General features: G+C 52.3%; 1 protein-coding gene across 2 annotated transcripts; it reads right to left on the reverse strand.

Moving 5' to 3' along the window:
* Positions 1 to 1,457: 1,457 nt before the first annotated feature.
* On the reverse strand, positions 1,458 to 34,183 carry LAPTM5 (lysosomal protein transmembrane 5). 2 transcript variants are annotated; one of them, XM_064172518.1, is made up of 8 exons: positions 34,062 to 34,183; positions 25,871 to 25,964; positions 18,449 to 18,525; positions 16,650 to 16,778; positions 16,014 to 16,136; positions 13,480 to 13,575; positions 4,945 to 5,037; positions 1,458 to 2,192 (listed from the first exon to the last, which is right to left on the reverse strand). In XM_064172518.1, exons 1-8 carry the CDS (start codon positions 34,146 to 34,148, stop codon positions 2,118 to 2,120), a joined length of 774 nt encoding a protein of 257 aa, XP_064028588.1. In that variant the 5' UTR covers positions 34,149 to 34,183; the 3' UTR covers positions 1,458 to 2,117. The 2 variants fall into 2 exon arrangements, with proteins under 2 accessions (XP_064028588.1, XP_064028587.1); XM_064172517.1 differs by having other exon boundaries at positions 16,014 to 16,139.
* Between the last annotated feature and the right edge of the window lie 35,462 nt (positions 34,184 to 69,645).

Consider the following 69,645-nt stretch of genomic DNA (forward strand, 5'->3'; position numbering starts at 1 on the left):
AACCTCATCCAAGCTGGCTTTGAACATCACCAGGGAGGGAGCATCCACAATCTCCCAGGGTAACCTGTCCCAGTGTCTCACCACCCTCACTCTAAGATCATCCATTTCCAACCCCCTGCCATAGGCAGGGACACCTCCCACTAGACCAAGTTGCTCAGTCCCTATCCACCCTGGCTTTAAACACTTTCAGTTCCAGTCCAGTCAGGTTAAGCTAAGAAACACCTCCAAGGTCCTGGAGCATCTCCACCTCCTTGAGATTCTGAAAGTGCTGAAGTCCCTCTAACATATCTGTTCTGACAGCACTGAGATCATCAGCTCAGGCTTCTCTCTGCATCAAAGAGTTGCTCCTCATTTCTCCTCTGCACTGGCAAAAAACAACCCTGAAACAAAAAGCAGCCAGTGGAGAGCATGGAGGCTGTGTGAAACTGCTTGGTCCTGAGACTCACAGCACTAAATCAGGTTAGAGAAGGAAAAACAGTCTAACAGGAGCACCTTCAAAAGAGCCTTTTATCAGTCTCAAACCCAGCATTGATAGCACCATCCTCTGACTTAATAACAGGCTTTGGGACAGCCTGGGCTGAGTTTGTGTTGGCCAAGCCATCTGACATTGCAGCAAACCAAAAGCACTTCCTGCCTAGAGCTCAGCCTGGAAACTGACAATAAATCCACACATTTTGTTGCACTGCAGGGTGGGTTTGGGGTTTTTTTTGGAGCCAGGCTTTCACTGGGAGCTGTTCTGAGCCCTGCATGAAGCAGCAGGATGGTCTGGCTTGCTAAGAGCTGTGGAACATCAGGTTCAGTTAGAAGGTCAGGTGTGTAGCCAAAGGCTCCAGGTGTAAGCTGGATGTACTTGAGCTGCTTTAGTTGTGTTATCAGAGGCAATTAAACCAAGGAGGTGTCCAGTTCTGGGCCCCTCCAGTTCAAGAGGGACATTGAACTGCTGGAGAGAGTCCAGCACAGAGCCATAAAGATGCTGAAGGGAATGGAACAGCTCTGTTAGGAGGAGAGCCTGAGGGAGCTGGGGCTGGGAGCTGGGAGCAGAGGAGCTGAGAGGTGACCTCAGCAATGGTTCTCAATGTGTGCAGGTGAGTGGCAGGAGGCTGAGCCAGGCTCTGCTGGGGGATGCCAGTGCCAGCACCAGGGGCAGTGGTGGAAGCTGAGGCAGAGGAAGCTCCATGGAAACATGAGGTGGAATTTTTCCCCTGTGAGGATGCCAGAGCCTGGCACAGGCTGCCCAGGGGAGCTGTGGAGTCTCCCTCTCTGCAGATATTCAAAGCCCACCTGGATGTGTATCCTGTGGGATAGGTGGTCCTACTCTGAAGGTGGGGAGGGGTTGGACTGGATGATTCCCAGAGGTCCTTTCCAACTGCCACCATTCTATGACTGATTCTATTGCTTCCTTGCAGCACACCTGGGACAGCATCAGCCAGAAATCAGCCAGCAAAACACTGAAGCCATTAACATGTTTGTGTGTTTTAATTGAAACTCCTCTTTCAGGTCACACTAAAAGCACAAACCCCAAAGTACAGATACTCAGGTATGCCATGGCAGAGCAATGCTGTGACAGTTCCAGCACGCTGTACACACTACCAATCACCATCAGAAGCAGACAGGATGAGGTCTGCACCGCAGCCATCTGAAATCCTCACCCTTCTGCTGATGCCTTTCCTGCAGGCTCACGGTTAAAGGTGCTGCTTGGCACAGCTTCAGCCTTGGGTTGTCTCAGCAGAAAGGTTCTTGCCCCTTCTCCCCACAGTCCACTTCCTGAATCTCTCAGCTGGTGAGTTAGATGTGAGGCAGGTGAGAAGCAGCATCTTGCTGGCAGAAAGCTAAGCCTGAGAAGGGAGTCAGGGCAGTGCCTGCACTTCGCATCAGCCAGCGATGGGAACCTCAGCGGTGCCTGGTGCCAGGCTGGTTAAAATCAGCACTGCAGCTTGGTAGCACCAAGTCAAAAGTGCCAGTGTAGAGCAAAGCAACAACTCCTGTGGTTCACCACCACTCTTTGTAGGCTCATAAGCTGAGCTGGATTGAAATACTGCTGTAAGGTAAGGACTGGCTATCTGGCAGAAGAGGCACCAGCAGCAATGCAGATGGCTTCTTCTCTCCAAGAGGGGAGCTTAGACTGTTACATAGGGTGGTGGGGACTCTTTGGAAGGCAACTCCAAGGCTTCCTCATATGATGGCAGCACAGCCTGAAAGAGAAGAACATTAGTTATGGTCTGGGGATCACACAAAGGCTTTGAGCTTCTGTGTTTTATTACCTAGTTCAAACTAAAGAAGCCCTACGAGGAGAGGCTGGGCAAGCTGGGGGGGTGCAGCCTGCAGAGGAGAAGGCTCAGGGCAGAGCTCATTGATGTCTGCAGCTGCCTGCAGGGAGGCTGTAGCCAGGTGGGGTTGGGCTCTGCTGCCAGGCAGCCAGCAACAGAAGAAGGGGACACAGCCTGAAGCTGTGGCAGGGCAGGTTGAGGCTGGATGTTGTTAGGAAGTTGTTGTCAGAGAGAGTGATTGGCAGTGGAATGGGCTGCCCAGCGAGGTGGTGGAGTCTGTGTGGCTGGTGGTGTTGAAGCCAAGCCTGGCTGGGGCACTTAGTGCCATGGTCTGGTTGGTTGGGCAGGGCTGGGTGCTAGGTTGGGCTGGCTGAGCTTGGAGCTCTCTTCCAACCTGCTTGGTTCTGTGATTCTATGAAAAGACATAAAGGACAGAAATTAGGGGAGTCAGAGGCCAGCAGCACTCCATAACCACTTTGCTGCCAGTCTCACCTCCTTCTCCCAAAGCATGGCTGCAACAAATGGCCCAAGGCTCTGTGATGTCCAGAAAAGAAGCCTCATTGCCCAAGCTCAGCTCATTGCCATGACGCATGCACAGCAGGGCACAGGCTGCTGGCAGGACAAGGCTCATCATATCTGCCAAGTTTCAAGGAGACAAATACCTACACTAAGCATTCTGTACTACACTTGAGGGGACAGAGTCTCAAGTTGTGCCAGGGGAAGTACAGGCTGGCTGTTAGGAGGAAGTTCTTCACAGAGAGAGTGATTGGCATTGGAATGGGCTGCCCAGGGAGGTGGTGGAGTGGCCATGGCTGGAGGTGTTCAAGAAAAGCCTGGCTGAGGCACTTAGTGCCATGGTCTGGTTGATTGGATAGGGCTGGGGGATAGATTGGACTGGATGAGCTTGGAGCTCTCTTCCAACCTGCTTGATTCTATGATAGTTCTAAAATAAGTAATCCTCCTCTTTACTTCTCATCCATCTCTAGAGCCTCTTTTGGTTTTGGAAGGTCTTTAGCATCTTTCCATTGTGCCACAGCACCTGGATGCTGCTCTCTAAAGACATCACTTAGAGAGAGACACTGATAGGCAGTATTTAGCAAGCTCCAACTCTCTCAGACACTGACCCACTGGAAGGTGAAGGCCACCTTCATTTTAAACAAGGGTAGCACTATCATTCAGCAGAAACCAGAGTTCAGCTGCAATTAAAAACACACCTCTGGATCAGAGACCACAAGTGATGTGCTCCCTTTTCTCTGCTTTGCCTGGAGCCTGAGTTTCAGCTTCCCTGGAGACACTCTTGGCTTTGAAATATGTTATACAAAAGTGGAATTGGAGAAGAGTTTGAGTTGGGAGGGACCTTAAAGTTCATCTAGTTCCAACCCCCTTGCCATGGGCAAGGACACCTCATACCCAACCAGGTTGCTCCAGGCCCCAGCCAACCTGGCTCCTTCTCTGGAGACCTTCAAAGCCAACCTGGACGTGTTCCTGTGGAGCCTGCCTTAGGTGATCCTGCTTCAGCAGGCGAGTTGGACCTGGTGATGATCTCTGTAGGTCCCTTCCAACCCCTACCATTCTGTGATTCTGAAGCTCAGAGCCTTCACAACTTCTCTGGGCAACCTGTTCCAGTGCCTCACCACCCTTATGGGGAAGAATCTCTTCCTAATGCCTCATCTGAATCCAGCTTCTTCCAGCTTGAAGATGTTGCTCCTTGTCCTGTCACTCCATGCCATTGTACAAAGACCTTACCCAGCTCTCCTGCAGCCCTCAGGTGCTGGAAGGCTGCTCTAAGGTCTTCCTGGAGCCTTATTTTCTCTCCTCCAGGCTTTACATGAAGTTAAAGGACTATAACATAATTGGGTATTGATTATCTATAGCTGTCAGTGCAAACCTGAAGGGTTCAACTACCTCTCAGACCACCAAAACCAACAAAGTAAGGACCTGGGAGTGCTGGTGGATAACATCCACAGCACAGCAATGTGCCCTGGTGGCCAAGAGGGCCAATGGGAGCCTGAGGGGCTTTAAGCAGAGTGTGTCTAGCAGATCAAGGGAGGTTCTCCTCTGCCTCTACTCTTCCTTGGTGAGACCTCATCTTGAGCACTGCCTTCAGTTTGGGGCTCCCCAGTTGAAGAGGGACAGGGATCTGCTGGAGACAGTCCAAGGGAGGGCTAGGAGGATGATGAGGGGGCTGGAGCACTGCCTGAAGAGGAGAGGCTGAGGGCCCTGGGGCTGCTTAGGCTGCAGAAGAGAAGACTGAGAGGGGATGGAATCAATGTCTAGAACTATCTGAGGGCTGGGGGTCAGGAGGGGGGACAGGCTCTGCTCACTGCTCCCTGGGATAGGACAAGCAGCAATGGGTGGAAGCTGCAGCACAGGAGGTTCCAGCTCAGCACAAGGGGGAACTTCTTGCCTGGAAGGGTCCCAGAGCCCTGGCACAGGCTGCCCAGAGAGGTTGTGGAGTCTCCTGTTCTGGAGCCTTTGCAGGCCTGTCTGAGTGTGTTGCTGTGTGCCCTGAGCTAGACTGTGTGGTCCTGCTCTGGCAGGGGGTTGGTGTGGATGATGTCTTTGAGTCCTTTCCAACTCCTGACATCCTGTGAGCTGTGAGCCTGTGACCATCCTGCACCTCAGCAGTCTAAGCCATGCCTTCTCATGGTGTAGATCTGAGGCAGCTTTTACTCACCTTTTCAGCTGCTTGTGGGTCAGCTTTCACCTCCTCTCTCTTGCTGGTTTTGATGTACTTAAAACAGCTGAGAACACATTTGAACATATAGGCCTGGAAAGGAGAGGGAGAGGGAAGTTTGCCACTGCCTTGCCAGTCAACAAGAGCATTGCCATTTTGTCATTGTCCTGCTCTCTTCTCTGGAGGTAAAGGGCATGAAAATATGTCAGTCTCTCTTGATCCTCCCCCAGAAAAGTGAGAATTCCCTCTGTTCAGATGCCCTCTGTTCAGTGGGACCACCAATAGCACTTACTGCAGACTCCCTCTGTTCAGTGGGACCACCAATAGCTCTAACTGCAGACTCCCTCTGTTCAATGGGACCACCAATAGCTCTAACTGCAGACTCCCTCTGTTCAGTGGGACCACCAATAGCACTAACTGCAGACTCCCTCTGTTCAATGGGACCACCAATAGCACTAACTGCAGACTCCCTCTGTTCAGTGGGACCACCAATAGCACTTACTGCAGACTCCCTCTGTTCAATGGGACCACCAATAGCTTTAATTGCAGACTCCCTCTGTTCAATGGGACCACCAATAGCACTAACTGCAGACTCCCTCTGTTCAGTGGGACCAATAGCACTAACTGCAGACTCCCTCTGTTCAATGGGACCACCAATAGCACTAACTGCAGACTCCCTCTGTTCAATGGGACCACCAATAGCTCTAACTGCAGACTCCCTCTGTTCAATGGGACCACCAATAGCTCTAACTGCAGACTCCCTCTGTTCAGTGGGACCAATAGCACTAACTGCAGACTCCCTCTGTTCAGTGGGACCACCAATAGCTCTAACTGCAGACTCCCTCTGTTCAATGGGACCACCAATAGCACTAACTGCAGACTCCCTCTGTTCAGTGGGACCACCAATAGCTCTAACTGCAGACTCCCTCTGTTCAGTGGGACCACCAATAGCACTAACTGCAGACTCCCTCTGTTCAGTGGGACCACCAATAGCACTTACTGCAGACTCCCTCTGTTCAGTGGGACCATCAATAGCACTTACTGCAGACTCTCTCTGTTCAGTGGGACCACCAATAGCTCTAACTGCAGACTCCCTCTGTTCAGTGGGACCATCAATAGCACTTACTGCAGACTCCATCTGTTCAGTGGGACCATCAATAGCACTAACTGCAGACTCCCTCTGTTCAGTGGGACCACCAATAGCTCTAACTGCAGACTCCATCTGTTCAGTGGGACCACCAATAGCTCTAACTGCAGACTCCCTCTGTTCAATGGGACCACCAATAGCTCTAACTGCAGACTCCCTCTGTTCAGTGGGACCACCAATAGCTCTAACTGCAGACTCCCTCTGTTCAATGGGACCACCAATAGCTCTAACTGCAGACTCCCTCTGTTCAGTGGGACCACCAATAGCTCTAACTGCAGACTCCCTCTGTTCAATGGGACCACCAATAGCTCTAACTGCAGACTCCCTCTGTTCAGTGGGACCAACACCACTAACTGCAGACTCTCTCTGTTCAGTGGGACCACCAATAGCTCTAACTGCAGACTCTCTCTGTTCAGTGGGACCAACACCACTAACTGCAGACTCCCTCTGTTCAATGGGACCACCAATAGCTCTAACTGCAGACTCCCTCTGTTCAATGGGACCACCAATAGCTCTAACTGCAGACTCCCTCTGTTCAATGGGACCACCAACACCACTAACTGCAGATTCCCTCTGTTCAATGGAACCACCACTTCCACTAAACAGAGGACAATGCCATCAGGCAGCAAAGAAGATTGTGTCTTCCACGGCATGATGCTGAGCAAGCTACCAAGCCTGCACATCTCAGGGAAGCTCCTGGGACACAACATGCACCACTCAGAGATCCAAGGCTGTCTGCTCAGCTAGAACTGACCTGAAAGTTCAGCTCAGCCACTAAAATCCCCCACTTACAGGAGGTCCACTTTCCTGAGAAGACCACCTTGCACCTCCCTGAGTTAGAAGGGGGCATGGAGTCAGTCATCAGCAACTGTGCAGATGACACCAAGCTGGGGGCAGATGTAGCTGGGTTGGAGGGCAGAAGGGCTCTGCAGCAGGACCTTGACTGCCTGCACAGATGGGCAGAGTCCAAGGGGATGGAGTTCAATAGCTCCAAGTGCAGGGTGCTGCACTTTGGCTACAACAACCCCATGCAGAGATACAGGCTGGGGTGGGAGTGGCTGAGAGCAGCCAGACAGAGAGGGATCTGGGGGTGCTGATTGATACCCACCTGAACATGAGCCAGCAGTGTGCCCAGGTGGCCAAGAGAGCCAGTGGCATCCTGGCCTGCATCAGCAATGGTGTGGCCAGCAGGAGCAGGGAGGTCATTCTGCCCCTGTACTCTGCACTGCTTAGACCACACCTTGAGTGCTGTGTTCAGTTCTGGGCACCCCCCAGTTTAGGAGGGACATTGAGATGCTTGAGCATGTCCAGAGAAGGGCAACGAGGCTGGGGAGAGGCCTTGAGCACAGCCCTACAAGGAGAGGCTGAGGGAGCTGGGATTGGTTAGCCTGGAGAAGAGGAGGCTCAGGGCAGACCTCATTGGTGTCTGCAACTACCTGAGGGGAGGTTGTGGCCAGGAGGAGGTTGCTCTCTTCTCTCAGGTGGCCAGCACCAGAACAAGAGGACACAGCCTCAGGCTGTGCCAGGGGAGATTTAGGCTGGAGGTGAGGAGAAAGTTCTTCCCTGAGAGAGTCATTGGACACTGGAATGGGCTGCCCGGGGAGGTGGTGGAGTCGCCGTCCCTGGAGCTGTTCAAGGCAGGACTGGACGTGGCACTTGGTGCCATGGTCTGGCCTTGAGCTCTGTGCTAAAGGGTTGGACTTGATGATCTGTGAGGTCTCTTCCAACCTTGGTGATACTGTGAGACTGTGATACTGTGATGCTGTGATGCTGTGAAACGGAGCTCTGCTGAGAAGAATGGATCGATTGATGGATTGTGGCACAAGCAAATAAGCAAAGGCTGTGAAATGTACCATATGTGAATAAATATTTTCCCTGCTCTGCACAGGGAGGCCCAGTCGTGTGCCTCTTATTTTGGTTGGCATAAAGAGCCTCCTTCAAAACCAGTTGGCACTTGCAAAGGAACTTTGGGAGTTGTATGCCCTGAGAACAAGCCACCAGGCTTAAGGTTTCCTAGAACAATGAGGGCTGTTTGTCTTGACACAAAGCCAAGCCAAAGAAGGAGAAGGAGGAATGAAGTACCTGAGCTGAAGGAATTCCTCTCTCAAAGAAGCTGCCAGAGATGAGGAGATGAAGCCAAAGTTTGCCCACCCTTAGGGAACACTGAAAAAAAAAAACCCTTCCCCCCTTCTGAAAGCTTCTTCAGACAGGGAGAGAGCATTCAAGACCCTGAAGCCAGCACAGAAACTATACCAAACCCTCACTCATCTGTGAAAGGCATCTCAAAAGCATTCAACTGGAATGAGCTGCCCAGGGAGGTAGTTGAGTCCCCAACCCTGGCTGTGTTTCAGGGTGGTTTGGATGTGGTGCTCAGGGCTATGGTTTAAGGTGAGCAGGGTTCTAGGTTGGGCTTGGTGCTTCTGAGAGGCTTTGCCAACCTGCACTGTTCTGTGATAAAAATCATACAACAAAAGATTCTTTCTTTGATTTTGGTTCTGGAAGAGCTTTGGTGGAGGTGGTTTTTCTTCCCCCCAACCCAGTTCCAATCCAGTTTCTACACCAAATTCAATGAATTTGGCTTCAGTTAGGACTGGTGCAAGCAGCATGAGATTAGAGTTGCATCTGAGTCAGCAGTATGTCCTGGCAGTGATGATGGCTGTCATGGAGGTCAGCAGGGATGCACAAAGAAAGGGCTAGAGGCAACAGTCACATGTTGCAACAGGGGAAATTTCAGCTGGGTCTGAGGCAAAAAGCAAACACCACTACCACCAACAATTCTTTTTCATGGATAGCAAGGCATTGTAACTAATGGATCACTGAAATGATGGGATCACTCTTTGGATTCAGAGTTCATTGAGGTAAAATCCTGAGCAGTGGGCAAGGTTGGACGTGGCACTTGGTGCCATGGTCTAGCCTTGAGTTCTGTGATAAAGGTTGGACTTGATGATCTGTGAGGTCTCTTCCAACCTTGGTGATACTCTGATACTGTGATACTGTGACTTTCAAGTTGGCCTTGCTTTGAGCAGGAGGTTGGACTAGAAGGTTTGTGCTCATCCCTTCCAACTTGAATTGTTGTGGTCAAGGAGAAAAATATACTCCAAGGGATAATCCACCCTTTTAAAGCAGGCATCTAAAAGAGACCAGATAAGTCACCTTCTTGATACATTCTTTTCATAGTAGTATCATAGTATCATAGTATCATCAGGGTTGGAAGAGACCTCACAGATCATCAAGTCCAACCCTTTAGCACAGAGCTCAAGGCCAGACCATGGCACCAAGTGCCACGTCCAACCTTGCCTTAAAGTGCCCCAGGGACGGCGACTCCACCACCTCCCCGGGCAGCCCATTCCAGTGTCCAATGACTCTCTTGACTGTAAAATGTGCCTGGGATGAGTAGTGTTACAACTGGGAGTATTAAGTGGTAAGCAGGGTTTGAGAAGAAAACAAGCCAAACAAATGGTTTGTGGGTGTAAGTTGCAGCACAGGAGGTTCCAGCTCAACACAAGGGGGAAATTCTTGACTGGAAGGGTCCCAAAGCACTGAAACAGGCTCCCCAGAGAGGTTGTGGAGTCTCCTTCCCTGGAGACTTTCCATGCCTGTCTGGATGTGTTCCTCTGTGACCTGTGTTAGATTGTCTGGTCCTGCTCTGACAGGAGGGGTTGGACTGGATGATCTCTTTGGGTCCCTTCCAACCCCTGCCATCCTGTGATCCTGTGACCCACAGCTTATGTAAAGGCAGAGAGTGACCTCGGGATCATCCCATTGGTGGCTAGCTCAGAAGTCACTGTAGGACACCTTTGTCCTCACTGAACTGAGGAGCAGAAACTACTCTGGCAGCTGTTGACTTAATAAGTGGGTGGGAGGTCAGGAAGTGAGCTGCTTCAGAAGTGATTATGTTAAACCTCTCCTCTCATTTCCCATCAGAAATGGTTTATTGCCCTTGCTTCCTGCATTCTTATCACCATGCTGCTGCAGGGGGATGGCCTGGTGACACTGAGGTGACCCAAAGATTGCTTGTGGTTTCACAGAGCAGCAAGAGAGCCTGCTCTGGATGGGGCTGGGTGAGCATCTTCACTCACTCAGCCCTTGAGTAGCTGATGGGATCAGCACTGGGGCTCTACAAGTAAGGGCAGCAGTCCCCAACCTGCTGAGGAGCTGTGGAGCTGCATGGAGAGACTTGTACATGGCTGCAGGACATGCAACATATTCTGCCAGGCAGCCAGCAACAGAACAAGGGGACACAGCCTCAAGCTGTGGCAGGGCAGGTCTAGGCTGGATGTTGTTAGGAAGTTGTTGTCAGAGAGAGTGATTGGCATTGGAATGGGCTGCCCAGGGAGGTGGTGGAGTCACTGTGGCTGGAGGTGTTGAAGCCAAGCCTGGCTGGGGCACTTAGTGCCATGGTCTGGTTGGTTGGGCAGGGCTGGGTGCTAGGTTGGGCTGGCTGAGCTTGGAGCTCTCTTCCAACCTGCTTGATCCTATGATTAATCTATGGTATGAGTATGATTTAATTTTAGGGGCTTCTGTTTTGTTTTGGGGCTTTATTTAGTTTTAGAAGGTTCTGATTAGTTTTAAGGGGTTTTTGTTGTTGTTTTAGGGAGTTCTGTTTTGCTTTACATTTCCTCTTTGGGTTTTTTGTTGTTGTTTTAGAGGCTTTGACAGAACTCCCAGAATGGGAGGCAGAATTCAAGTGCTCATTTTCACCAAGATGCTGAGAGGGCTGCAGCAGCTCTGCTCTGAGCACAGGCTGAGAGAGTTGGGGCTCTGCAGCCTGCAGAGGAGAAGGCTTCCAGGAGACCTTGGAGTGGCCTTGCAGGATCTGAGGGGGGCAACAGGGGGGCTGGAGAGGGACTGTTGAGAAAGTCTGGTAATGACAGTAGGAGAAGGAATGGGTTAGAAGTGTGAGAGGGGAGATTGAAAGTAGCTGTTAGGAAGAAGTTGTTTGCAGTGAGGGTGGTGAGAGACTGGCACAGGTTGAGGGTGGTGAGACCCTGGCACAAGTTGAGGGTGGTGAGACCCTGGCACAGGTTTCCCAGGGAGGTTGTGGAGCACAGAAGCACAGAATGTGATCAAAGATCCCATTCTGTGCTTCTGTGCTCCACAACTTCCCTGGAGGTGTTCAAGACCAGGTTGGATGAGGGCTTGAGCAACTTGTGCTGGTGGGACATGTCCCTACCTAAGGCAGGGAGTTGGAACTGGCTGAGCTTTGAGGTCCCTTCCAACCTAAACCATTCTATGATTCTATGCTCCCTGCAAAGGATGATGTGAGATAAGAGAAAGGAGAAACATGAACACTGCCTCCCCTTGGCAATGCCAGAGAATTCTCCCCTGCTATATGGATGAGCAATGTCTTGCAGGTCTCCTAGGAGGTCACTGGCAGAGGTGTTTAGTGGAGCAGGTGCCCCCACTCCATCTGACAAACCACTTTTTGGCTGAGTGATGCTGTGGGATTGCAGATAACTATTTGGGGCCAGCAATTGTGAACTGGCAGGCAAACAGCACCAGATAGACAGAAACATTTAAGTCTGGGAGCAATAAAATGCTTGTGATAGGTCATTGAGCAAGTCAAATTGTGCAGAAAGCTCCTGAGTTAGTCAAACATGTTTAGACAGTACCTTGGAGCAGGCATTCAGTGAACTGAAACTGATGTGCCCTAAATTGGCCAAATGGTCTTTGTAAGGCTGAAATGTTTGGTGGTGTTGCCAGGTCCCTCATCAGATCTCTATCACTTGGGATGAAGCCTCTCATGCAATTGGTTTTGCTGCACGTGGAAGAGAGGAGGAATTGTCACTGAGTTTAAAGCATGGGAGAGAGTGGCTGAGAGCAGCCAGGCAGAGAGGGAGCTGGGGGTGCTGGGAGAGAGGAGCTGCAGAGGAGGCAGCAGTGCCCAGGTGAGCAGCAGAGCCAATGGCATCCTGGGCTGGCTCAGGAGCAGTGTGGGCAGCAGGACAAGGGAGGTTCTTCTGCCCCTGTGCTCAGCACTGCTCAGGGCCACAGCTTGAGTGCTGTGTCCAGTTCTGGGCTCCTCCATTGCAGAGAGATGTTGAGGTGCTGGAAGGTGTTTGGAGAAGGGCAGCAAGGCTGGGGAGGGGCCTGGAGCAGAGCCCTGTGAGGAGAGGCTGAGGGAGCTGGGGGGGTGCAGGCTGCAGCAGAGGAGGCTCAGGGCAGAGCTCATTGCTGCCTGCAGGGAGGCTGTAGCCAGGTGGGGTTGGGCTCTGCTGCCAGGCAGCCAGCAACAGAAGAAGGGGACACAGCCTGAAGCTGTGCCAGAGCAGATCTAGGCTGGATGTTGTTAGGAAGTTGTTGTCAGAGAGAGTGATTGGCATTGGAATGGGCTGCCCAGGGAGGTGGTGGAGTCTGTGTGGCTGGAGGTGTTGCAGCCAAGCCTGGCTGGGGCACTTAGTGCCATGGTCTGGTTGGTTGGGCAGGGCTGGGTGCTAGGTTGGGCTGGCTGAGCTTGGAGCTCTCTTCCAACCTGCCTGATTCTATGATTCCTAATGACTTGTTTGGAGGAGTTCAGCAGACCAAGGACCACTTCTGCCTGCTCATTGTTTTATTGAATTATCCTCCCTTCACTCCCTGCTCCAACAAACTGCAGCACCAGAAGCCACTGCAAGCCAAGCAGTGGTGCAGCTAACCCTGTGCAAAACTCAGAGCAAGCAATGTGCCAGGCCAAGAAGCCTTCAGCTGCCTTTCAGGCTTATCTGCACTGCTATTGCTCAGCTTATGCAAACATGAAGAGCTATGCTGAAGTCGTGTCTGCAGTGCAATCACCTAAGACACTCCACTCCACACTGCCTTGCCTGGCCACCCAGGAAGGCTCTGAATCAAAAGTGCAGCATTTTTCACCGTGACAGAATCTGCTCAAGTACCTGGAAAAAAATAATCTGGTTCCCTTAGCTGCTCTGAAACTCCTCAGTGAGAAAAAACCCCTGTCCTCTGATGCACTGAAGCAAGGAGAATAGGCAGCACCTGGCAGTGGAGGGTCCTGAGATGGAAGCAGGATTTAGCAGCTCAGGAGGTTAAATTAAATGTCAGGGTATCAGCAGGCACAGCTCCACTCACAGCAGCCTGAGTGGAAGAGCTCACCTGCTGCTTAATGATTCCATTTATTTTGGCACACAGTCACAGGAGAGTTTCCTGTGCCTGTTTCAGGCATCTTATCCTTCTGGAGAGGAATGGGCAGTGCTGGCTGCTGGATGGAGGAGAGGTTTTGCTTTACATCTACAGAAGCACAAACCCAGTGGACCTGCCTCAGACACAGCTCCTCTTATGTCCAAAGAGAAGCTTTCCAGTGCCCTGCAGACTCGAGAGAGAAGTAAAAGCAGTTCCTCCTTTTAGCCAGGCAAGAGAGCTTCATTTCAGCCTCCCCATCCCCTGCTTCCATTTACCTTCAGGAAGAGGACAGCAATGAAGGCAATGGTGAAGGTGACCATCACTTTGGTGTATTCTTCTGTGGGTAACTTCTCCAGGGTTGGCAAAATGCTCTGGGAGAGGAGAAAAAAGAGGGAGAAGGTCTCAGGCATAAACTCTTGGTCCTTCTAACCAGGGTCACACAAAGTGGTGGAGATCCCAGCCAGTTTCTCAGCCTGCCTCTCAGAAAGGTGGGACAAAGTCACCACCTTCCTGTCCTCATCAGAATGAGCACAGGAAGGCTTTTTTTATCCCTGCCTCCTCCTCTTTGCAACTCCTTTGGCAATGATTTTCAGAGGACTATTTAAATGAGGACTCAAAGAGTGCCTGTTTAATAAAGATGAAAAGTTGATGCATTTTGGATGAGTGCAGGCAGGCAGGCTCCATCCAAATCGTTTTGCTCTGTGATTTGCATCCATCAGCCTCCTACAAGACAAACAAGGTGAGCTGTGAAGGAACACAGGCAGGCAGGAGCAAGCTGCCAGTCAAGGGCACCATGGTGGGAAAGTGTGGAAAAATCCTCTTCTGTCACCACAGAGCAGCTCTGGGTGTACCACAGGGATCAGAGAAGGTTTACTTTGTAGGAGGAAGGAAGCTTCATAGGAGTTCATAGCAGGAAAACTCAGCTGAGCTGGCTCAGATTGCAGCCTGGGCTGCAGAGAGGGATCTGGGGGTGCTGATTGATACCCACCTGAACATGAGCCAGCAGTGTGCCCAGGTGGCCAAGAGAGCCAGTGGCATCCTGGCCTGCATCAGGAATGGTGTGGTCAGCAGGAGCAGGGAGGTCATTCTGCCCCTGGACTCTGCACTGCTTAGACCACACCTTGAGTGCTGTGTTCAGTTCTGGGCCCCCCAGTTTAGGAGGGACATTGAGATGCTTGAGCATGTCCAGAGAAGGGCAACGAGGCTGGGGAGAGGCCTTGAGCACAGCCCTACGAGGAGAGGCTGAGGGAGCTGGGATTGGTTAGCCTGGAGAAGAGGAGGCTCAGGGCAGACCTCATTGCTGTCTGCAACTACCTGAGGGGAGGTTGTGGCCAGGAGGAGGTTGCTCTCTTCTCTCAGGTGGCCAGCACCAGAACAAGAGGACACAGCCTCAGGCTGTGCCAGGGGAGATTTAGGCTGGAGGTGAGGAGAAAGTTCTTCCCTGAGAGAGTCATTGGACACTGGAATGGGCTGCCCGGGGAGGTGGTGGAGTCGCCGTCCCTGGAGCTGTTCAAGGCAGGACTGGACGTGGCACTTGGTGCCATGGTCTGGCCTTGAGCTCTGTGCTAAAGGGTTGGACTTGATGATCTGTGAGGTCTCTTCCAATCCTGATGATACTGTGAGACTGTGATACTGTGAATGTGGCCAGCAGGTCAGGAGGGGAGCTTGTGCCACTCTGCTCTGCTCTGCTGAGAGCTCACCTGTGCTCCTGTTATGGGGCCACCAACACAAGAGGGACATGGACATGTTGGAGTGGGTCCAGAGGAGGTCAGAAAGATGCTCAGAGAGCTGGAGAAGCTCTGCTATGGGGACAGGCTGAGATCTGGGGCTGTTAGTTCTGTGATTCTGTGTTAATTAGGAAGGTCAGGTGATAGGTTGGACTCAACCATCCTAGAGGTCTTTTCCAACCTGGTTGATTCTGTGATTCTCTAATTCTCTGATTCAGCCTGGGGAAAGAAGGCTCCATGGAGACCTTAGAGCAGCATTGCAGTATCTGAAGGGGACCTACAGGCAGGCTGGGGAGGGACTGCTCAGAAGGGCCTGTGGGGATAGGATGAGGGCAATGGTTTGAAACTGGAGCAGGAGAGATTTAGAGTAGACATCGGGAGGAAGTTTTGCACTGAAACACTGGAACAGGCTGCACTGGGATGTGTTTGAGGCCCCATCCCTGGAGACACTCAAGATCATAGAATCACAGAATCAAGCAGGTTGGAAGAGAGCTCCAAGCTCAGCCAGCCCAATCTAGCACCCAGCCCTGCCCAACCAACCAGACCATGGCACTAAGTGCCCCAGCCAGGCTTGGCTGCAACACCTCCAGCCACACAGACTCCACCACCTCCCTGGGCAGCCCATTCCAATGCCAATCACTCTCTCTGACAACAACTTCCTCCTCACAGCCAGCCTCAACCTGCCCTGGCAGAACTTGAGGCTGTGTCCCCTTCTTCTGTTGCTGCTTGCCTGGCAGCAGAGCCCAACCCCACCTGGCTACAGCCTCCCTGCAGGCAGCTGCAGGCAGCAATGAGCTCTGCCCTGAGCCTCCTCTGCTGCAGGCAGCACCCCCCCAGCTCCCTCAGCCTCTCCTCACAGGGCTGTGCTCCAGGCCCCTCCCCAGCCTTGCTGCCCTTCTCCAAACACCTTCCAGCACCTCAACATCTCTCTGCAATGGAGGAGCCCAGAACTGGGCACAGATGAGACTTGATGTGGCCCTGGGCAGTCTGTTCTAGTTGGAGTTGTCCCTGCTGCCTGCAGGGATTTGGAGGAGATGCCCTCTAAGGGTCCCTTCTACCCCAATGCAATCTGGATCACCTACCACATTGTCTGAAGACTTGAGACTGAAGTAGGTTGGGACCTCCACACAAGAGCTGCACAGGGTGAGAATACTGAGGCAGAAGTCCAGCAGCTGCAGAGCCAGGAATGGGATCTTCGAGTGTCCCTGCTGTGAAAAGTGCAAGGATCAAGGATTTGGTTACTGCTACAAGATTGTGGCACCTGTAGAGATTTTCCCTGTTCTCCACAGGGCCTGTGGAAACCACTGAGAGCCTCCAAGGTTTGGTTTTACACCAGCCAAAATGAGGATCAAACCATCTTGTTGGGCTGCTCTGTACAAGCCCCACAGAAGAAGCTTCTAGCTGGAGAAGTGATACTCTCAGCTTACCTCCAGCAAAGCCTTCCTTGCATGGGCACAGCCAAAGTGACCTCTCCAAAGCCAGGAGGTGTGAAATAAACCCAGCAGGAAGAGTCCCAGGCACAGGAAACTAAGCAAGGGCTCAGCTCTCACTGCTTTCCCTCCCCCTAGCCCCAAGGACTGCATTCTGTCTCCAGCCTGTAGAGAAACCTCCTTGCCATAAGGAGCCATGGCCCAAGGCAGGGATCCTTTATTCCTTTAGAGCAGGCATTGGGCTCCACATCATAGAGAAGGCCACCCCAGAAGTGAGCTGGCACCTACCATGTGGCTAAGGGAGGACACAGAAATGATTGCTGGGACTTGTATGTAGGAGCTGAACATAGTGAGGAGGCTGAGGAGGAAGTCCATGACTTGTAGAGCAAGGAAAGGGATGAGGAGACGTTCCCTCTTCTGCAAGAGAGAAGCAATCCCAGTTATTCCTGTCCTGAGCAGGAGCCTGAGGCCAGTTATCAACACCTGAAAGAAGGTCTCTTAGGGTGCTCCAGGAATAAAGCCTTTGCTGCAATAGCAGCATCTAATTGCAGACAAGGTGGTGACAATCAGTGCAGAACCAAGGAAGGACATCAACACCAACTGCAACCCAGGAGGCTCCACCTCCACAGAAGGAAGAACTTCTTTGGTGTGAGGGTGCTGGAGCCCTGGAGCAGGCTGCCCAGAGAGGTTATGCAGTCTCCTTGTCTGGAGACATTCAAAGCCCATCTGGACATGTTCCTGTGTCTGACCTGCCCTAGGTGAGCCTGCCTTGACAGAGGGCTTGGACTGGATGATCTCCAGAGGTCCCTTCCAATCCTAACATTCCATGACTGTGATTGTTTTTCACCCCCTTGGAACGATTCCCTGGATCCTCATTGTGCCATCAGCACTTGATCCCATCAGAGCTGTCCTTCAGCTGTGCCCAAAGCTTACCAGCACAGAGGAAGCTGAGTTCCCACAGCAGTGCCTGGGCATTTCTTCTCCTGAAAGAGGAAATGAACCCCCAGGGTAATAAGGGAGTTACAGTTCCCCTCCAGGATGTGACTGGCAGAAGAACAAGGAAATGAGGCAGTAAAACAACACTGCCAGATTGTAACATTTCCAATCAGAGAATCATAGAACCAAGCAGGTTGGAAGAGAGCTCCAAGCTCAGCCAGTCCAACCTAGCACCCAGCCCTGCCCAACCAAACAGACCATGGCACTCAGTGCCCCAGCCACTCGGTGCCATTGGCTCTGCTGCCCACCTGAGCACTCTGCTGTGTCATCTGCAGCTCCTCTCTCCCAGCACCCCCAGCTCCCTCTCTGCCTGGCTGCTCTCAGCCACTCTGGCCCCAGCCTGCAGTGCTGCTTGGGGTTGTTGTGGCCAAAGTGCAGAATCTTGCCCTTGGCCTTGCTCAGTCTCATCCCCTTGGCCTCTGCCCACCCATCCAGCCTGGCCAGGTCCCTCTGCAGGGCTCTGCTACCCTCCAACAGCTCCACAGCTGCTCCTAGCTTGGTGTCATCTCTAAACTCACTGATGCTGGACTCAATCCCCTGCTCCAGATCATCAATAAAGATATTGAACAGGACTGTGCCCAGCACTGATCCCTGGGGCACACCACTGGTGCCAATTGCCAACTGCATGTCACTCCATTCACCACCACTCTCTGAGCCCAGCCCTGCAGCCAGTTCCTGACCCATCTCAGAGTCAATCTGTCCCAGCCAGGAGCTGCCAGCTGTGCCAGGAGCTTGTTGTGGCAGACAGTGGCAAAGGCTTTGCTGCAGTCCAGGTAGACTCCATCCCCAGCCTGTCCACATTCACCAGGCAGGAACCTGATCATAAAAGGAGATCAGGCAGGTCCTTAACCCAAAAATAGCCTTGATGGAAATATCCCCCAGGGTTGGTAAATCTGGCAGTTGGCAGCCTTGCAGATGAGTCCAAGAGTGCAAAGCAGCTGCCTTCCCCCTGCAGGAGAGAGCAGAGATCTCTCTGCTGATGTTAGCACAGTTCAGCATTTTCACTGCCATCCTCGAGGCCTCTCCCCTAAAATCTTCCAAACCCAGAGAGGCCTCAGGCAGCAGCTGAATGTCACCTGTGGAGAACATACCTTCACCACACCAAGGAGGAGGTTGAAGCTGATGGCAAAGAGCAGGATGATCAACAGGAAACTGGTGATGATATCAGCTGAAAGTAAGAGAAGGAGTTACCACAGTGCTGGAAGCTGGAGCCTGATGTCCCAGCTCAGTCATCCCTCCAAGGGGGAGCTCACAGAACCACAGCACCATGCAGGTTGGCAAAGCCTCTCAGGAGCACCAAGCCCATCCCAGAACCTTGCTCCACAAGATTCACCTTAAACCATAGCCCTGAGCACCACATCCAAACCAGCCTGAAACACAGTCAGGGTTGGGTGACTCCACCACCTCCCAGGGCAGCTCCTTCCAGTCCCTGACCACTCTCTGCAGGAAAATCTTTTTCCTAGTGTCCTAATTTCTTGCTGTTTGACAAAAGGCACCCATGTAACACTGATTTCATCTGCTTTAGGAAAGGAAACACACCTAGCTACAGTCATCACAGAATGTCAGGGGTTGGAAGTGACCTCTAGAGAGCAAGTCCAACCCCCCTGCCAAAGCAGGGTCACCTAAAGCAGGGCACACAGGTGGTGCAAGTGGCAGGAGGAATTGGGTGCATTCAGTTTTGAGCTCCCCAGATGAAGAGGGACAGGGATCTGCTGGATAGAGTCCAAGGGAGGGCTATGAGCATGAGGAGGGGACTGCAGCACTGCCTGAGGAGGAGAGGCTGAGGGCCCTGGGGCTGCTTAGTCTGCAGAAGAGAAGCCTGAGAGGAGATTGAATCAATGTCTAGAACTATCTGAGGGCTGCCAGGAGAGGGGGACAGGCTCTGCTCACTGCTCCCTGGCATAGGACAAGCAGCAATGGATGGAAGCTGCAGCACAGGAGGTTCCAGCTCAGCACAAGGGCAACTTCTTGCCTGGAAGGGTCCCAGAGCCCTGGCACAGGCTGCGCAGAGAGGTTGTGGAGTCTCCTTCTGTGGAGCCTTTGCAGGCCTGTCTGGATGTGTTCTGTGTGCCCTGAGCTAGATTGTGTGGTCCTGCTGTGGCAGGGGGTTGGTGTGGATGATCTCTTTGAGTCCCCTCCAACCCTTGACACCCTGTGAGCCTGTGACATCCTGTGTGTGTGCTTCCCAGGGAGAGAAAAAGATGCTGAGAGGGCTGCAGCAGCTCTGCTATGAGGACAGGCTACAAGAGTTGGGACTCTACAGCTTGGGGAAGAGAAAGCTTCCAGGAGACCTTGGAGTGGCCTTCCAGGATCTGAAGGGGACTGATAGGAATGCTGGAAAGGGCCTGGAGAATAAATCTGATGAGGAGAGACCGAGGGAGGTGAGGATGGGTAGTGTGAGGAAGAAGAGGCTGAGGGGAGAGCTCATTGCTGTCTGCAGCTACCCAAAGGGACATTGTGGAGAGGCTGCTGCTGGGCTCTGCTCACAGCTAACTGCAGCTAGAACAAGGGGGAATGGCCTCAAGCTGAGGCTGGGGAGGTTCAGATTGGACATTAGGAAGCAGTTTTTCCTGAAGAGAGTGGTCAGGGAGTGGAATGAGCTGCCCAGGGAGGTGGTGGAGTCCCCAACCCTGTCTGTGTTTGGATGTGGTGCTCAGGGCTATGGTTTAAGGTGAATGTTGTAGAGCAGAGCTCTAGGTTGGGCTTGGTGCTCCTGAGGGGCTTTTTCCACCTGCATGTTTCTGTGGTGCTGTGATTCTGTGATGTGAGAAGCTTTTCCCTTAAACCTTGCCTATATTCTGGGGCCATGGCTTGAGTGTTAGCATTGCATATCCTGAGACGTGCTTTAAGCTGGCAGGATCTACAAATAGAGCAGCAGCTGCTGAGGGCATCAACAGAACCTCTCCCCAAATCATCCTCCAACTCTTCCATCTGGATCCTGAAGTCAAATGGAACTTTCTGTGCAGCTCTGCTACGTTGCTTCCCTGCTGGCTGCTGAAAATAGAAGGGCTGCACTGTGTTCAGGGCAGCTCCACTCAGAAAACACAACCTCCCAAGCACAGCCCTTTGAAATGCTTGGCCAGAGAAGGCCAAGTGGAAGTGCTGGGGATTTCATTATGAAATGTCCTGGCTTGGGTTAGAAATGCTGTGTCCAGCAGGAGCAGGGAGGGGATTATCCCTTTGGATTTGGTGAGGCCACACCTTGAGTGTTGTGTTCAGTTTGGGGCACTGCAATACAAGAGAGATGTGGAGGTGCTGGAGTGGGTGCAAAGGAGGGCAAGGAAGCTGGGGGAGGGCCTGGAGAATAAATATGATGAGAAGAGATTGAAGGAGCTGGGGATGGGTAGTGTGAGGAAGAGGAGGCTGAGGGCAGAGCTCATTGCTGTCTACAGCTACCCAAAGGGACACTGTGGAGAGGCTGCTGCTGGGCTCTGCTCACAGGCAACTGGAGTCAGCACAAGGGGGAATGGCCTCAAGCTGAGGCTGGGGAGGTTCAGATTGGACATTAGGGAGAAGTTTTTCCTGGAGAGAGTGGTCAGGGACTGGAAGGAGCTGCCCAGGGAGGTGGTGGAGTCCCCAACCCTGGCTGTGTTTGGATGTGGTGCTCAGGGCTATGGTTTAAGGTGAATCTTGCAGAGCAGGGTTCTAGGTTGGGCTTGGTGCTCCTGAGGGGCTGTGCCAACCTGCATGGCTCTGTGATGCTCTGTGTGTGTTCCTTCTTGTGTAGAAGGCAGTAGAAGAAGGAGGGTTGGCGGGGGGGGGGGAGGTGGGATGTGTCATTCAGACTGTGTGGGAAGGAAGTGGAAGTGGAGGTGGGGGCTGGTAAAACCAGGGCTGATTTCACTGGGAATGGAAAGACAACCCTTTGGATTGGCAGGAGTGCAGGGCTTGCTTAGAAAGCAGAGAATGGATTCATATGGAAATGAGCTGAGGACATCCTGTCTCAAGGCTTTGTTTCCCTGCCTTGCATGAATATTTCACTTCGGTGTTTGAAGGAAAGCAGAAATGATTGGCCTGGGATGATCTCTCTGCAAAAATCAGGATGAAAAGCAGCTGCCACTGGTGCACAGAAACATTTGGGTTGGGAAAGACCTCTCAGATCATCCAGGCCAACCATTCTCTAACTTTACCATGCCTGGTGTTAAGCTGTGCCCTCCCCCCAGCACCACATCTCTGCCTCTTTGAGACCCCTCCAGGGATGGGGATTCAAACCACCTCCCTGGGCAGCCTGTGTCAGGCTTTGTAAATCCATAAGTGCCTGTGGGGATGCTCTGCTCTGTGGGTCTCACACTCAGCTTTCAGCAGCTCAGATCACAGCGTTCTAAAGCACCAGGAAGAAAAAAGCATTGCCATCTGTTGTGCCTGTCCAAGCTGAGGGACACCAAGACAAAACAGGATGAGATCAAGCAAAACTCAACACCACAAAGCAGAGAAAATGCATCAAAAGCAAACAAAAAGCATAAAAAACAAACTGAATCAATCAAAGCCAAGGAAAAAGCATCAAAACCAAGGAAAAAGCATCAAAACCAAATGAAATCAATCAAAATCAAGCAAAAAGGATCAAAACCAAATGAAATCAATCAAAACCAAGCAAAAAGAATCAAAAGCAAATGAAATTAAACAAAACCAAGCAAAATGAATCAAAACCAAGCTAAAAGCAGCAAAACCAAGCTAAAAGCACCAAAACCAAGCTAAAAGCACCAAAACCAAGCAAGATGAATCAAAACCAAACAAAAAAAGCATCAAAAGCAAGCAAAATGCACCAAAACCAAGCAAAAAGCATAAAAACCAAGCAAAATGTACCAAAACCAAACCAAATGGATCAAAACCAAGAAAAGTGCACCAAAACCAAACTAAATTAACCAAAACCAAGCAAAATGAATAAAAAGCAAGTTTAAAGCATCAAAGCCAAGCAAAATCCATCAAAACCAAGCTAAAAGCACCAAAACCAAGCAAAATGCAGCAAAACCAGGCTAAAAGCATCAAAATCAAGTTAAAAGCACCAAACCCAAGTAAAATCCATCAAAACCAAGCTAAAAGCACCAAAACCAAGTTAAAAGCACCAAACCCAAGCAAAATCCATCAAAACCAAGCTAAAAGCACCAAAACCAAGCAAAATGCAGCAAAACCAGGCTAAAAGCATCAAAATCAAGTTAAAAGCACCAAACCCAAGTAAAATCCATCAAAACCAAGCTAAAAGCACCAAAATCAAGTTAAAAGCACCAAACCCAAGTAAAATCCATCAAAACCAAGCTAAAAACATCAAAACCAAGTTAAAAGCACCGAACCCAAGCAAAATCCATCAAAACCAAGCTAAAAGCATCAAAACCAAGTTAAAAGCACCAAACCCAAGCAAAATCCATCAAAACCAAGCTAAAAACATCAAAACCAAGCTAAAAACATCAAAACCAAGTTAAAAGCACCAAACCCAAGCAAAATCCATCAAAACCAAGCTAAAAGCACCAAAACCAAGTTAAAAGCACCAAACCCAAGCAAAATCCATCAAAACCAAGCTAAAAGCACCAAACCCAAGCAAAATCCATCAAAACAAGCCAAAAGCATCAAAATCAAGCAAAATGCATCAAAATCCAACAAAATGTATCAGAACCAAGCTAAAACCATCAAAAGCAAACCATAAAATCCCATCAAAACCAAATAAAATGAACCAACACCAAAGGCAAATGCATCAAAACAGAACAGGGCAAGACAAAGCAACACAAAACCCAGAGAGCCCTTAGAGGGAAGAAGACCTCAGGCTCACTCTTTTACCATGGGCTTCACTTTTCGCCTGTGAAACTCAAACTGGAGCTCTGCATTGCAGAAGAGGAAGGTTGCACTCTGCTCCCTGCATTGTGCTGATCCCAGCCAGCCACCAGCTGGGGTTTAGAGGTGGTTTGGTGCCTCTTGAGTTGCCCTAATGGCAAAGCTCTGCAGAGAGCATTTTCCAGAGCAGTTCTGATGCACACTGGATGTTGAGTCACAGCTACAGAGGAACCTCTGTGTTGGAGGCTAAGCAAAGTTGCCTCCATCCCACCCAAACTGAACTCCTCTGGAAGCAATCACAGCATCACAGAAACATTCAGGTTGGCAAAGCCCCTCAGGAGCACCAAGGCCAACCCAGATCCCTGCACCTACAAGGTGCAGCCTAAACCATAGTCCTAAGCACCACATCCAAATGACTTTTAAACACTTCCAGGACTGGGGACTCCACCCCTTCCTGGGCAGCTCATTCCCAGTGTTGGGAAATATCCAGTCTAAACCTCCCCAGTGGCAGCTTGAGGCTATGCCCTCTTGTTCTATCACCATTTACCTGTGAGAAGCAGATCAGCAGCAGCCTCTCCACAATCACAGAACCACAGAATTTCTTAGACTGGAAAAGGCCTTCAAGCATCAGTTTCACACTGCCAAGACCCTGACCAAACCAAACCCCTCAGCACAACATCTGATCACTGTGAGTCGCTATGCTTGGAAAGGACCACCAGGATCAGCCAGTCCTGGAGACTTCCAAACCCTGCCTGGATGCATTCCTGTGTGAACTACCCTTGGTGCTCCTGCCTTGGCAGGGGACTTGGATTGGATGATCTCTGGAGGGTCCCTTCCAACCTCTAAGGTTCTGTGGTTCTTTGATTCTGCATGAAGAGAGCCAGCAGAGGCTGTGGGAGCCTGGTTCCCACCTGGTTCCCATCTCTCTGCACACAGCAGGCTTATCTTAGCTTGTGGTTTTAGACTGAACAGTGACTAAGAGAAGGGAAAAAGCACCCTGCTATTGTTGACTCCAAAGAGCTTCATGCAGAAATTGTCTGGTTAAGCAATATTTGAGGTTTGGGGAGTTATCTTCTGCTAAATGACACCCCACAGGAGACCTCTGCTGGGTCTCTGAAAGCTAAACTAGATCCTTCCCAAGCTCAGGCTGTAGGAATTCAATCAAGCCTGATGATTGTGATGTTTGTGGGTTGGGCCACAGCCTGGCTGCTTCTTCCAGACCATCAATGCTCTGCCAAAACCACCAAAGCTTGGGCAGCTCTGGGGATGTGGCCCAAAGGGCCAAGGGGAAAGGACATAAGCTGGTGTGGCTCTCTGAATTGCCCTCTCCTGTGAGGTAGGAGACTCCTGGATGAAGAGGATGGGTCCATGGCACAGAGGGCAGGGTGCTGGTGGCAGTGTCAGGTAGGCTCCCATGCTCACAGGATGCAGTGTGGGGCTGTGGTTTCTCCCCAACCCCCAGGGCCACTGGATTAGGACTACTGAGGAGCTGGTCAGAGCAGGAGTTGATCTGTTGGAAGGTAGCAGAGCCCTGCAGAGGGACCTGGCCAGGCTGGATGGGTGGGCAGAGGCCAAGGGGATGAGACTGAACAAGGCCAAGTGCAGGGTTCTGCACTTTGGCCACAACAACCCCAAGCAGTGCTACAGGCTGGGGCCAGAGTGGCTGAGAGTAGTCAGGAGGAAAGGGACCTGGGGGTACTGATAGAGAGTAGCTGAAGCTGAGGCAGCAGTGCCCAGGTGGGCAGCAGAGGCAATGGCATCCTGGGCTGGCTCAGGAGCAGTGTGGGCAGCAGGACAAGGGAGGTTCTTCTGCCCCTGTGCTCAGCACTGCTCAGGCCACACCTTGAGTGCTGTGTCCAGTTCTGGGCCCCTCAATTCAAGAAAGATGTTGAGGTGCTGGAAGGTGTCCAGAGAAGGGCAACAAAGCTGCCCACCTATGAGGAGAGGCTGAGGGAGCTGGGCCTGTTTAGCCTGGAGAAGAGGAGGCTCAGGGCAGAGCTTATTGCTGTCTACAACTACCTGAAGGGACATTGTAGCCAGGTGGGGTTGGCCTCTTCTCCCAGGCAACCAGCAATAGAACAAGGGGACACAGTCTCAAGTTGTGCCAGGGTAGGTCTAGGCTGGATGTTAGGAAGAAGTTCTGCACAGAGAGAGTGATTGGCATTGGAATGGGCTGCCCAGGGAGGTGGTGGAGGCACCGTGCCTGGGGGTCTTCAAGCAAAGCCTGGCTGAGGCACTTAGTGCCATGGTCTGGTTGACTGGATAGGGCTGGGTGCTAGGTTGGACTGGATGATCTTGGAGGTCTCTTCCAACCTGGTTGATTCTATGATTCTATGATTCTATGCTTCAGGCTTCCCCTGGAATATGCTTTGTATGTGGGAGAAGGCAGCAGAGTGTGTGAGGCTGGGATGAGGCACAGCTGGTGGAAGGGAAGAGAAGGGGAAGGCAGGACTGAGAGAGGAGTGCAATGTGGAGGGAGTGGGGAGGCTGAGAGCCTGAGCCACTGAAACCAGGACAACCCCTGTGGGCTCCACACTGCTCCAAAAAGCCAAACCAGCCATGGCCTCTCCCCAAATCCAAACCTTTAGAGCCTACATTGTCTGTGGGGCTCAGCTTTTGGCCCATCTGCACTTTCCAGTTTTCCCTGCTGAAAAGGGAAAGAGATACCAAAGCAAGATCTTGGGCTCCATCCCAACCCCCCACCCCTTCCCCCAGACCCTTTCTGCTCTTCCAGCATTCCAGTGACATACCAATCCTGTAGTAATCCTTGTCCAGGTCATTGCAAAAGCCTTTCCCACCTGCCACCTCCAGGGAGTACTCAATCAGCAGCAGGACGCTCATCACCTGGCAGGACAAAAGCGAAAGGCACAATTCAGGGGGCTCGGGGCCAGTTTCCCAGCGACTGCTTTGCTTTTAGGGAGCAGGCAACTGGCCACAGCCCTGGCTGCAGGATGGGTCTCCAGCTGAGGCAGTCGGGGAGGGTTTCAGATCCTGTGCAAAAGTTAGCAGATTCTTAATGGTTTGGGTTTGCATTCTCCTCCCCTCCCCTCCCCTCCCCTCCCCTCCCCTCCCCTCCCCTCCCCTCCCCTCCCCTCCCCTCCCCTCCCCTCCCCTCTTATCTCCTCTTCTTCCCTTCCCTCTTCCCTCTTATCTCCTCTTCTTACCTCTCCTTTTCTTCTCTCTCTTTTTTCCTCTCCTTTTCTCTCCTTTTCTCTTTTCCTCTCCTCTCCTTCCCTCTTCTCTCCTTCCCTGTCCGTTTCTCCTCTCTCCTTTTCTTCTCTCTCCCTTTTCCTCTCCTTTTCTCTCTTTTTTTCCTCTCCTTTTCTGTCCTTTTTTTTCTCATTTTCTCTCTTTTTCCTCTCCTTTTCTCTCTTTTCTTTCCTCTCATTTTCTCTCATTTTCTCTCTCCTTTTCTCTCTTTTTTTCCTCTCCTTTTCTCTCCTTTTTTGTTTTCTCTCCCTTTTTCTCTTTTTTATCCCCTCTTCTCTCTTTTTTCTCTCCTTTTCTCTCATTTTTTCTCTCCTTTTCTCTCCTTTTTTCTTTTCCTTTTCTCCCCTCTCCTTTTCTCCCCTCTCCTTTTCTCTCCTTTTCTCCTCCCCTCTCCCTCTCCCTTCATTTTTTCCCTGCTGGCTTCTGAAGGAGGATGAAGAAATGACAAAGTTAACGAGTGCCATTGCAGTGTTTCTGAGCCAGGCAGCCCTGGCTTTATGCTTGGGAATTGCATTTTGCTTTGCAGCTGAGCTGAAAGTGGCAATTGTGGTTTAAAGTGTGAAGAGAGGCACACAGAGAATAAAGATTCCTCTGCAGGTGAATAAAGATTCCTCTGCAGGTTTGCTTATACAACTCCAGAGACAGAACTATCATTTCCTTCTTTGATGCATTTGAGGGGGAAATGTCTTCTCTTCATGTTGAACCAAAATGATCTTCTTCAACCTTCTGAACTGAAGCTGCTGCCTGCAGCTGCCTGAAGGGAGGCTGTAGCCAGGTGGGGTTGGGCTCTGCTGCCAGGGACCCAGCAATAGAAGGGGACACAGCCTGAAGCTCTGCCAGGGGAGGTTTAGGCTGGATGTTAGGAGGAAGTTGTTGGCAGAGAGCCTCCCAGTTTGGTGTCTTGACTTCCTTCTGCACCTCCAGGTTGCAGCAAGCTGCAGCAGAGCATGAGCTGCCAGGCCTGTACCTGCAGCTGCACCTTCCAAGAGCTGCAGGGGGGGTGTTAAAATTGGCCTCAGTGTGGGTGGCTGGGGGCAGAGCCTGCTGCCACATTCCCCAGGGATGCAGGGCACATGGGAATGTCACCCTGCAGCTGTGTCTCACTGTCTGGACAGGCTCTCTGACCTCTCTGCTGCTGTGCAAACAGCTGCTGCTGCTTCTCTGCCCAGGAGGACCTCTTGTCACAGCAGCAGGGCACAACCTGGGGGTGGAGAGCAGGAGTTAGGCCAGGAGAAGCTCATGGACTGTCTTGCACTGTGCATTACTCCTTGGAGGTATGGGAGCTGAGTTTCACAGAATCATAGGATGTCAGGGGCTGGAAGGGACCTCCAAAACCCATCCAGTCCAACCCCCTTGCAGAGCAGGATCCCCTAGAGCAGATCACACATCCAGGCAGGTCTGGAATATCTCCAGAGAGGGAGATTCCACAACTCCCCTGGGTTTGCAAGAGAGCAAACTCTGAGCTGTCCAAAAACCAGTAGAAACCTGTGCCAACAGCAGCAGGTCCTGGGAGCAGCCACTCTGCAGACTGCCCAGGGGCAGGAGCCACCAACAGGAGTGCCACCAGCAAGGAAGAGGTAGGCATGCAGGGGTGAATGAGAGAAGCTGCTTTATCTTCACTGCTCAGCCTCTCTCTCTGAGTCATCTGAACCCCAGGGTGATACAGGAGGCAAGTTTGCATCTGTCACCAAGAGTAACACAAGCTGGGCTGGAGCAAGGAGCTACAGCAGCCTTGCATTGCAGCAGCCACTTCAGGAGTGATGCAGACAAGGAGGAACCAGCGCTGGTGTGGTCTGTGCTCAGGTGTGCCAGCAGAGCCAGCAGCTGCAGGAGAGGAGGCAAAGCTGGTGGTGAGCAGAGGAGAGACTGTTTGGTGTCCTTTGCAAAGGCTGGAGGTGTCAGATGAGCTCCAGGCAGGGGTAAGGTGCAGTCAGAAGTGCAAGCAAACAAACCAAGGAGGCATGGGAGGAAAGGGTTTGCCCTGCCCCAGGAAAGGGGAAGTGTGGCTGGGAGGGATGGCCTGCAGCAGGGAGAGGAACTGAACCCAGGCCCTCCAACTGTCTCTGTGTCTGCTGCTGAAGACATAGAAACTGCTTTCAAAACCCAACTCACCAACTTCTGTGCCACAGGCTGCAAGTGCAGCTTCCAGAGGAGCTGCAGCACATCCCCCACAGCCCTTTTGCTTCTGGACTGAGTGTCCACCAAGCCATGGTCTTGCTGTGGTGGAGGCTGGGACTCTGTGTCCCACAATGAGCCTTCCCTTTGAGTTTGAAACCACAGAATCATAGAATCAGTCAGGGTTGGAAGGGACCACAAGGAGCAGCCAGTTCCAACCCCCCTGCCATGCCCAGGAACACCTCACACAGGTTGCTCAGAGCCACATCCAGCCTGGCCTTAAACACCTCCAGGGATGAGGTTTCAACCACCTCCGTGGGTAACCCATTCCAGGCTCTCACCACCCTCATGCTGAAGAACTTCTTCCTCACATCCAGGCTGAATCTCCCCATTTCCAGCTTTGCTCCATTCTCCCCAATCCTATCACTCCCTGACAGCCTCAAAAGTCCCTCCTCAGCTTTTTTGTGGCCCCCTAAAGATACCTGAAAGGTCACAAGAAGGTCACCTGGGAGCCTCCTCTTCTCCAGGCTGAACAGCTCCAACTCTTTTCAGTCTGACTTCCTAGCAGAGCTGCTGCAGCCCTCTCAGCATCTTCGTGGATGCCAAGTGGTATGACAAGAGGGATGTGGATGTGCTGGAAGGTGTTCAGAGAAGGGCCATGAGGATGAGCAGAGGTCTGGAGATGTTCTGCTAGGAGGAAAGACTGAAGGAGTTGGGGCTGGAGAGGAGTTCAGCCTGGAGAGGAGAAGGTTCTGAGGTGACTTTATTGTGGTCTTGCAGTATCTTTAGGGGGCTATAAGAAAGCTGGGGAGGGACTTTTTAGACTGTCAGAGAGTGATAGGACTTGGGGGGGATGGAACAAAGCTGGAAATGGGGAGATTCAGACTGGATGTGAGGAAGAAGTTCTTCAGCATGAAGGTGGTGAGAGACTCAGCCCAGAGAGGTGGTGGAAGCCTCATCCCTGGAGGTGTTTAGGGCCAGGCTGGATGTGGTTCTGAGCAACCTAATATAGTGTGAGGTGTTCCTGGGCATGGCAGGGAGGTTGGAACTGGCTGCTCCTTGTGGTCCCTTCCAACCCTGACTGATTCTATGAACTTGAAGTTCTCTTCATGCCTTGAAGGATCCACTGAGCAGGACAAATTCCTGCCTGCCTTCTTCAAAAGCCACTCACAAGTCACCTCACAACAGCCAGTGGAGCTTTGCTGATCACACAGCTCTGCCTCCTCCTCACTCCTCTCATCTCCTTCCCTGTTTGTTTGAGAATGGCTCTGATTTATTTCAGCTGCCTCTGGAGAGATCAGTGGTGAGACAAATCTAATTTATAGGAGGACAAGACACCACCACAAAGCCTGAGTGCTTGTGTTTGATGGCATCACCATCACCCAGCATCACTATGATTCATCACTAGGACCCACAGCAATAATTTACACTGATCCAAACCAACAGTATTGATGTAGCAAATCATCCAAGGCACTGCTGAGTTATAAATCCCCTTTTCTGCTCCCCTCCCTTTGCCCAGCTGCAGCTACATGATCAAAAAGGAGGAGAAGGGGTAGGGGAGGGAAAAAAAATCATGGTTGCTACTCTGTGCTGTCTCTCAAAGACAGGCCAAGCTCTGAGAATTGAGCTGTTTTCCAAGGGGGTGCTGTGCAGAAGAAACTCACTGAGATAATAGAGTAGGTAAAGGCACAGTGGCAGCTGTAGGGACCTGGGGACTCAATGGCTCTGGTGGTGTTCCACTGATGGTCACTGTCAGAAGCCAGCAGCAAGGTTGAGAACTGAGGGCTCAGGCTGTCCATGTCCATTCCCCTTAGTCACTGCTGGGTCAGCACTGGACTTTAAGAGCACCTCTGGCTCTGTAGTCCAAGCCCAAGCTGTGTGTTAGCTCCTTAGGCCAAACCCAAGTGCAGGTTTCAGTATGATGGTGCTGAGACTGTGGAGCAGGTTGCCCAGGGAGGCTGTGGATGCTTCCTCCCTGGAGGTGTGCAGGAGCACTTTGGGCTGCTCAGTGATCCCTCATCATCATCATGGGCATCATGGACTGCACAAAGCCTTTGCCACCATCTGCCACAAGCAGCTGCTGGCACAGCTGGCAGCTCCTGGCTGGGACAGATTCACTCTGGGGTCAAAACCTGGCTGGAAGGCAGGGTCCAGAGAGTAATGGTGAATGCTGCCACATGCAGCTGGCAGCTGGCACCAGTGCTGTGCCCCAGGGATCAGTGCTGGGCCCAGTCCTGTTCAATATCTTTATTGATGATCTGGACCAGAGGATTGAGTCCAGCATCAGTGAGTTTGCAGATGACACCAAGCTAGGAGCAGCTGTGGAGCTGTTGAAGGGGAGGAGAGCCCTGCAGAGGGACCTGGCCAGGCTGGATGGGTGGGCAGAGGCCAATGGGATGAGACTGAACAAGGCCAAGTGCAGGGTATGGCACTGGAATGGGCTGCCCAAGGAGGTGGTAGAGTCCCCATCCTTGGAGGTGTTGCAGCCAAGCCTGGCTGGGGCACTTAGTGCCATGGTCTGGTTGCTTGGGCAGGGCTGGGTGCTAGGTTGGACTGGCTGAGCTTGGAGCTCTCTTCCAACCTGTTTGACTCTATGATTTATATATGCATATCCATACATTCAGTCTTGAGGTTAGAAGGATTCACAACAGGCAACAATTTCTGTTGCTTTGAAGCTGTGAGATTAGAACCTTTCAGCCTGTGGCAAAAGAGGAGTAGCCTGCTCCAAGTCACAGAATCACAGAATCAAGTAGGTTGGAAAAGACCTCCAAGCTCATCCAGTGCAACCTAGCACCCAGCCCTGGCCTAGCAACCAGACCATGGCACTAAGTGGGTCTCATCCAGGTGTTCAAAAAGCAGAAGGGAAAAAAAAAGAGAACCCACTCCAGAAAAGGGAATGATTCCTTTAACCAACCTCAGAATGCTTCTGAGGTCCTCAAATGGAATGGGTTGAAACTGGCAGAGGGGAGATTGAAAGTAGGTGTTAGGAAAGGATTCTTTGCAGTGAGGGTGGGGAGAGACTGGCACAGGTTGAGGGTGGGGAGACACTGGCACAGGTTGAGGGTGGGGAGACACTGGCACAGGTTGGGGATGGTGAGACCCTGGCACAGGTTTCCCAGGGAGGTTGTGGAGCACAGAAGCACCCAATGTGATCTTTGATCACATTGGGTGCTTCTGTGCTCCACAACCTCCCTGGAGGTGTTCAAGTCCAGGTTGGCTGAGCAACCTGTTCTAGTGGGAGGTGTCCCTGCCTATGGGACACCTTTGAGGTCCCTCCCAAGCTAACCCATTCTATGATTCTATGATGAACTGGCAGCACCCTGCAGGCTCCCTGCCCATGACTGTGCACAGCCAGGGCCTCAAATGGAAGGATTTGAAGTGGCATAGAAATCATAGAATCCTATCCAGGTTGGCAAAGCCCCTCAGGATCACCAAGCCCAACCCATATCCTTACTCTACAAGGTTCACCCTAAACCATATCCTCAAGCATCACATCCTAACGACTTCTAAACACACCCAGGGTCGGTGTCTCCACCACCTCCTCCTTGGGCAGCTCATTCCAATGCCTGAGCACCTTTGCTGGGGGGAAAAAAAATGTTCCTAATATCCAGTTTAAACCTGCCCAGCTGCAGCTTGAGTGTAACTTGCATAGACCTGCTAATACAAAGCTTAAAGAAGTCAGGCTGCAGAATCGATTTGTTTCTTTTCCCTCTGAAATGAACTCAGTGGATCAGCAAACACAAACCACATCCTCACAGTCACCCAAAGCCACCTGATGGCATGGCAGAAACTCCCCTCCAGGCTTTGCCACCTCTGCTCTCTGCTGTGTCCAACCCTGAGCAGGCACAGCAGCTGCTTGGCTGCTGACCACAACCACTGAGCCAAACAGAAAGCAGAACTCTGCACCTAGTGCCCAGCTGGGTGCAGAGGGAGAAACGAGGCAGCTTTGCCCAACCACCCTTTGGAGCTCAGCTCCCTCCTCCCTCCCACCGTTTCTGTCGCCAAGGTGCTGCCCAGTTTCTAGCCAGCAGGTCCAGTTAGCTGTGCTGAGCCCTGGCCAAGCCACACAGTTCTGCACTGGTAAAAGTTCCTGCTTTAAGCTGCAGGGGAAAAACAAGGAGCAGAGCTCCAGTTGGCAGAGCCGGGGAAAGAAGAGTTAAAAAGCCTCTCAGTGCAACACCCTTCTTCCTGTCTGCCCCCACCTCCCTCCTTCCCTTCCTCTGCCACAGTCTCTTCTCTCCATCTCTCTTTTCTCCATCTCCCTTTTCTCCATTTCTTTCCTCCATCTCTCTTTTCCTCATCTCTCTTTTCTCAAGTTCTCTTTTCTCCACCTCTCTTTTCTTCATCTCTCTTTTCTCTGCCTCTCTTTCTTCATCTCCATCTCTTTTCTTCATCTCTCTTTTCTCAAGCTCTTTTCTCCATCTCTCTTTTCTTCATCTCTCTTTTCTCAAGTTCTCTTTTCTCCACCTCTCTTTTCTTCATCTCTCTTTTCCTTATCTCTCTTTTCCTCATCTCTCTTTTCTCAACCTCTCTTTTCTCCACCTCTTTTTTCTTCATCTCTCTTTCCTCTGCCTCTCTTTCTTCATCTCCATCTCTTTTCTTCATCTCTCTTTTCTCAAGCTCTCTTTTCTCCACCTCTCTTTTCTTCATCTCTCTTTCCTCAATCTCTCTTTTCTCCACCTCTTTTTTCTTCCTCTCTCTTTTCTCTGCCTCTCGTTTCTTCACCTCTCTTTCTTCATCTCCATCTCTTTCTTCTTCTCCATCTCTTTTCTTCATCTCTCTTTTCTCAAGCTCTCTTTTCTATCTCTTTTCTCTTTCTTTCCTCCACTTCTCTTTTCTCCACTCTTTTCTCTCCATCTCTTTTTTCTCCACCTCTCTTTTCTTCATCTCTCTTTTCTCAACCTCTCTTTTCTCTTTCTTTTCTCCACCTCTCTTTTTTCCACTCTTTTTTTCTCCACCTCTCTTCTCTCTGCCTCTCTTTTCTCCACCTCTTTTCTTCATATCTCTTTTCTTCATCTCTCTTTTCTCAACCTCTCTTTTCTCTTTCTTTTCTCCACCTCTCTTTTTTCCACTCTTTTTTCTCCACCTCTCTTCTCTCTACCTCTCTTTTCTCCACATCTTTTTTCCCCATCTCTCCTTTCTCTGCCTCTCTTTTCTCCACCACTTTTCTTCATATCTCTTTTCTTAATCTCTTTTTTCCCTCTCTTTTATCTTTATTTTCTCAATCTCTCTTTTCTCCACCTCTTTTTTCTCCACCTCTTTTCTCTCCATCTCTCTTTTCTCCACCTCTCTTTTCTCCACCTCTCTTTTCTCTGCCTCTCTTTTCTCCACCTCTCTTTTCTCCATCTCTCTTTTCTCTGCCTCTCTTTTCTCCACCTCTCTTTTCTCCACTCTTTTCTCTCCACCTCTCTTTCCTCCACCTCTTTTCCCCATCTCACTTCTCTCCATCTCTCTTCTCCACCTCTCTCAAATCATTGGACTGTCCCTTTTGGGAACCCAGAGAAGTAGAGAGCCAGGAGACCTCCTGCCCAGCACCGACAACACCTTCTGCCAAGATTTAACCTCCACTTCTCTTCTCTCCCTCCCCCTGTCCCCACCTCCAGCCCTGGCACTTACCATGTGGAAGATCCCTAAAGCAACTGTTGCTGTCTTGATGTTGAAGAAGCAACATTTGGGGGGCTGAGTGGTGTCTTGGGCAGTCATTTTCTGATCCCTCTGCACTGCCTGCAGCTAATGAGGTGGAGTTTGCAGCAAAGCCAAGTGAACAGTGCAGCTCCACTTCCTTCCTGCTCTCTAAATGTCTTAAGTCATCAACAAAGTCACATGAGGGCTTTGATTTCTCAATAAGAAAAGCAAGCAAAACCCTGTTGCTTTCTCTGACAGACCTTTAACTGCTTGCACATCCCAGATGGAGAATATCAGCAGCAATGCTGCTGGTGGCAGGTGGTGGCCAGCAAATGAGGAGGGCTGGGAGAGGAGGGATCCAAAGCAGGATGCTGCTTTGTCCTATAAAACCCATCAGAAACAAAAGCAGGGGGCCAAGAATTTCACCTTTCACTCCACCTGCTGTTTTGGCAGCAAAGCAGCCAAGTTCCTCAGTTTGAAGCAGCTTGTTCCTTGCCAGCAAGGTCACCATTCCTTTGGCATCATACAATCATGGAATGGTTTAGCTTGGGAGGGACCTCAAAGCTCAGCCAGTTCCAACCCTTTGCCATAGGCAGGGACATCTCCCACTAGAACAGGTTGCTCAAGGACTCATCCAACCTGGCATTGAACACTTTCAGGGAGGTTGTGGAGCACAGAAGCACAGAATGGGATCTTTGATCCCATTCTGTGCTTCTGTGCTCCACAACCTCCCTGGGAAACCTGTGCCAGTGTCTCACCACCCTCAACCTGTGCCGGTCTCTCACCACCCTCAACCTGTGCCAGCCTCTCACCATCCTCACTGCTGTGCCCAGCTCTGTCTCTCTGGGTCCCTCTGGATGGCAGCACAGCCTGCAGCTGGATCAGCCAAGCCTCCCAGTTTGGTGTCAGCAGCAAACCTGCTGATCAGACTCTGTCTGTCTGTGCCCTCATCAATGGCATTGATGAAGATGTTGAACAGGACTGGCCCCAGCACTGATCCCTGGGGGAGACTCCACTGATTACATCTCTCCAGCTGGACCTGGCACCATTGATCACCACTCTTTGAGCTCTATCTTGGAACAGCTCCAATCCACCTCACTGTCCCTTTGCTAGAGCTGGGAAACTGAGAACTGTGTGCAGATATATCCCAGTTCATGGGCACAATGCTGGCCAGAAGAGGACTGGAAAGGTTGCTGGTGCCTGTGAATTCACAGGCTGCCCAGTTTAGGAGAAGAGACCTCATTGCAAGGCAAATAGGAAATGCAGAGATGCTGAAGTTATGGTGTTGGCAAAGGATGGCATCCTGGAAACGACCTTTCTGCCATCCACAGAATCAACCAACCAGATTGGAAGAGAGCTCCAAGCTCATCCAGTCCAACCTAGCACCCAACCCTAGCCAATCAACCAGACCATGGCACTAAGTGTCCCAGCCAGGCTTCTCAAACCCTGCCTGGCTCTGAACAGCTCCAGATTGCAAGGATCTGGTTTTTTTTATGCTGAGTAAGTTTGAAGCATATTTGGGCTCCCTTCTACACCAGGATGAGGTTTTTACACAGTATGAGGTTTTTATAGGTTCCACCTCTCTTTAGGATGGGAACTAAAATGACTTCTGCAGGGTACAGTTATGAATCTCCTGTTACAAAAGGCCTCCTGTGGCTTCCTCCCTTCACATGCAAAGGCAGCAGCTGGGAAATGCTCCTTCCAGGGAGCTTTGGTTGTTTGCAGAGGTGAAAGTTTTGTTATGCATTATCACAGTGCTGAAGGCTTTGGGCTGAAGCTCCCCCAAAATATGCTCTGCTCTTTATTTTAAAGCCTTATCTTGCTGCCAACCTCTCTATGTGTGACAGGAAATGATTTCAAAGCTCTGTAACCACTGAGGGAGTTCTTCTTCCTTTGCTTCATGTGGCATTGCTGCAGGGGTGCAGTTTGGGGGTGTGGGGTGTGCTTTTTTTGTCTCTTTGAAGCAGGACATAAGAACAGTCACTTTGAAGCAGGACATAAGAACAGTCTCTTTGAAGCAGGACATAAGAACAGATGCTGGAAAGCCTTTGTGATCTCAGCACTGCACAGCTTGGGGAGACTGAGTCTTGCCTGCTGCTTGAGCTCCATGGAATCATAGAACCAAGCAGGTTGGAAGAGAGCTCCAAGCTCAGCCAGCCCAACCTAGCACCCAGCCCTGCCCAACCAACCAGACCATGGCACTCAGTGTCTCATTCAATCTTCTCTTCAACACCTCCAGCCACAGCCACTCCACCACCTCCCTGGGCAGCCCATTCCAGTGCCAATCACTCTCTCTGACAACAACTTCCTAACAACATCCAGCCTCAACCTGCCCTGGCACAGCTTCAGGCTGTGTCCCCTTCTTCTGTCCCTGGCTGCCTGGCAGCAGAGCCCAACCCCACCTGGCTACAGCCTCCCTTCAGGGAGCTGCAGACAGCAATGAGCTCTGCCCTGAGCCTCCTCATCTGCAGGCTGCACCCCCCCAGCTCCCTCAGCCTCTCCTTAATAGAATCATAGAATCAACCAGGTTGGAAGAGACCTCCAAGATCATAGAACCACACAATGCAGTGGGTTGGAAGGGACCTTCTGAGGTCATCCAGTTCCCAGCAGGCAGCAAGGGCATTTCAAGTTAGATCAGGTGGCTTAGAGCCTCATCAGGTCTGAGCTTGAATGTCTCCAAGGATGGAACCTTCATCACCTCCCTGAGCCATCAATTGCAGCCTTCCACCACTCTCCAAGTAAAGAGCTCCAAGTAAAGAGCTTCTTCCTAATGTCCAGGCTGAGTCCCTCAGTTTTAGGTGAGATCAGGGCTTGTTGAGGGCTCAGGAGCTTGCTGTCTAGTCTGAACTGTGCACTGACCTCCTTCTACCTAGCACAGAGACATTGCTGCCACTTTCCCCCTTACCTGCCCTGGGTTATGCAAGATCAGAGCAGGACCATGCTCTGTGTTTGCTTCTGCTTTGCAGCCCACACCCTGACCACAGCCTCAGTGATATTCATAGCCCTGTGAAAACTTTGCCTTCCTGTGGTCATGCCTCCAGCTGAACGAGTGCAAAAGCCTAATAATAGTCTCCAAGCCTCAAAATTGTCTTCCTCAGGGGAGACAGCTCCACCCCATGTGCATCTGCACAGTGACAGCCTGCACTGAGCACAGCACCAGATGGGCACCAACCCTCCAGGGCTCCAGGGATGCTCAACACTGAGGCAGCAGACACTGGCAGCACCACTAATCTAAATCTAGTCCATGAGGATGCACCAAGAAAGGGGGAATGGCCTCAAGCTGAGGCTGGGGAGGTTTAGATTGGGTATGAGGAAAAAGTTTTTCATGGAGGGAGTGGTGAGGGACTGGAATGAGCTGCCCAGGGAGGTGGTGGAGTCACCTGCATGTGTTTGAAGGTGGTTTGGATGTGGTGCTTAGGGCTATGGTTTGAGGTGAATGTTGTAGAGCAGGGCTCTAGGTTGGGCTTAGTGCTCCTGAGGGGCTTTGCCCACCTGGGTGGTTCTGGGATTCGGGGATCTCTGCTAGAGATGCACTTTGTGCAGGCAACTTGAGCTCTTCAGGGGCCACAACTCTGCAGCTTAGTCTGAATATGCTCTCTGACAGGAGGGTTTGTCTTTTTCCTCCTCCAGACATGCACCTGGGGGGGTGCAATCCCAAGCACTACTCCAGACTGGGTGGGGAATGGCTGAGAGTAGCCCTGAGGAACAGGGTCTGGGCTGGTGAAAAGCTCCACAGGAGCCTGCAGTGGGAGTGCAGCCCAGACACAACCCTGTGCTGGGTGCAGCAAGAGCAGTGTGGGCAGCAGGGCAAGGGAGGGGATTCTGCCCCTTGGCTCTGCTCTCCTCACACCCCACCTGCAGCCCTGGCCCAGCCACCAAGATGCTGAGAGGGCTGCAGCAGCTCTGCTCTGAGCACAGGCTGAGAGAGTTGGGGCTGTGCAGCCTGCAGAGGAGAAGGTTTTGATCACATTGGGTGCTTCTGTGCTCTATAGCCTCCCTGGAAAACCTGTGCCAGTGTCTCACCACCCTCACTGCAAACAACTTCTTCCTAACATCCACTTTCAAGCTCCCCTCTCACACTCCAAACCCATTCCTCCTCCTCCTGCCATTCCCAGACCTTCTCAATAGTCCCTCCCCAGCCCTCCTGCAGCCCCCTGCACATCCTGCAAGGCCACTCCAAGCTCTCCTGGAAGCCTTCTCCTCTGCAGGCTGCACAGCCCCAACTCTCTCAGCCTGTGCTCAGAGCAGAGCTGCTGCAGCCCTCTCAGCATCTTGGTGGCCTCCTCTGCACTGCCTCCACCACTTCCATGTCCTGCTTGTGCTGGGAATATCTGAAGCATCCTTGAGGAAAGAATCTTAAAAATAACTTTTTTGTCCTAGAAATGGACCTGTTGAAGCCTCTTTCATTTCCCAGCTCAGTTGCAAATGCACAGCCTTTGCTTTGCCTTCCCCACATGAAACATATTTTCTTAGGGGGCTGCTTCCCCTCAAAGCCATTCTGTGGCCCCAGCTGAATGAGGGTGCAGGAGGAGCAGGTATTTCCTGCTAAAATGAAAAGCTGCTTCATAATCTGGCTCTGGCTTTGCTTGGAAAGTGTACTCTGCCTTTGCAATCCCCTCCTTCCCCTCTCCTTTTAGAGGCAGACAGAGGCTTGCTTGTACATTGGAACAGACCAACCCCAAACTTAGCTCATAATGTGTCAAAGCAAACAGAAAGTGTGGCCCAGGCTGGGCCATTGGCTTCAAATAGTCCTGCCTGCCACTGCAGAGTTGGCTGACAGCATCATCTTGAGTGGCCCCTTTCAGTGGGCTGCCTCTACAGACACCCAGAGCACTGCTGCAAGAAGTCAGTCTGCTCCCAGGAACACTGCCTTGGGCATTTCATGGAGTTGGGGATGTGGATTTTATGTGCTTTGCCCCTGATTCCTTCCTGGAAGCAATGCCAGGGCAGACCTCTCATGGAATCATAGTGGTTGGAAAAGACCTCTAGGATCTAGGTGCTGATCTGTTGGAGGGTAGCAGAGCCCTGCAGAGGGACCTGGCCAGGCTGGATGGGTGGGCAGAGGCCAATGGGATGAGATTGAGCAAGGCCAAGTGCAGGGTTCTAAACTTTGGCCACAACAACCTCAAGCAGCTACAGGCTGGGGCCAGAGTGGCTGAGAGCAGCCAGGAAGAAAGGGACTTGGGGGTACTGGTAGATAATAGGCTGCAGAGGAGGCAGCAGTGCCCAGGTGGGCAGCAGAGCCAGTGGCATCCTGGGCTGGCTCAGGAGCAGTGTGGGCAGCAGGACAAGGGAGGTTCTTGTGCCCCTGTGCTCAGCACTGCTCAGGCCACCCCTGGAGTGCTGTGTCCAGTTCTGGGCTCCTCAAGTCAAGAGAGATGCTGAGGTGCTGGAAGGTGTCCAGAGAAGGGCAACAAAGCTGTGAGGGGCCTGGAACACAAAGTCTATAAGGAGAGGCTGAGCAAGCTGGGGGGGTGCAGCCTGCAGCAGAGGAGGCTCAGGGCAGAGCTCATTGCTGCCTGCAGCTGCCTGCAGGGAGGCTGTAGCCAGGTGGGGTTGGGCTCTGCTGCCAGGCAGCCAGCAGCAGAAGAAGGGGACAGAGGCTGAAGCTGTGCCAGGGCAGGTCTAGGCTGGATGTTGTTAGGAAGTTGTTGTCAGAGAGAGTGATTGGCACTGGAATGGGCTGCCCAGGGAGGTGGTGGAGTGGCTGTGGCTGGAGGTGTTGCAGCCAAGCCTGGCTGGGGCACTTAGTGCCATGGTGTGGTTGGTTGGGCAGGGCTGGGTGCTAGGTTGGACTGGCTGAGCTTGGAGCTCTCTTCTAACCTGCTTGAGTCTGTGATTCTAGGATCATGTGCCCAATGTGCTCTTGTGGCCAAGCAGGCCACATGGAGTTGGGGATGTGGATTTTATGTGCTTGGCAGAAGCTTTGCCCCTGATTCCTTCCTGGAAGCAATGCCAGGGGAGACCTCTCATGGAATCAGGGTGGTTGGAAAAGACCTCTAGGATCATGTGCCCAATGTGCCCTTGTGGGTAAGCAGGCCAATGGGATCCTGGGGTGTATTAAGCTGAGTGTGTCCAGCAGATCACAGAATGTCTTAGATTGGAAAAGGCCTTCAAGCTCCTCGAGTCCAATCATCAGTTTCACACTGCCAAGTCCCTGACCAAATCCCTCAGCACAACATCTGATCACTCTGAATTGCTATGGTTGGAAAGGACCACCAGGAGCATCCAGTCCAACCTGCATCCCAGCAGCCTTCATCACCACCTCAAGCACCACAGACACTCATCCCTTAAACACCTCTAGGGATGGTGCCTCCACCACCTCCCTGGGCAGCCTGTGCCAGTGCCTGACCACCCACTCAGGAAAGAACTTCCTCCCAACATCCAACCTAAACCTCCCCTGACACAACTTGAGGCCATTGCCTCTTGTCCTAGCTTTAGTAACTGGGGAGAAGAGACCAGCTGCAGCCTCACTACAACCTCCTTGTAGCTAGTTGTGGAGAGCCATAAGGTCCCCTCTCAGCCTCCTCTTCCCCACACTAAACACCCCCAGCTCCCTCAGTTGCTCCTCACAGGCCATGTTTGCCAGACCTCTCCTCAGCCTCATCACCCTTCTCTGCACTGTTCCAGCACCTCAATGTTCCTCCTGTGCTGTGGTGATCAAAACTGGGCACAGTGCTGGAGGTCTGGTCTCACCAGTGCTGAGTACAGGGCATGAGCACCTCCCTGCTCCTGCTGCTCACACCACTGCTGAGCCAGGCCAGGATGCTGTTGGCCTTCTTGGCCACCTGGGCACACTGCTGGCTCATCTTCAGCTGCTGCTCACCAACCCCCCCCGGATGCTGTTGGCCTTCTTGGCCACCTGGGCACACTGCTGGCTCATCTTCAGCTGCTGCCCACCAACACCCCCTGGATGCTGTTGGCCTTCTTGGCCACCTGGGCACACTGCTGGCTCATCTTCAGCTGCTGCTCACCAACACCCCCAGGATGCTGCTGGCCTTCTTGGCCACCTGGGCACACTGCTGGCTCATAGAATTATAGAATCATAGAATCAACCAGGTTGGAAGAGACCTCCAAGATCATCCAGTCCACCACCAACACCTCCAGGTCCTTTTCTGCCAGGCAGGTCTCCAGCCACTGCTCCCTGCCTCATGTGTTCCTCTCTTCAGCTTCCATGCAGTGGCACAGCCTCACCAATAGGGTGGATGAAGTCAATTCTGCTCATGGAAGCTAAGAGTGGTGCTCAGGTAATGGTTCATGCAAGGTGTAACACTCTGCTAGGCTGTCCACATGCATAGAGACAGACCTGACCAACCTGCCCCTTCAGGCTCTGCTCACTGCTCCCTGGCATAGGACAAGCAGCAGTGGATGGAAGCTGCAGCACAGGAGGTTCCAGCTCAGCACAAGGGCAACTTCTTGCCTGGAAGGGTCCCAGAGCCCTGGCACAGGCTGCCCAGAGAGGTTGTGGAGTCTCCTTCTGTGGAGCCTTTGCAGGCCTGTCTGGATGTGTTCCTGTGTGCCCTGAGCTGGATTGTAATGGTCCTGCTGTGGCAGGGGGGGTGGGCTGGATGATCTCTTTGAGTCCCTTCCAAGCCCTGGCATCCTGTGAGCCTGTGATCATTGAGCCCAACCATCAAACCAACACCACCATGGCCACTGAACCATGTCCCCAAGTGCCATGGCCACATGCTTTTATGAGCACCTCCAGGCATGGGCACTCCACCACCTCCCTGGGCAGCCTCTGCCAATCCCTGACCACTCTTGCAGCAAAGTAATTTTTCCTACTATCCAACTTAATCCTCCCCTGGGGCAACTTAAGGCCATTTCCTCTCATTCTATCATGTGTTCCTTAGAAGAAGAGATTAACTCTCACCTCTCTTCCACCTCCTTTCAGAGAGCAGTGAGGTCTCCCCTCAGCCTCCTTTTCTTCAGCTGCTCCTCCCCAGCCCTGTCCTCCAGACCTCCCAACATCCTCATTGCCCTTCTCTGGACCTGCTCCAGCCCCTCAGCACCCTGATGGCAGAGTCACACTGGGGTGTAGCACAGCCACTGCCCTTAGAGCTGCAGTGAAGGCAGCTGTGTGCTCCCTGTCTCACCTCAGGCAGCCTGTCAGGCAGGCACTGCTCTGCAGAAGGACAACGAGAGAAGTGAGAATCCTGACAGCAAGAGGTGGTTTGGGAGTCACCTGCCCCCCCCTTACTCTATTGAAATCACCCAGACTAGACTCAGCTGGCTGGAAGTTGAGGACTGAAGCTTTCTATTCACAGCTGAGCACAGTACACAAGCAGAGGTTCACAATGTTTAAAGGTCTACACAGAAATAGCCAAGTGAAAAGCAAGACAGAAGCATAAGAACCCTCCCAGGAACCAGAGTCCCCAGGAGGGGCTCCCAATCACCCTTCCACCTTCTTTCCATCCCTCTACCTTACCCCAGAGTTTGCCTTAAGTGCCAGGTGAGTCTGGGGGATCAGAAGCAGAATGGAGGCTGGAGGGCCGGACCCAGAGAGTGGTGGTGAATGGTGCCACATCCAGCTGGCAGCTGTCACTAGTGGTGTCCCTCAGGGATCTGTGCTGGGCCCCATCCTCTTTAACATCTTCATAGATGATCTGGATGAGGGCATGGAGTCAGTCATCAGCAAGTGTGCAGATGACACCAAGCTGGGGGCAGATGTGGCTGGGTTGGAGGGCAGAAGGGCTCTGCAGCAGGACCTTGACTGCCTGCACAGATGGGCAGAGTCCAAGGGGATGGAGTTCAATAGCTCCAAGTGCAGGGTGCTGCACTTTGGCCACAACAACCCCATGCAGAGATACAGGCTGGGGTGGGAGTGGCTGGAGAGCAGCCAGGCAGAGAGGGATCTGGGGGTGCTGATTGATACCCACCTGAACATGAGCCAGCAGTGTGCCCAGGTGGCCAAGAGAGCCAGTGGCATCCTGGCCTGCATCAGCAATGGTGTGGCCAGCAGGAGCAGGGAGGTCATTCTGCCCCTGGACTCTGCACTGGTTAGACCACACCTTGAGTGCTGTGTTCAGTTCTGGGCCCCCCTGTTTAAAAGGGACATTGAGATGCTTGAGCATGTCCAGAGAAGGGCAACGAGGCTGGGGAGAGGCCTTGAGCACAGCCCTACGAGGAGAGGCTGAGGGAGCTGGGATTGGTTAGCCTGGAGAAGAGGAGGCTCAGGGCAGACCTCATTGCTGTCTGCAACTACCTGAGGGGAGGTTGTGGCCAGGAGGAGGTTGCTCTCTTCTCTCAGGTGGCCAGCACCAGAACAAGAGGACACAGCCTCAGGCTGTGCCAGGGGAGATTTAGGCTGGAGGTGAGGAGAAAGTTCTTCCCTGAGAGAGTCATTGGGCACTGGAATGGGCTGCCCGGGGAGGTGGTGGAGTCGCCGTCCCTGGAGCTGTTCAAGGCAGGACTGGACGTGGCACTTGGTGCCATGGTCTGGCCTTGAGCTCTGTGCTAAAGGGTTGGACTTGATGAGCTGTGAGGTCTCTTCCAACCTTGGTGATACTGTGGTACTGTGATACTGTGATACTGTGAGTTGGGTTACACAGCAAAGAGCACAGGCACCAACAGAGGCACTGACTCTGCTGCTCTGTCTTTGTTTTCTGCTCTTGTTTTCATACCTCTCACAAGCCCAGGAGTGCAGCAGACATCACCACTCTTTCCTTTTCACAGCCCATCATCTATTTTCTCTCACTAGAAGACTCCTGTTTGCCTCAAACCAGCAGCCCAGGTCAGCAAAACAAAGCTTTTACTCTTAAAAAGCCTCTTCTGACTTTACAGAAGAGGAGACAAAGAACAAAGAGCTTTTCCCAGAGGAACAACCAACCTGCAACAAACCTGCCTGCTGCTCAAGCTTCCTGCACACAAACCTCCAACACCCTCCCAGCTTCCATCCAGCCCTAATCCCACTTAGTCCTGAGACTGGCCCAGGTCAGTGTGAAGTGTTTCTTCTGTCCTTCCTAATTGGCCTTCTCCAAAGCTTTGCTTCTTGTGTTTGCACTTCAGAAGCAGCCAAACAACAATGTGAGGGCCTTAATGAGGGACCTGCTGCATGCCAGCAGAGCAATCAATCCCCAGCAGAGGCTGGCACTGGGTCTGCTCCTGCAAATTCCTGCTGCAAACCAGTTGGGGTCAGACATCTGCTGCTGCCAGGGAACAGGGAGACTGCTTAAGTGGCTGACAAATGGCTTCTGCTGGTGGAGTCTGCTAATTAAACTGAGTGCACATCCCTTTCAAACCTGGTTCCTAAAGGAGGCTTGGAAAAGTGCAGCTAGAAGGACATGGAACTCTTGCAGCAGGTTCAGAGGAGGCCATGAAGATAATTAGAGGGCTGGAGCACCTCTGCTGTGGGGACAGGCTGGGAGAGTTGGGGCTATTCAGCCTGGGAAAGAGGAGGTTCCAGGGAGATCTTAGAATCAGAGAATGCAGCAGGTGGGAAGAGAGCTCCAAGCTCAGCCAGTCCAACCTAGCACCCAGCCCTGCCCAACCAACCAGACCATGGCACTAAGTGCCCCAGCCAGGCTTGGCTGCAACACCTCCAGCCACACAGACTCCACCACCTCCCTGGGCAGCCCATTCCAGTGCCAATCACTCTCTCTGACAACAACTTCCTAACAACATCCAGCCTCGACCTGCCCTGCCACAGCTTCAGGTTGTGTCCCCTTGTTCTGTTGCTGGCTGCCTGGCAGCAGAGCCCAACCCCACCTGGCTACAGCCTCCCTTCAGGTAGTTGTAGAGCAGCCTTCCATTACCTGGAGGGGCTACAGGAGAACTGGGGAGGGACTTTTGACAAGGGCTTTGACTGACAGAATGAGGAGTAACAGATTGAAGCTTGAGAAGGGCAGATTTGAGATGAGGAAGACATTCTTTACAGTGAGGGTGGTGAGAGTCTGGCACAGGTTGGGGGTGATGAGACACTGGCACAGGTTGCCCAGGGAGATTGTGGAGCACAGAAGCACAGAATGGAATCAAAGAACAGAAGAACACCCAAACCATCACAGGGACTCCACCACCTCCCTGGACAGCCCATTCCAATGCCAATCTCAATTGCTGGGAAGAACTTCTTCCTAACACCCAGCTTGAACCTGCCCTGGCACAGCTTGAGGTTGTGTCCTCCTGTTCTGTCTCTGGGTGCTTGGGAGAAGAGCCCAACCCCACCTGGCTACAGCCTCCCTGCAGGCAGCTGCAGGCAGCAATGAGCTCTGCCTTGAGCCTCCTCTGCTGCAGGCTGCACACCCCCAGCTCCCTCAGCCTCTCCTCACAGGGCTGTGCTCCTGAATGAGCAACGTGGACTAGGTGCCTTGCTCACCAATGTCTTGCTAGCAGAGCAGGATCCCTTTGCAGTGGCAGCTGGAGCTACCTGCACTGAGGAAACGATGACCCAAGTCACCTCCAAAGCAGTTGTGACACACAGGGACTTTAAGATGTGTTCTGCAATGCCTCTGGCTTAAGAGGGAGCTTTGGGAGGCTCTGCTTGAGAGGTGGCTGAGACGTGGGGACCTCCCTACGTGCAGGCAAGAAGCAGCAGCAGAGTGCTGCTGGAACACCCTGTGCCCAAACACCTGTAGCAACAGCACACACAGTTGTGAATGTCCCTTGAACTGCAAAGGACTGAGGGTGCTGGCGAGTGCTGGTCCCCTTCCAGCACTGAGGCCAACCCAGGATCAGGTCAGACCAGGAGAGAGAGTCACACACACACTCCACAAGGGCAGTTCACATCCAGAGCCAAAGTCACCTCATTTGAGGGCAAAGGAGAGCCCAGTTGCACAGTTCAGACCTGAGCCTTGCCCACTGCAGACCCAATTAGTGGCTTGCTGCTTGCCACAACAGCAAAACAAACTATGCCTGGGACTTAGTCACCACACCACAAGCTTCTCCCTCTTGCATTTTCCAGCCCCAGGTTTGCTCAGCCCCCTGCCCTCCTTGCTCACTGCGAGCATCTGTCACTGTTTCCCCTTCATGATAGTTTTGTCCCTGGGCTTATTGAGCTCAGGAAACAGCCAAAGAAGCAAACAGTGGAATGCTTAGCTAGGAAAGGGAATGAGGCTGCTTGCTGCTGGCTTTGAAACCCCCAAAGCCTTATGAAGAGACATCAAAAAAGAAGAAGAAGGGAAAAAAAAAGAGGTGAGCTCCTTCTGCACAGAGCTTGGCAGGACTGCCTGAGTGACTGCCTGACCTCCCACTATTGACATGTACAGCCTGGATGGAGGCTGCTGCTGCTCCTTCACCTGCCCTCAAGCTTTCCACCCACACAGACTTGCAGCAGATAGAGAAATGCTGAATGTGTTTGTGTAAGGAACCAGCCCCAGCCAACAGCAACAGGCAAGAAATGTAGGAAAACAGGCAGGGTTGGCACAGCAGAGGGAAACCTCTTCAGCTGCAGGCTAAAGTGAGCTGGGTGTGCTAGTCTGAGCCTAGCTGGGATGGTTTGGTGAGAGGGATTAGATGCTAGGCTGTAAAAAGGAACCAGTGGTGATGGCTGCTGCACTCAGAGGCTTGCTGAGATGGAGAAGAACAAGAACACAAACACAGATAACACAGTTTGTTCTCTGGATTTGGCTGCCTCCATTCTCTCCCTAACCTGCTGTCTGTGTGACTAATCCCTCGGCTTCCTAATGTGCTAGTTTGAGCCTAGCTGGGATGTATTGGTGAGAGGGATTATAGAATCATAGAATGCAGCAGGTTGGAAGAGAGCTCCAAGCTCAGCCAGCCTAACCTAGCACCCAGCCCTGCCCAGCCAACCAGACCATGGCACTAAGTGCCCCAGCCAGGCTTTCCTTGAAGACCCCCAGGCACGGTGCCTCCACCACCTCCCTGGGCAGCCCATTCCAATGCCAATCACTCTCTCTGGGAAGAACTTCTTCCTAATATCCAGCCTAGACCTACCCTGGCACAACTTGAGACTGTGTCCCCTTGTTCTATTGCTGGTTGCCTGGCAGAAGAGGCCACCCCCACCTGGCTACAATGTCCCTTCAGGTAGTTGTAGACAGTAATAAGATCACCTCTGAGCCTCCTCTTCTCCAGGCTAAACAGGCCCAGCTCCCTCAGCCTCTCCTCATAGGATTTGTGTTCCAGGCCCCTCACCAGCTTTGTTGCCCTTCTCTGGACACCTTCCAGCACCTCAACATCTTTCTTGAATTGAGGGGCCCAGAACTGGACACAGCACTCAAGGTGTGGTCTGACCAGTGCTGAGTACAGGGGAAGAAGAACCTCCCTTATCCTACTGGCCACATAGGTTGGACTGGATGATCTTGGAGGTCTCTTCCAGCCTGATTGATGCTATGATTTGTATATGTATATCTATACATTCAGTCTTGAGGTTAGAAGGATTCACAAGAGGCAACAATTTCTGTTGCTTTGAAGCTGTGAGATTAGAACCTTTCAGCCTGTGGCAAAAGAGGAGTAGCCTGCTCCAAGTCACAGAATCACAGGATCAAGCAGGTTGGAAAAGACCTCCAAGCTCATCCAGTGCAACCTAGCACCCAGCCCTGGCCAAGCAACCAGACCATGGCACTAAGTGGGTCTCATCCAGGTGTTCAAAAAGCAGAAGGGAAAAAAAAGAGAACCCACTGCAGAAAAGGGAATGATTCCTTTAACCAACCTCAGAATGCTTCTGAGGTCCTCAAATGGAATGGGTTGAAACTGGCAGAGGGGAGATTGAAAGTAGGTGTTAGGAAAGGATTCTTTGCAGTGAGGGTGGTGAGAGACTGGCACAGGTTGAGGGTGGTGAGAGACTGGCACAGGTTGAGGGTGGGGAGACCCTGGCACAGGTTTCCCAGGGAGGTAGTGGAGCACAGAAGCACAGAAGGTGAAACTTCTCTCTAACCTAACCTGCTGTCTGTGTGACTAATCCATCTGCTTCCTAACCCCCCCTGCCCAACCCTCCAAACTACCTTGAACATAAGGCAAGAATCTAGGGTAAGGTAGAGGGGTGGGAAGAAGGTGGAAGGGTGGTTGGGAGCCCCTCCTGGGGACTCTGGTTTCTGGGAGGGCTGTTGTGTGTCTGTATTACCTTTTTAACTTGTCTATTTAGAACCATAGAATCAGTCAGGGTTGGAAGGGACCACAAGGATCAGCCAGTTCCAACCTCCCTGCCAGAGTTGCTGTATCTATAGTAAATGCCTGCTTGTATCTTGTGTTAAGCTGTAAATAGAAAGGTTCATTCAACTTCCAGATTTGGCTGAGTCTAGTCTGAGTGATTTTCACAAGGGTGGGTGGGAAGGTAACATCCAAACCATCACACTCAGGAAAGCAGAGAGCTTCTAGGAGTCAGTCATGAAGGAGTTGTAGGGAAGAAGGAATTGTAGGGATGGAAGAGCTATAAGGAAGGAGTCACAGGGAAGGACTTGGGAGGATTCAGTTGGGGCTGTGCAGGCTAGAGAAGAGGAGGCTCCCAGGGGACCTTCTCGTGGCCAGCCAGGATCTGAAGGGGGCTACAAAAAAGCTGGGGAGGGACTTTTGAGGCTGTGAGGGAGTGTCAGGAGTGGGGGGAATGGAGCAAAGGTGGAGGTGGGGAGAGTGAGGCTGCAGGTGAAGTGGAAGTTGTTGAGCAGGAGAGTGGTGAGAGGCTGGAATGGGTTGCCCAGGGAGGTGGTTGAGGCCCCATGGCTGGAGGTGTTTGAGGCCAGGCTGGCTGAGGCTGTGTGCAGCCTGCTCTAGGGTAGGGTGTCCCTGGGCATGGCAGGGGGGTTGGCACTGGCTGCTCCTTGTGCTCCCTTCCAACCCTGCCTGATTCTGTGATTCTGTGAATTTTAAGGAAGAAGGAGTCATAGAGATAAAATAATTGTAGGGATTAAGTTGTAGGGAAGAAGGAGTTGTGTGGATCAAAGAGTTGTAGAGATGAAAGAGTTGTAGGGATGAAGTTGTAGGGAAGAAGCAGCTGTAGGGATGAAGGTGTTGTAGAGATGAAGGAGTTGAAGGGATGAAGCAGCTGTAGGGATCAAAGAGTTGTAGAGGTGAAGGAGCTGCAGGGAGGAAGGAGTTGAAAGAGTTGTAGGGATCAAAAAGTTGTAGGGATGAAGGAGTTGCAGGGATCAAAGAGATGAAGGAGTTGTAGGGATCAAAGAGTTGTAGAGGTGAAGGAGCTGCATGGAGGGAGGAGGTGAAAGAGTTGTAGGGATAAAACAGTTGTAGGGATCAGAGTTGAAGGAGTTGTAGGGAAGCAGCTGTAGGTAAGAAGGAGTTGTAGGGATGAAGGAGTTGAAGGAGTTGTAGGGATCAGAGTTGAAGGAGTTGTAGGGAAGGAGTTGTAGGAATGAAGGAGTTGTAGGGAAGAAGGAGTCATGGGTATGAAGGAGTTGAAGGATCTGTAGGGGTCGAAGAGTTGTAGAGATGAAGGAGCTGTAGGGAGGAAGGAGTTGAAGGAATTGTAGGGTTCAAAGAGTTGTAAAGACAAAGGAGTTGTAGAGAAGCTTCTCCTCATGCTGAGGAGAAGTGTTCCTGTTCTCCAGCTCATACCTGCAGTGCCCTGTCCTATTTCAGGGCACCGCTGACCGGACCCTGGCACCTTCATCCTGGCTCCTTCATCCTGACACCTTCATCCTAGCACCTTCATCCTGGCTCCTCCATCCTGGCACCTTCATCCTGACTCCTTCATCCTGACACCTTTATCCTGGCACCTTCATCCTGGCACCTTCATCCTGGCTCCTTCATCCTGACACCTTCATCCTGGCACCTTCATCCTGGCTCCTTCATCCTGGCACCTTCATCCTGACACCTTCATTCTGTCTCCTTCATCCTGACACCTTCATTCTGGCTCCTTCATCCTGACACCTTCATTCTGGCTCCTCCATCCTGGCACCTTCATCCTGACACCTTCATTCTGTCTCCTTCATCCTGACACCTTCATCCTGACACCTTCATCCTGGCTCCTTCATCCTGGCTCCTCCATCCTGGCACCTTCATCCTGGCATCTTCATCCTGACACCTTCATCCTGGCACCTTCATCCTGGCACCTTCATCCAGACACCTTCATCCTGGCTCCTTCATCCTGGCTCCTTCATCCTGACACCTTCATTCTGACACCTTCATCCTGACACCTTCATCCTGACACCCACCCCTCAGATGTTTGTAGTCATTAATCAGATCTCCTCTCAGCCTTCTCTTCTCAAGCCTGAACTTGACCCCCAGGGCTCTCAGTCTGGCATGTCCAGCTCACATCATTAGCTATGCTCTGGCCACAGAGATGTCCCTGAGCAAGTTCCTCCTCTTGTCAGCCTCCTGCCTGCTCCAGGGAGCCCACGAACACTGCCGAGCAGCTGTGTCCCCAGCACAGCAGTGGCCTCTTGGTGTCACCGTAATACAGCTGATGGCTTTGCTGGTTCCCATGGCTTTGGCTGGGGCTGGGAGCTCTTTGAAGGCAGCAAAGAGAAATCTCCCCAGTGATTTTCACCCCTCCCTGAAAGGAAGCATCAATCTTGCAGGGTTGCAAATGGTCTTTTCTTGAGTCTCTCCTCAGTACCATTGATCTTAAAATATTGCTGCAGTTGGTGTGCACAGATCACACAAACATTCATCTTTTCTGCCCAAATGAGAGCAATCCATTTTCTCCCTCTGTGACCACTGTCCCCAGAGACAGAGCCTCCTGTTGCAGGTGCTCCATCTGCAGCTTTAGCACAGTGAAAAGGACTCTCCTGTGGTGGGGACAGAAGGTTGAAGTCAGAGACAAACTTCTGAAGCCTAAAACTCAGGTGAGGATTAACTGGAACCCTGAGAATCCCAGCAGGGTGAGGGTTGGAAGGGATAGAGAGAGTGATTGGCATTGGAATGGGCTGCCCAGGGAGGTGGTGGAGTCTGTGTGGCTGGAGGTGTTGCAGCCAAGCCTGGCTGGGGCACTTAGTGCCATGGTCTTGTTGGTTGGGCAGGGCTGGGTGCTAGGTTGGGCTGGCTGAGCCTGGAGCTCTCTTCCAACCTGCTTGGTTCCATGATTCTCTGACCTCCAGGGATCATAGAATCATAGAATCATAGAATCAACCAGGTTGGAAGAGAGCTCCAAGATCATCCAGTCCAACCTAGCACCCTGCCCTATCCAATCAACCAGACCATGGCACTAAGTGCCTCATCCAGGCTTTTCTTGAACACCTCCAGGGACAGTGACTCCACCACCTCCCTGGGCAGCCCATTCCAGTGCCAATCACTCTCTCTGGGAAGAACTTCCTCCTAACACCCAGCCTAGACCTACCCTGGCACAACTTGAGACTGTGTCCCCTTGTTCTATTGCTGGTTGCCTGGCAGAAGAGGCCACCCCCACCTGGCTACAATGTCCCTTCAGGTAGTTGTAGACAGTAATAAGATCACCTCTGAGCCTCCTCTTCTCCAGGCTAAACACCCCCAGCTCCCTCAGCCTCTCCTCATAGGATTTGTGCTCCAGGCCCCTCAGCAGCTTTGTTGCCCTTCTCTGGACATGTTCCAGCACCTCAACATCCTTCTTGAATTGAGGGGCCCAGAACTGGACACAGTTGCAGAGGTTGCTCCTTTCCTCTGGCCTGCCTCTTGCTCTTTACCAAAATCAAGGTTGATTAGGCACTGGGATGAACTGCCCAGGGTGGGTGCTGGAGTCACCATCCCTGCAGGCCTTTAAGAAAAGCTTGGATGTGGCACCAAATGCCATGGTTTGGCTGATGTGGTGGAGTTGGGTCATGATTCTATTCTAAGAGGATGATGAAATAAGTCATTAGTTTCGTAGGAAGATGATTCTATGCTCACCATTGTTTTATTTTCACAGCCAATAGTCTAGTTTTGCTCATTGAAATATTCCAACTAGCCTCAAACCAGCACACCAAATCAGAGGGAAAAGCTACTGTAGCAACATTGCAAGCTTTTTGAGGAGCTTTCTGCCTTCCAGCACCTGAAGGAATCCTACAGGGAGGCTGGAGAGGCATTTTTCATCAAGGTGTCTAGAAACAGGACAAAGGAGAATGGTTTGAAGCTGAGGGAGAGCAGGGTTAGACTGGAGCTGGGGAAGAGAGCAGCAGGAGAGTGATGGGCTTTCAAAGGGAGGTTGTGGATGCCTCCTCCCTGGGGGTGTTCAAAGCCAGATTGGATGTTGAAACATAGATGGTGAAGTGTGAGTAGGACATGAGCAGGACAAACTCCAGCTGCTCCAGTAGCTCCATCCCGAGCTTGGAGGTCTCTCCCAACCTGCTGGATTCTACGGCCTCGAAAGATCATCCAGTCCAACCCCTCTGCTAAAGCAGGGGCACCCAGAGCAGGCTGCAGAATTGGATACAGCTTTGCAGAGGGCAGGTTGGGGTTTTATTTTTGCAGCAATCCTCCACCTGCCAATTAAGAAGATAGAAATGGGAATACTTTGGTTTGTCATTTACACCTTCTTAGGTCAAGAAAATAGAATCACAGAATCAAGCAGGTTGGAAGAGAGCTCCAAGCTCAGCCAGCCCAACCTAGCACCCAGCCCTGCCCAACCAACCAGATCATGGCACTAAGTGCCCCAGCCAGGCTTGGCTGCAACACCTCCAGCCACACAGACTCCACCACCTCCCTGGGCAGCCCATTCCAATGCCAATCACTCTCTCTGACAACAACTTCCTAACAACATCCAGCCTCAACCTGCCCTGGCACAGCTTCAGGCTGTGTCCCCTTCTTCTGTTGCTGGCTGCCTGGCAGCAGAGCCCAACCCCACCTGGCTACAGCCTCCCTGCAGGCAGCTGCAGGCAGCAATGAGCTCTGCCCTGAGCCTCCTCTGCTGCAGGCTGCACCCCCCCAGCTCCCTCAGCCTCTCCTCACAGGGCTGTGCTCCAGGCCCCTCCCCAGCCTTGCTGCCCTGCTCCAAACACCTTCCAGCACCTCAACATCTCTCTTGACTGGAGAAGCCCAGAACTGGACACAGCACTCAAGGTCTGGCCTTGAGTATTTGACCTCAAACCATGTCTCAGTCTTACATGTGACAAGAAAAACTAAACCATCCCTCCCCCAACCCCCCAACCTTGTAGCAATCAAATCAAAGCGTTTCACTCGACCAGATTTTGACAGCCTTTATTTTTCAAGGCACCACAGCTCTGGAATCATTTCCTTTCAGGCTGAATTTTGATTTTTTTTTCTTTGATTTTCCATCTTTTCTCCTTCTTCCAAATTTCAGGAGTGCCTAAGGACCAAACCTGCAGTTATTCACAGATGTGCTGTAATTAGCTGGAGCTCCTCTCTATCTCTTAAGAATCCAATCAATGATTACTCAAGTGGACTACAGAGGCCTCGTGGGAATTGAAGTAGGGTAGAGTCCTTAAGCTGATTTTCTGCACAGAGATTAATTTCATCCTGGTTAGAAACAAATGGAATATCTCCTACTGCCTCTGTCCTCTTGAGACTGTCCTTATTAAGGGTCTAAGCTTAAAATTCTTGGTCAGATCAGGTTCCAACTGACTTAATGAGGACTTGGAATTGGATTTTGAATTGCTTTTGAATAGAGTGATTGGAGATCTGTGGTTGGCAAAAGGAACCTTTGCTCTCCTTGCAGAAGATCAGTTCTGCCAGGCAGCCAGGGACAGAACAAGAGGACACAGCCTCAAGCTGTGCCAGGGCAGGGTCAGGCTGGATGTTAGGAAGAAGTTCTTCCCAGCAATTTGGATTGGCATTAGAATGGGCTGCCCAGGAAGGTGGTGGAGTCCCCAGCCCTGGAGGTGGTTAAGAGAAAGGATGAGGGAGCTGGGGGTGTGCAGCCTGGAGAAGGGAACTGAGCATCTCCCAGGTGTCAGTGAAAGGGGCAGAGGATTTCTCCTGCCACACTGACAAGTGCCAGGACCCCTTGGCCAAAGAGCTGTCCTGAAAGGAGGTTGTAGCCAGATGGGGTTCTCAGTTCGAGAGATGTTGAGGTGCTGGAAGGTGTCCAGAGAAGGGCAGCAAGGCTGGGGAGGGGCTTGGAGCACAGCCCTGTGGGGAGAGGCTGAGGGAGCTGGGGGGGTGCAGCCTGCAGCAGAGGAGGCTCAGGGCAGAGCTCATTGCTGCCTGCAGCTGCCTGCAGGGAGGCTGTAGCCAGGTGAGGTTGGGCTCTGCTGCCAGGCAGCCAGGGACAGAAGAAGGGGACACAGCCTGAAGCTGTGGCAGGGCAGGTCTAGGCTGGATGTTGTTAGGAAGTTGTTGTCAGAGAGAGTGATTGGCATTGGAATGGGCTGCCCAGGGAGGTGGTGGAGTCTGTGTGGCTGGAGGTGTTGAAGCCAAGCCTGGCTGGGAGGCTATAGCCAGGTGGGGTTGGGCTCTGCTGCCAGGCAAGCAGCAACAGAAGAAGAGGACACACAAAAGCCCTGCCCCAGGGAATTTCATCCCCACGAGTGGAACACACAAACATTTTGATCACCATTACTTTAAAAGCCACAAGAGAACAGTCTGTGATAGCTGCTCAGTGTAGTTGTGGAACTGTGGAGCTGATTGGATATTTGTCAAGATTGCAGCAAAGGAAATGGGTAAAATAGCTGAAAACATTTAGCAATTACTGCATCATTCTCCTGGAGCAAACACAGCCCTAAGAGCAGAACAAAATACAAAGCAACCACTTCCTCCCCTTTCTGCATTCCAAACTAAATGATCTAAGCAGAGTTTTATATAGCCCAGTAGGAGAAAAGAGTAGGAATTGCATTAAACTCACTGAGAATTCCATCTATTTTATATGGATACACTTGGGATGGGCTTAGAAATAGGTCTCCATGGGAAACTGCTACCACACACACAAGGAGACTTTCTTTAAATATTCATTTGCTGTTCCCATGGATTTGAAGGGGATTCTATGTGGGTAGCTGCTATGTGTGTTTGGTAGCAGCTGTAGAGGAACTCAATCAGGTGGGAGTTCCATTTGAGCCTGGTGTAGCTATTTAAACTGTTACATGAAGGGCAGGTCCTGTCTCACCAACCTGATCTCCTTTTATGAGCAGGTTCCTGCCTGGTGAATGTGGGCAGGCTGAGGATGGAGTCTGCCTGGACTGCAGCAAAGCCTTTGACACCATGTTCCACAATAGGTTCCTGGCACAGCTGGCAGCTCCTGGCTAGGACAGGTTCACTCTGAGATGGGTCAGGAATTGGCTGAAGGCCTGGGCCCAGAGAGTGGTGGTGAATGGTGCCACATCCAGTTGGCAGCTGGCACCAGTGGTGTGCCCCAGGGATCAGTGCTGGGCACAGTCCTGTTCAATGTCTTTATTGATGATCTGGAGCAGGGGATTGAGTCCAGCATCAGTGAGTTTAGAGATGACACCAAGCTAGGAGCAGCTGTGGAGCTGTTGGAGGGTAGCAGAGCCTTGCAGAGGAACCTGGCCAGGCTGGATGGGTGGGCAGAGGCCAATGGGATGAGATTGAACAAGGCCAAGTGCAGGGTCCTGCACTTTGGCCACAACAACCCCAAGCAGTGCTACAGGCTGGGGCCAGAGTGGCTGAGAGCAGGCAGGCAGAGAGGGAGCTGGGGGTGGTGGGAGAGAGGAGCTGCAGAGGAGGCAGCAGTGCCCAGGTGGGCAGCAGAGCCAATGGCATCCTGGGCTGGCTCAGGAGCAGTGTGGGCAGCAGGACAAGGGAGGTTCTTGTGCCCCTGTGCTCAGCACTGCTCAGGACACCCCTGCAGTGCTGTGTCCAGTTCTGGGCTCCTCCACTGCAGAGAGATGCTGAGGTGCTGGAAGGTGTTTGGAGAAGGGCAGCAAGGCTGGGGAAGGGCCTGGAGCAGAGCCCTGTGAGGAGAGGCTGAGGGAGCTGGGGGGGTGCAGCCTGCAGCAGAGGAGGCTCAGGGCAGAGCTCATTGCTGCCTGCAGCTGCCTGCAGGGAGGCTGTAGCCAGGTGGGGTTGGGCTCTGCTGCCAGGCAGCCAGCAACAGAAGAAGGGGACAGAGCCTGAAGCTGTGCCAGGGCAGGTTGAGGCTGGATGTTGTTAGGAAGTTGTTGTCAGAGAGAGTGATTGGCACTGGAATGGGCTGCCCAGGGAGGTGGTGGAGTCTGTGTGGCTGGAGGTGTTGCAGCCAAGCCTGGCTGGGGCACTTAGTGCCATGGTCTGGTTGGTTGGGCAGGGCTGGGTACTAGGTTGTGCTGGCTGAGCTTGGAGCTCTCTTCCAGCCTGCTGGATTCTATGATTTCATTCCAACTTTGCTTCCATGCCTTTGAAATCCAACCCAAGAACCTCAGCAGAGTTGTGTTCTGGCAATGCATCCTCTTTGAGGTCCCCTTTGGAGGGGGTCTGAGTTTAACCAACACTTGGCATCACAATCCAGCCTTTATGCCTGCTCCCTTCCCCGCTGGATGCACTGAATGGTGTGAAGAGTTGGGCAAACTCCTCTTCAAAATCCGAGGTAGAAGTTATTGTGAGGGGGGAAAAAAAAGTTTCTTTCCTCTAAACCAACTGTGCCATGGCTAAATAGCAGCACAGAATCACAGAACATTGGAGGTTGGAAGGGACATGCAGAGATCATCCTGTCCAACCTCCCTGCCAGGTCAGCATCACCCAAGGTGGCTCACACAGGAATGCAACCAGGTGGGTTTGGAAAGTCTCCAGAGAAGGAGACTCCACAACCTCTCTGGGCAGCCTGCCCCAGGGCTCTGTCACCCTCACTGTAAAGAGCTTCCTCCTGATGTTCCAGTTTATGGCTCTTGCTCCTTGTCTTGTTGCTGCTGACCTCCAAGAAGAGCTTAGTCCCTTCCACTTCACACTCACCCCTCAGCTATTTGCACACATTGCTCAGATCCCCTCTCAGCCTTCTCCTCTCCAGACTAACCAGCCCCAGGGCTCCAAGGCTCTCTATATAGGAGAGATGCTCAAGGCCCCCACTCATCCTCGTGGCTCTCTGTTGGACTCTCTCCAGCAGGTCCCTGTCTCTTCTGGACTAGGGAGTCCAAAGCTGGACACAGTATTCCAGGAAGGCTCAGTCAGAGAACAATGCAACTCACAGCAGCATGGACTTGCTTGATCCCTTCTTTTCCAGTGTGTCCTCAGGGCTCCCAGCCTCTCTCTGTAGGGGAGATGCTCAAGTCCCACAGTCAGTCTCTCTGCAGGGGAGATGCTCAAGTCCCACAGTCAGTTGTCTCTGTAGGGGAGATGCTCAAGTCCCACAGTCAGTCTCTCTGCAGGGGAGATGCTCAAGTCCCACAGTCAGTCTCTCTGCAGGGGAGATGCTCAAGTCCCACAGTCAGTTTCTCTGCAGGGGAGATGCTCAAGTCCCACAGTCAGTTCTCTCTGTAGGGGAGATGCTCAAGTCCCACAGTCAGTTTCTCTGTAGGGGAGATGCTCAAGTCCCACAGTCAGTCTCTCTGCAGGGGAGATGCTCAAGTCCCACAGTCAGTTTCTCTGTAGGGGAGATGCTCAAGTCCCACAGTCAGTTCTCTCTGTAGGGGAGATGCTCAAGTCCCACAGTCAGTCTCTGTAGGGGAGATGCTCAAGTCCCACAGTCAGTCTCTCTGTAGGGGAGATGCTCAAGTCCCACAGTCAGTTCTCTCTGTAGGGGAGATGCTCAAGTCCCACAGTCAGTTCTCTCTGTAGGGGAGATGCTCAAGTCCCACAGTCAGTCTCTCTGTAGGGGAGATGCTCAAGTCCCACAGTCAGTTCTCTCTGTAGGGGAGATGCTCAAGTCCCACAGTCAGTTCTCTCTGTAGGGGAGATGCTCAAGTCCCACAATCATCCTCATGCATCCTTTAATTATTTTGGAGGGGGGACATGCTTAGGAATATCAAACTTGAGAGAAAACTCCCTAAAATTATTCTCCTGCAGCCACCTATTTTGGGAGAGTGCCTCAGGATAGTGCCTGGGAAAGGACAACCCCTGGAGATCTGAGCCCACCAGCCCATTTCTCTGCTGGCAGTGGTTGTGTGGTGCAATACCTTGGATGTGTGCTCCCCACAGCAGCGTGGAGAACATCTGCTGCAAGCACTTAGCATCCTTACAGGCGTGGTACTGTGTGCCAGTTGTGGGGAGGGGAGGGCAGGGAACTCTGTGGTCCAGCGGTTGGGGTGATGGAGCCAAATTTTCCAGGCATGAATCAGCAGCAAGCCCAGCAGCTGCAGGGAGGCTGGGAGGTGTGAGGTGCAGCTTGCCTTGGAGGAGAGCCTTATTTACACCTGTCTGAGTCAGAGGAGCATCAGCTCAGCTACCTCCACCTCTGCCAAGTCAAAGAGTCGGGGTGTGAGCCTTGACCTCTCCCTGCTCAAGGGACCACCCAACTAGCAGCCATGTTCCAAAACCCCAGAAGAGGACACTCCTGGAGAGCCCCCCCTGACACCTCCCAGGGAGGATTAGAAAACCACATTGTATGCACTCAGAGGGCAGCCTTGGCCTCATCTGGGGCAGTGGTTCCTCACCATCACAGGCCCATGAGCAGTAGCTCCTCTCAAGAAAGACACAACTGCTTCTGCTCTCCTCACTGGCCTTCAGCTCTACCAGGTTGGATGAGCTCTTGAGCAACCTGTTCTAGTGGGAGGTGTCCCTGCCTATGGCAGGTGGGTTGAAACTGGCTGAGCTTTGAGCTCCCTTCCAACCTAACCCATTCTATGGTTCTGTCATCCCTGGAAGCACTCAAGAAATGTGTGGACATAGCACTCTGGGACATGGTTTAGTGGTCATGGTGCTGCTGGGTTGAAGATTGGAGTGAATGATCTTAGAGGACATTTCCAGCCAAAATCATTGGCAAGGAGGGGTTGGACAAGATGATCCCTGGAGGTCCCTCCCAGCCCCTGACATTCTGTGGTTCTGTGGACATGCTTTAATGGCCATGGTGCAGTTGGATTGATGGTTGGACTCAATGATACTGTAAGTGTATTCCAGCCCCAAAAATCCAGTGACTCTATGAAATCCCTGAGTACAGGAGCATGGATCAGCTCTGCAGTGCCACCTGTGCCTTGCTGGCTGCTGGAAAACACAGGCCAGGTAAACACCACTTCTTTTTCCTCCTCAATAGCCACATGGAATCATTAGAGCTGTTGGAATAGAAGCAATAAGGAAAGTGCAGCCAGGGCACAGGAGCAGTCCCTGCTGCACTCTGGAGCTCAGAAGTATTCAAACAAAGCAAAAGCTTCCCTAACTTCTGGTGCAGGCTGATTTGGCAGCCGAAGGACCATGGCAGCTGTCAGTGACCTTATCTTGGGAGAGCAGCTCCTGGAATATGCCCTTTTATCTCCCCAAACTGCCCCAATTTGCATGCTAATTTACTGCCTCTGCAGCCTTGCATCCTGCAGGGTGCACTCAGCCAGACCTCATCCTCCTGGTGAGGATTGTGCTTGGTGTCGCAGCCACCTTGATGGCAACCTTCAGACCCCCCCAGGCATCACCTTCAGCATTCACAACCACGGGTCCTAAGTGCTTGGTTCATCACAGCCTCCCTTCACTCAGGTCTCAGAAGGACACTTGGTGCTGAAGTGGTGGATTATCTCCTCCCTGCACCCTCTCCATCTCCTAGCCAGTATAATACAAGATTAATTGCTTTCATTACTACTCTGCTCCCTGCAGGTTTTGCTCTGTTACAGCAAACATGAAATACTTCTTTCTACTCTGCATCCAGTGCTACACCTCCTGAAGGAGCTCAGCTAAAGGCTTGGTGAGGTCAGTGAAGACCTTTTGCTTGTTTAGTGTGTTGGAATGTGTCCAGAGAAGGGCAGAGAAGCTGGGAATGGTTCTGGAGGACAGGGCTGGTGAGGAGCAGCTAAGGGAACTGGAAGTGTTCAGCCTGGAGAAGAGGAGGCTGAGGGGAGACCTCACTGCTCTCTACAACTCACTTAAAGAAGGTTGGAGTGAGTTAAGGGTCGGTCTCTTCTGCCAGGGAACAAGTGATGGGGTGAGAGGAAATGGTCTCAAGTTGCACCAAGAGGGATTTAAGTTGACTATGAAAAGAAACTTCTCCACTGATAGGGTTCTGGAAGACTGGGGCAGGCTGCCCAGGGAGCTGTCCCCAGAGAGACTGTGGAGTGTCTTTCTCTGGAGACTTAGATAGTCTGTCTGGGTTCATGCCTCTGTGACCTGAGCTAGATTGCATGCTCCTGCCCTGGCAGGGGTGTTGGACTCGATCCCTTTGGGTCCCTTCCAACCCCTAACATCCTGTGAGCCTGTGTCTGAATCCCCATCCCTGGATGTGTTTCAAAGCCATAGAGATGTGGTGCTGAGGGTCATGGTTTAGCAGCAGACTTGGTAGAGTTAAAGAACTTAATGATCTTAAAAGCCTTTTCCAACCAAACCTGCTCTGTGGTTCTGCTGTCTTTGGGCATATGTCCTATAAACACCACTGTGACTCCAGGCAGAGTCTGCCTCCCAAAATCCAGGTCACAGAGGAAAGGTGTAGAGCTTTAACTCAGAAGATTCTTTAGCTGTAAAGGTAGGAGCCAGTCAGCTGCCCAGCAGCTCTTTCCTCACCTTCTGCTCCCCATCATCTCTCAATCTGTCTCCTCTCTCCTGCTCTGGTACTCATTTTCACCTCCCCACCAAGCAAACAGTGTCGTTCCCATCTGCTGCTGCCAGTTCTCAGCTCACAACTTGCATCTGCAGCACCAGTGGCCATGGTGCTGCTCAGGATGGATGAGCTGGAAGCACTGAACCCAGCAGCACAGGCTCAGGCAAACTCTGCTTCAACCTCTGCATTGCTCCCACCCAGTAAATACTTCTGGGCTGACTGCAGTGGTCTCAATCCTTGGGAGAAGTTAGGAATGTGATAGGATGAGAGGGAATGGGTTGAAGTTTGAGGAGGTGAGGTTGAGATAGGAGATTAGGAACAAAATCTTGACAATGAAGGTGGGAAGACTCTGGAAGAGGCTTCCAAAAGAGGGTGTGGATGCACCTGGTCAGTGCAATCCATAGCACAACTCCAGGCTGGGTGGGGAATGGCTGAGAGCAGCCCTGAGGAACAGGACCTGGGGGTCTGGGCTGGTGAAAAGCTTCACAGGAGCCTGCAGTGGGAGTGCAGCCCAGACACAACCCTGTGCTGGGCTGCAGCAAGAGCAGTGTGGGCACAGGGCAAGGGAGGGGATTGTGCCCCTTGGCTCTGCTCTCCTCACACCTCACCTGCAGTCCTGGGGGCAGTTCTGCAGCCCCCAGCACAAGCAGGACATGGAAGTGTTGGAGGCAGTGCAGAGGAGGCCACCAAGATGCTGAGAGGGCTGCAGCAGCTCTGCTCTGAGCACAGGCTGAGAGAGTTGGGGCTGTGCAGCCTGCAGAGGAGAAGGCTTCCAGGAGAGCTTGGAGTGGCCTTGCAGGATGTGCAGGGGGCTGCAGGAGGGCTGGGGAGGGACTGTTGACAAGGTCTGGGAATGGCAGGAGGAGGAGGAATGGGTTTGAAGTGTGAGAGGGGAGATTGAAAGTGGCTGTTAGGAAGAAGCTGTTTGCAGTGAGGATGGTGAGAGACTGGCACAGGTTGAGTGGTGACAGACTGGCACTGGTTGCCCAGGGAGCTTGTGGAGCACAGTGTCATCTTTGATCCCATTGGGTGCTTCTGTGCTCCACAACCTCCCTGGAGGTGTTCAAGGCCAGGTTGGATGAGCTCTTGAGCAACCTGTTCTAGTGGGAGGTGTCCCTACCTATGTCAGGGGGTTGGAATTGGCTGAGCTTTGAGCTCCCTTCCAACCTTAACCATCCTGTGAATCTATGACTGAGCAGCAGCAGCAGCAGGGGTGCTGCACCTGGCTGTGGGTCAACAGCACTGCAGAGAAGCTCTGTGCCAGGGCTTGATCCAAGACACCCAAGGACAGATGAGGAAAGGCACTGAGCATCAGGTCTTGCTTCTGCCTTTGCAACATCTACTCCCACGGAGAGACCCTGAGGTTCTGTAGGGTGATGTGAGTGAGCTGTGCAGTATAAATGAAAATCAGAGCATTTGGAGGTGCTGAATTCCATTAACTTCATCATCTCCTGCCTGCAGGCACTGCCAAGATGCCTTCCATGTCACATGTGCCTCAGACAGACCCTGGAGACAGACACTGTGTGGGTGAGCAAGTTGCCATGTGTGGGTGAGAGGAGATTCTTTCCTCTGGAGTTGGAGGAAGCCAAGGATTTAACTGACAAAAAGCAATCAGCTCCTGGTCCTGCTCTCTCATTTTCTCTGCTTTTATCTCTAACCACACTCAAAAAATCAACCCAGTTCAGCAAAGCTTTCAGCCACCCTGCTAGGGCTTGCCCTGGTGACCCTCTGCTGAGCCTCCTCCATCCCACCTGTGTCAGAGGAGGATGGATGAGACCTGCAGGAGCCACAGGAGAGGAAAGCAGAGAGCAGCTCAGAGTTGGTCTGCTCCCAGCACAGAGTGCCCCTGAGAATTAAAAAGCAAGATGAAAGCAGAAGGAATTGATCAAAGAGTGTCTCAGGTACAACTAAATAATTGGGGGGGGGGTGTATGTAAATGAGGGGGGGTGAGGGAGGGGGTTGGGCACATTTCTCTCTAAGCCAAAAGTATTAACAGATGAGCAAGAGCTTTATCAGCTGTGGTGCAGAAGTGTTGGAAGCTTGGCCCTGGATGTCCCCAGACAACTCATTGGGATTGATTTGTTTCTTTGTTTGTTTGTTCCTAATAGGGAGGGGGAAAAAAAAACCTCCACGAAGCTCCAGGGCTTGCAGAAATAAATTCACTCTGATGTGGTCACTTCTGTTTGGTTTGGTGAGAATCAGAGAATGTAGCAGGTGGGAAGAGAGCTCCAAGCTCAGCCAGCCCAACCTAGCACCCAGCCCTGCCCAACCAACCACACCATGGCACTAAGTGCCCCAGCCAGGCTTGGCTGCAACACCTCCAGCCACACAGACTCCACCACCTCCCTGGGCAGCCCATTCCAATGCCAATCACTCTCTCTGACAACAACTTCCTAACAACATCCAGCCTAGACCTGCCCTGCCACAGCTTCAGGCTCTGTCCTCTTGTCCTGTCCCTGGCTGCCTGGCAGCAGAGCCCAACCCCACCTGGCTACAGCCTCCCTGCAGGCAGCTGCAGGCAGCAATGAGCTCTGCCCTGAGCCTCCTCTGCTGCAGGCTGCACCCCCCCAGCTCCCTCAGCCTCTCCTCACAGGGCTGTGCTCCAGGCCCCTCCCCAGCCTTGCTGCCCTTCTCCAAACACCTTCCAGCACCTCAACATCTCTCTTGAACTGAGGAGCCCAGAACTGGACACAGCACTCAAGCTGTGGCCCTGAGCAGTGCTGAGCACAGGGGCAGAAGAACCTCCCTTGTCCTGCTGCCCACACTGCTCCTGAGCCAGCCCAGGATGCCATTGGCTCTGCTGCCCACCTGGGCACTGCTGCCTCCTCTGCAGCTCCTCTCTCCCAGCACCCCCAGCTCCCTCTCTGCCTGGCTGCTCTCAGCCACTCTGGCCCCAGCCTGTAGTGCTGCTTGGGGTTGTTGTGGCCAAAGTGCCATACCCTGCACTTGGCCTTGTTCAATCTCATCCCCTTGGCCTCTGCCCACCCATCCAGCCTGGCCAGATCCCTCTGCAGGGCTCTCCTCCCCTCCAACAGCTCCACAGCTGCTCCTAGCTTGGTGTCATCTGCAAATTTACTGCTACTGGACTCAATCCTCTTCTCTAGATCATCCATAAAGATATTGAACAGGACTGGGCCCAACACTGATCCCTGGGGCACACCACTGGTGCCAGCTGCCAGCTGGATGTGGCACCATTCACCACCACTCTCTGGGCCCAGCTCTCCACCCACTTCTTGACCCATCTCAGAGTCAATCTGTCCCAGCCAGGAGCTGCCAGCTGTGCCAGCAGCTGCTTGTGGCAGATGGTGGCAAAGGCTTTGTGCAGTCCCTGATGTCCATGATGATGATGAGGGATCACTGAGCAGCTCAAAGTGCTCCTGCACACCTCCAAGGAGGAAGCATCCACAGCCTCCCTGGGCAACCTGCTCCACAGTCTCAGCACCATCATACTGAAACCTGCACTTAGGTTTGGCCTAAGGAGCTAACACACAGCTTGGGCTTGGACTACAGAGCCAGGGGTTTGGACTACAGAGCTACTTGTGGCAGATGGTGCCAAAGGCTTTGCTGCAGCCCAGGTAGCCTACTGCTCCCCAAGGCCTGCAGTGACAGCAGGAGGAGCAGTGGTCTGAAATGAGAGCAGAGCAGATTTAGATTGGATGTTATGAAGGAGTTCCACACCATGAGGCTGCTATAACACTGCAACAGGCTGCCCAGGGAGATGCTTGAGGCCTCACTCTTGGGGATATTCAAGGTGAGGCTCAACAGGGCTCTGAGCAACCTGCTCTAGTGGAGGATGTCCCTGCTGAGTGCAGGGGGAGTTGGGCTGGTTGGCCTTTGGAGGTGCCTTCCAACCCAGCCCATTCTATCTCTCTGTGATGGGCACAAGCTGCAGGCTAATGCCTAGGGGAATGGTTCTGTACTTTTAACTGGCATTTCACATTCTTTTCCTCCCAGCTTTTTTTATCAGCTTTAAAGCCTTTATCTCCTCCTTCTCCTCCTCCTCTTGAGCAGAATAATTCCCACTATTTCCTTTAATCCTATTAAATGTGCACACTTACTGTGGCTTAGCTAACTGAGTGAGAAATGGCATTGTTGGGGCTGAGGGTACAAGCAAAGGGATGAAGTAAAGTCCTTGGGAATGCATTTGTGCATCCCTGTCCTGACAAACTTTGGGTTCTCAAGTGGCAAGCTCCATTATTTGGTTCATGTCATGGCTGAAGGTACAAGCAAAGGGATGAAGTAAGGTCCTTGGGAATGCATTTGTGCATCCCTGTCCTGACAAACTTGGGGTACTCAAGTGGCAAGCTCCATTGGTTGGTTCATGTCATGTTCTAGAGGTGGAATTACCTTGCAGCAATCCTCATGGATCCATGGGCTGAGGTCATCTATATGAGGTTCAAGAGGCCAAGTGCCACATCCTGCACTGGGGGTCACAGCAGCACTGTGAACATTCCAGGCTTGGGGCAGAGCAGCTGGAAACTGACCAGTAGCAAAGGAGCTGGGGGTGCTGGTTGGCAGCTGGGTAAACATAAACCAGAGTGTGCCCAGGTGGGCAAGAAGACTACCAGCATCCTGGCATGGGGCAGCAATGGTGTGGCCAGCAGGACCAGGGCAGGGGCTGTATTGGGCACCAGTGAGGCTGTACCTTGAATTCTGGGTTCAGTTTTGGGGCCCTCACTCCAAGAAGGACATTAAGGGACTGGAGCAGGTTCAGAGAAGGACAACAAAGCTGGGGAAGGGTCTGGAGAACTGAGCTGGGGAGGAGCAGCTGAGGGACCTGGGGGTATTTAATGTGGAGAAGAGGAGGATGAGAGAAGACCTCATTGCTCTCTACAGCTCCCTGAAAGGAGGTTGGAGTGAGGTGAGGGTTGGGCTTTTCTCCTTAGTATCAGATGATAGAAAGAGAGGAAATGGCCTCAAGTTGCACCAGGGGAGGTTTAGGTTGGAGATGAGGAGAAATTTCTTTGCTGCAAGAGTGGTCAGGGATTGGCAGAGGCTGCTCAGGAAGGTGGTGGAGTCCCCACCCCTGGAGGTGTTCAAGTCCCCACCCCTGGAGGTGTTCAAGTCCCCACCTCTGGAGGTATTCAAGTCCTCACCCCTGGAGGTGTTCAAGTCCCCACCCCTGGAGGTGTTCAAGTCCCCACCTCTGGAGGTGTTCAAGTCCCCACCTCTGGAGGTATTCAAGTCCCCACCCCTGGAGGTATTCAAGTCCCCACCCCTGGAGGTGTTCGAGTCCCCACCTCTGGAGGTGTTCAAGTCCCCACCTCTGGAGGTATTCAAGTCCCCACCCCTGGAGGTATTCAAGTCCCCACCCCTGGAGGTGTTCGAGTCCCCACCTCTGGAGGTGTTCAAGTCCCCACCTCTGGAGGTATTCAAGTCCCCACCCCTGGAGGTATTCAAGTCCCCACCCCTGGAGGTGTTCGAGTCCCCACCTCTGGAGGTGTTCAAGTCCCCACCCCTGGAGGTATTCAAGTCCCCACCCCTGGAGGTGTTCAAGTCCCCACCTCTGGAGGTGTTCAAGTCCCCACCTCTGGAGGTATTCAAGTCCCCACCCCTGGAGGTATTCAAGTCCCCACCCCTGGAGGTGTTCAAGTCCCCACCTCTGGAGGTGTTCAAGTCCCCACCTCTGGAGGTGTTCAAGTCCCCACCCCTGGAGGTATTCAAGTCCCCACCCCTGGAGGTATTCAAGTCCCCACCCCTGGAGGTGTTCAAGTCCCCACCTCTGGAGGTGTTCAAGAAACCTGTGGCCATGGCACTTGGGGGCCTGGTTTAGTGGCTGTGGTGGGCTTAGGTTGAATATTGGACTCTGATCTTACACATCTTTTCCAACCAGGCTCTCCATGATCTTAAAGATCCTTTCCAACCAGACTCAATGATCTCAGAGACCTCTTCCAACCCAAACAGCTCTAGGATGCTGTGCTCACAGTGTGTGCCACTCTCAGCCTCCAGCCCTCTCCTTTGGCTCTGGCTGTTAAACCCCAGGCTCTTTCACACTGGACTAACTGCTGGAATGCCATAAATCCCACCCCACACCTTCCTGAAAACAGATGGGCTTTTTGGGGGAGGGACACCTACAGGTTGGGCAGGAGAGACTCAGACATTGTGCTGGGGACCATCATGAGCCTTCACAGCAGCCTCTCCAGGGAAATCTTCCTCCTCAAAAAGTCATTTCAGCTCTTTTACTGCAGCCACTTACAAAGACACTCTTATAAGGCCTGTTTATGCTCTGCCTCTCAAGGCTTTTCATTCAGTTTTTGCCTTTCCCCCCACCTCCTTCTCTGCCAGACCAGTGACTGGATGGTTCCTTCCTAGCCAGGGAAAGGAAGAGAAAGGTTTTGAGAATGAGACTAATTGAGCAAACCTTATTGGTTGTGGTTTATTCTGCTGCTGCCTCTATAGCAGAGAGCATCCAGGAGCACACTGGGACTTCTGCCCTGGGCCAGGAATGGGTTAGGCTGCAAGGGACCTGCATGATCATCTAGCTCCAACCTCCCTGCTAAGGGGATGTTGTGGAGGTCCACCCCAAATCTTGGTTGATTTCACAAGTCTCTGGATGGGTGGGAAGGGTCCAGTTCCTTCTGCACCTCTCTTTCCCAATTCAAGGCTCTTTTGCCAGGCATGGATCTTCTATGTGGTACCAGATGGGTTTGGAGTCTCTGCAGAGAAGCATCTCTGGAGCTCATCCAGTCCAAACCCCCTGTTAAAGCAGGGCACCCACAGCAGCTTGCCCAGGAGCTGCTGGCTGGGGTGGGGTTGGAATCTCTGCAGAGAAGGAGACTCCACAACTTCTCTGGGCAGCCTCTTTCAGGGCTCCAGCACCCTCACATCAAAGAAGATTCTGCTCCTGTTCAGCTGGAACCTCCTGGCTTCCATTTTGTGCCTGCTGCCCCTGCATTGGGCACCACTGAGAAAAGTCTGGCCCCATCCTTTTGCCCCCACAGGCCCTTTAGTTCTTGCTGAACACTGAGCAGATCCCCTCTCAGGCTGCTCTTCTGCAGGCTGCCTCCCCTTTCTCAAGCCCTTATTCTACTCCTGTCCCAGGTGTTCTTTTAAAGATGTCAACTTAGATCTATACAAACATGGAATCACAGAACCAAGCAGGTTGGAAGAGAGCTCCAAGCTCAGCCAGCCCAACCCAGCACCCAGCCCTGCCCAACCACCAGACCATGGCACTAAGTGCCCCAGCCAGGCTTGGCTTCAACACCTCCAGCCACACAGACTCCACCACCTCCCTGGGCAGCCCATTCCAATGCCAATCACTCTCTCTGACAACAACTTCCTAACAACATCCAGCCTCAACCTGCCCTGCCACAGCTTCAGGCTGTGTCCCCTTGTTCTGTCCCTGGCTGCCTGGCAGCAGAGCCCAACCCCACCTGGCTACAGCCTCCCTGCAGGCAGCTGCAGGCAGCAATGAGCTCTGCCCTGAGCCTCCTCTGCTGCAGGCTGCACCCCCCCAGCTCCCTCAGCCTCTCCTCACAGGGCTGTGCTCCAGGCCCCTCCCCAGCCTTGCTGCCCTTCTCCAAACACCTTCCAGCACCTCAGCATCTCTCTGCAATGGAGGAGCCCAGAACTGGACACAGCACTCAAGCTGTGGCCTGAGCAGTGCTGAGCACAGGGGCACAAGAACCTCCCTTGTCCTGCTGCCCACACTGCTCCTGAGCCAGGCCATACACTTGTGTGTGTCTGTGTCTATGGATTCCCACCAGAGCAGCCATTGCAGTTTCTCTACTGGAAAGAATAATCCCCACTAAACAATTTCCAGATGGCTGTGGCAAGGAGAAGCCTAAGTCCATGCTCCCATTTCCCCCTCAGGACCAGATTTCATACCTTGCTGAAGCTCCAGCTAGAAAATGTGTTTGGTGATTTGGGCAGGATCCCAGGCAGATGTTTTGTGTATCCCAAAGTGCCATCACATGGAGTGATCTATGCACAGGGTGGTGGCAGGTCAGGAAGGGGAGAGAAAGTTGTTTGGTGTGAGGTTGCTGGAGGACTGGAGAAGACTGTTCAGAGAGGTTGTGGAGTTTCCTTCTGTGGAGAGATTCCAACCCCACCCTGGCCATTGTGCTCCTGGGCAAGCTGCTGTGGGTTTCCTGCTTGAGCCAGAGGGCTTGGACTGGATGGATTCCAGAGGTCCCTTCCAAACCCCACTGCTGGGATTCTGTGAGACCTGCTACATGGGTCCATGTCAAACCCACCCAGTCCCTGTCTGTCCATGCTTCCCTGGCAGGAAAATGTGGCTTTGGTGCCACTTAAACCCATAAACTGCAACCAAATGCAGCTCTTCTGCAAGAAACCAACAGATCCATAGATGGGTTGGATTGGAAAGGACCTCAAAGCTCATCCAGTTCCAACCCCTTGACATAGGCAGGGACACCTCCCACTAGAACAGGTCACTCAAGCCTCATCCAACCTAGTCCTGAACACCTCCAGGGAGGTTGTGGAGCACAGAAGCACCCAATGTGATCTTTGATCACATTGGGTGCTTCTGTGCTCCACAACCTCCCTGGGAAACCTGTGCCAGTGTCTCACCACCCTCAACCTGTGCCAGGGCCTCACCACCCTCAACCTGTGCCAGTCTCTCACCACCCTCAGCAGTAATACTAAAAGCCAATTAAAAACAATCCTAATAACATTAAAAAGCAATTAATTATTCTGTTTTTTAAAGCTGGTTAATACAAAGGTGAAACTTGAGTTAGCTGAGAGGTGAGCACAAGTCATGCATCTCAGGTATGGATCACACAACAGTGACTCAGCTCACTCAGGCTGTGTCGGAAGGAAGTGAATTATTCATCTGGAAATAAAGGAGTTTGCATCAGTTCCCTGCTATTTGATGTGTGCTTTTGCTTGGAAATGGGTATGGAATTCCTGGGGGGAATCATAAGGTCATAGGATGTTAGAAAGAACCTCTGGAATCATCCATAGAATCAGAGAATCAGGCAGGGTTAGAAGGGACCACAAGGAGCAGCCAGTTCCAACCCCCCTGCCATGCCCAGGGACACCCTACCCTAGAGCAGGCTGCACACAGCCTCAGCCAGCCTGGCCTCAAACACCTCCAGCCATGGGGCCTCAACCCCCTCCCTGGGCAACCCATTCCAGCCTCTCACCACTCTCCTGCTCAACAACTTCCTCCTCACCTCCAGGCTGACATTGATGTATAGACATTGATAAGGTCTCCTCTCAGTCTTCTCCAGACCAAACAGCCTCAGGTCTCTCAGCCTCTCCTCCTCC

The sequence above is a fragment of the Pogoniulus pusillus genome, chromosome 37, assembly GCF_015220805.1.
Source record: "Pogoniulus pusillus isolate bPogPus1 chromosome 37, bPogPus1.pri, whole genome shotgun sequence".
Taxonomy (NCBI): domain Eukaryota; kingdom Metazoa; phylum Chordata; class Aves; order Piciformes; family Lybiidae; genus Pogoniulus; species Pogoniulus pusillus.

Bases quoted from the DNA above. Each gene is read 5' to 3' on its own strand.
- LAPTM5 (XM_064172517.1), bottom strand. From the start codon at position 34,148: ATGACTGCCCAAGACACCACTCAGCCCCCCAAATGTTGCTTCTTCAAC. The intron at 18,526-25,870 runs GTATGTCACTGG...TCTTACTTTCAG, and splicing joins CAAGGATTACTACAGGATTG to CTGATATCATCACCAGTTTC. The intron at 16,779-18,448 runs GTATGTTCTCCA...TCTCTCTTGCAG, and splicing joins TCCTCCTTGGTGTGGTGAAG to AAGAGGGAACGTCTCCTCAT.